Source organism: Cinclus cinclus, chromosome 1 (genome assembly GCF_963662255.1).
Source record: "Cinclus cinclus chromosome 1, bCinCin1.1, whole genome shotgun sequence".
In the NCBI taxonomy this organism is placed as follows: Eukaryota; Metazoa; Chordata; class Aves; order Passeriformes; family Cinclidae; genus Cinclus; species Cinclus cinclus.
The window spans coordinates 17490713-17562801 of NC_085046.1; the positions used below are offsets into that span (position 1 = coordinate 17490713).

Here is a 72089-nt window from a genome sequence, read left to right on the forward strand (position 1 = left end):
ACCATTCAAAGTCCACGTTTACTAATAAAAGACTTATTTTTCCCTGAAGACAAGTTTAGTGAAAAAAGTAACAGAAAAAAGTTCCTCTGGGATCTGAAAATAAATACGTATTTGTCGTGATAGCTCTGAATTCTTCTCAGGATCCAGAATTAATCAGCAACAGATTTCCTGGAAGAAGAGTTCACTTCAATTTCTACACACATGGGAGTGCACAGTTTGAGGGTGCATTGTCCCACCAATGCTCTAGTTTAGCAGTGGGTAATCAGAAACTATTTGAAATGTCCCAAATCTATAAATTATACTGCAGTTGTTCCCTGCTAGCATAAAGATAAAACAAGTGTAAGTTAACCTCAGTGTTCCTACTACTCAGGGATCAAGGGCAATAGAAGAGAAGCATGGAAGAGCTGGTACTGCCAGCAGTCTGTAATGCCTCAGCACCTGCTGGGGGAAGAAGAGTCCACTTCTGCAGAGAGGTGTTTACCAGAAGCACCCATCAGAAACAGATGGGTGTCTCAGTCAAAAACTCATCTGCAGAGCCTGGAATTATTCCCTTAGCCACAATGGTCCCAGCCACACAGAACAAGAAAAAGCAAAGGTTTTCAGGGCCAAAGCATTAGACTCTCTCATACCAAAACTTCTACTGGAACTTGCAATTCCACTGACACCACCATCAGTTTGGTCTGCTGCTTTACCAACTCACATTCATCAGACAGGTAGGAATCATATCTGACCTAATATCCACACAGTCCAGATTTGTATTTCTTGATATGCAGATGTGCTACATATTAAGCACTGTGCTTTCCAATGCCAAATTAAAACCCAAATTCTTTTTAATGAGTAGTAGGGGCAGTGAAGTGTGTGTGTGTGGTGTGTCACTTGCAGTTACCTTAGGAGACACCATTCAGGAAGCTGAGCAGGGCAGTATTTCTGCACAGTCAGTACTAAGTTGGGCAGTTTCCATGAACAGGAGGAAAGAGTCTTCATACCAGTTTCTCTCAGAAGCAGACACCACAGTGAGGGTGACTTAGGGGTGCCTCGTTCGAATCAGGATCTTTCAGTCCCTATCACTGTCCTGGGATAACTATCTGCATGCCCTCTCTTTCAAGAAGCTGAGCACATTATCTGATTTTCATTCTGCACAGCTGCTGGCCATGAGGCCCATTTCTGTGTCATTGCCTGGTGGTTACAGCTGTGGAGGAATGAACCTTCTTTCAGTTCTTACCTTTGCCTAAGACAGCTTTTTGCCTTGCAGGAGAGCACCTAATCATGAGGATCTTGTTCTAGGTAGGATACAGTTTCTACATGTTACAATAGAAATTTACAGGTCTTGGCAGTAAAATATAAGAACATTTCTGGAAGTGGGTACCGGAGACCCAGACTATTTCTCCCAAAGGAACAGCCTAATTGCTACTCCCAAATATTGAGTTGAAGAGGTTGCTCAACTTTTCTGTTTTTGTAGTCTATTAATCCTGCATTCTTTTCTATGTGACAGCAGATCTTCAAAAAGGAATGCAGAGTTCTTAGTGGCCAGAACATATCCTGCAATGAGGTAGCTGCAGACTGTTTTGTTCATGCTTAGGAAGGCATCAAGCCTGACTCCTTCTGTGTGACTGATCTGCCCAGTGAACTATTATGTAAAAGGAAATACAAGCCCTTCCCCATCTGCTCCTTAAATGAAGGTAGGTGATCAATTCCCTTAGGCACAGCCCAAGCTAAATGGTGTGTGCTGGGCATGTCCTGGGAATATTCACGCAGCTGAGCCCTGCAGAAATGCTTAAACATTTTGTTTTCTGATTCAGAAAACAGTTCTGGGATGAGTGTGAGCTGAGCTGCTCTTATCAAGGTTGGGGGAATTCTTCACCAGGCCATGGACACAACTACAGGTCCCTGATTAACATCAAATAAAAAAGTATGGCATCTCTTGACTTACTTGACAAATAAAGTGCAGTTTTCAAAGTAACAATTTTAGATTTAAGTGTTTATATTCTACCTAGATCTTAATTCTGACATCCAAGTGCATTACAATTTTGAAGTGACAGAACTCAGACAGTAAAAAGTTTAAAACTGTGAAAGACATAAAAGATTTTTGGATCCTACATTTCTGGATCATCAAATTCTGCATTATACAATGCAGGGTATAGTATTTGGTTTTATTTCTTTAGATAATTATTTTATGTAAAGTGAGCTTAGATGTCTAGAAATTTCCCAATTCTTATTTTGAAAAACTGCATTTTGTCTATTTTTTAATATCGAATTTATTAGAAACAACAGAAACTGCTTTCTTTTCAAGACCTCCTCAAACACAGTAAGTCATACTTCAACATTATGGTTCCAATACAAAATAATGAAATTCCAATGTAAGAAAACTACACAAAATGATAGCTAGCAGGAAATTAATTCTTATTTTACTTAAATTTACTGGACTTTCAAAGTTGTGGGTTTCTATACCCAATCATACCTGTCAGTGAGAGCAGATGACTTTCCATCAGTCTCCTACCTGCTACATAGCAATGATAAGAAACACATCCACACCTTTCTCTCAGTTCTGCCAGCACATCCTGCATTTTGTTTCCAGATTTCTTTTTCATTCTGTTGTCTAGAGGACTGGTGAACATAAGGTAAAAAAAAAATGAACATGAGGCCATATAAGCGAATTTACAACATAAAGATAAAATGTTCCCCTAGGGGCTACCAGGAAATCATGCTGCATGTCAGAGGAGGAAGGAGAGGGAGTGGTGGGATCATGCTCATGAGCATTAATGAATACAACAGATACAAACCTCCTCCTCAACCCAAAGCAGTCAAGGCAAGCGACTGCGTTTATACAAAAACATTAAAAAGCTAAAAGAACACAGACCCCAAAATTTTTAATCACATTTTTGGTAGGCAGGAAGTAAATGTCTTGTTGTAAGTGTTCTGGTCTTCTGAAATTCAGTTCTGTACAACAGAACTGCCTGCACTGGCCTAACTGCTGTACAGTGCATTCTCTCAGTTTTCCACAGTAAACTCGATAGTGGTGCTCTCTGAAATACTCCAGTACATTCCTGACAGTTTCACCAGGAAGTGTTTACCAGAGTGTTCCAGCCAGTATTTCACCTCTCTTAAAAGCACCGCCGCTCTTCAGCAACACCATGTTACCCAAGGCTGCAAGAAATACAAACTCTCTGTTCTAAAACCTCTGTCTTCTCAGAGTCCATTTTATCTTCAAGTCAAAAATAAAGAACTTAAACAGATCACAAGCACTAGCTTAGAAATCATCTGTCCTTCCTGTGCCAAACAGTATTTACTTTCATCCAGAGTATCCTGTTATCTGTGAATATTAATTTTGCCAAGTTCTAAGAAATATAAATGGGATTTTTTCTACACAGGCTGAAAGTATACTGTTATTGTACTTCTAGTTCTCAGTTCTTGGGTTATTTCACACAAAAATTGTCCACTTAGATGTCTTGTTATTTCATCAGCTATATTCACATTTATTGCTTTATGGACATGAAATTCCTATAAATGTGCATGGGATTAGAAGGAAATTTTTTTTTAAAAAAGAACATGCTGTATTAGAATTTAATCTATTTAATAAGTGTTGTAATGTTAGTACACAACAAATATTAACAATTACCAAATTTTAATCTGTAGTTTTGCAATTTAGTCTTAATATAGTACAAAAAATTAACATAATTTCTAAGCACTGAAGCTAGATACCAAAGCCACATTTAATTGAACCTTTAAGACAACATACCAGATACAATTATTTTTGATAGCTGGATATGAACCCCCTCATGTTTCATAAATACAGCACTGCAAACATATTTAAAATATTTATTTCAGTGAAATTCATTGAGATGATTAAATATATTTGTATTGATCAGCCTTTGCACTTCCTTGTTTTAGCAAACGGCCTGGCTCAAACATTACATCCACAATATACTCTTGAGGAGGAAGCAGAAGCCCTCTGGGAGAGCGCTCAACCAATTTAACTTCATTCCAAGCTCTGTTATACTTGCCACGAACTAAACTACAGCCAATGCCAATTCTGTCTGCTATCACCTAAAAAAAAGAAAGAAAAAGTAGTTAATTGCAGTTCATTCATGTAGCTTCATGTGATATACAGCAATGCCCAGTGATGTTTAAGAACAACACCTGAAAAGCCTAGAGCTTTCTTGAAACAGACTTTATGAATTTCTTAGGAGTTCCAAACTCCAAACCTTTGTTGTTGGTTTTGTGTAGAAAGTGTAGGCTTTTAAATATCCTATGCAAAACATGAAAAACATTAATTTTAACTTTTTTTCAAACACTGACACATTTGTTTATCAGCTAGTCCTTCAGATCTCAAATGAAGTGCAACACCCACAGTACCCAGCAATGTTTTTCTTTCTACTTGGACGACTTATTTCTGAATAACATTTTGAAGTCTATTCAAGCAATGAGGTGTAGGTACACTGCACACATACATTTAGTATGAAATATTAAGTGTAAAAATGTAACATTTTTATCAGTGTAGGTTTAGGACAGTTGCTTCACTCCAAAGCACACCCCTTGCTTTTCAGCTCTGGAAATGTGGGAAGCAATGAAATGCGAGGCAAGTGTCTGCTAGATGAAACACCTGCCTTTCCTCTGGGCTGCACTATCACAGACAGACCTATAATGATTTCCAGCTACCAAACTGCTTTTTCAACACACATCTGCTGTGAAGGAATGAAATCCTGGAAGATTTTAAACTTGTTACAAATGGACATGGATATCCATTGCTTAGAGTGCTGTGGCCTTAGGAGACATGACCTGTCCGTAAAAATGTTTCTTAGGACAGTGGAGAATAATTAATTCACACTCTCAGAATGTCATAAAGTAATCTGGAAACTTTCTCTCCCTATGGATACCATAAATTTACGGTCTTACTCTTTATCCCATGTACTCTTTCCCAGGCCCTTCCTGCTTAATGTGCTAGGCCCTTGTTTCTCTGTTTCCATTCAAGAAAGAGAAAAATCCAGCCAAGGAAAAAGGATGGGACAGATAACCAGGCTGCACCAGTACATCTTCATATGAAGAAAGAAGAAATAAAATTTCCCAGTTTCTTCTAAGAAACTGGAACATAGAAGCTGTTATATACTATCACAGAATACTGGATAGAGACAAAATAAAAATTGTCCCAGAAAGTTTACTTTTGCAGCATGTAAAAAGAAGGAAGCTGCATAATTCAATATTTTACAGTTTACAGAAAATGCCAAATGTTTTGACTCCAAATCAAATACTTTGGCTTTTTGCCATTAATCAAGTGTTCTGCTGATATCACTTAAGACAATTTAATGACAACAAGAATGTTTACAGAAAGAAGCGATGCTGGCTTTCATTCACTGGGAAATCAACTTTGCTGTTGAAAAATTATGAAACTGTATACAAAAGATTTTACATGAATATTAATATTGTATTATACTGATTCAAATATACCTTAGCTTAGATTATCCATTTAACAACAATACATTATGTTGAAAAATAAATGATAATGTACCTTGAAAAGTAAAGCTCTGTGATAGAAAGTCCCTCTTTTGATTTTTCCGATAGGCACAATGTTGCTTTTCAGTTCAAATTCTATTTTACTCATGTCAAGCTCCCAGCAGAAGTTATGTAGTTGCTCTCTTTCAATAGAGCCACCCATCTTGTCTGCAACAAACCTGTTACAAATGCATGCCAGGATCAATTACATCTACAATTCCTCTTGTATTTATCGCTAAAATGTAGCACAATGAAATGTACAGAAGCAAGAAGTGAATGACCTTTAAGCCTGCAATACTTTTTCTATTGCTTAATTATTTTTTTAATTCAGTAACTGACATCTTAAATATGCTTACTGATAAATACAGATAACCACAACTCAGGTCATTCATATTTATCACAGACCTAAACCAAGGTGCAAAAGCAGAGATTCTGGAGAGGTGTAGTATAGGCACACAATTCTCATAAAAAGTCATCAATAACAGTGTAATTACTGAGGAAGTAATTACAGAAGCTGATGTTCATGTTTGCAGGTAACAGATTAGGTGACTTACATATTACAGTCCCCAGACCTATCATTTGTCTGAAATAGTAATAAAGGCATGAGAAGATGTATTACAAAAATAAAGCCATAGGTAATGATCCCCAACATAGGAAAGCAGCTGTATTCATTGAAGGTACTTATCTTGTACATGTGCTTGCTTATATTGAAGCCAGTTTTTTGGGGGTGAGAGGTATTTATCCATTACAACAGATGGCACAGAAACAGAAAAAGAAATAGGTCAGAACTCACTGTCAGTGCAAGCTCTGCCAAAAGCATGTCTTTTGGGGGACTGTGCACACACAGGACCAAGCCCTGGTTTGTAAGTCTCCCCATTCACACACACCTTCTTCTCCCCTGTGCAGGGACACTGTATGTAAAGACCTTTGTTCCCCTCAGTGTCTCAGCCACAGGCACAAGGGTTATTGAGGTCTCTCACTCTGGACAAGATGTTGCAGACTTGACATGAAAATCACAAGCCATTGCTTCAGACAGGGAGCTAAAACCTGCATCCCCTCCTCTTGCAAAAGCAGTGAACGTGTTCCTCTGCCCAGCACAAGCAAGGCAACCTCTGAAGCTTTATTTTTCAAAATTTAGAGTTGAGGAAGCATTGGTTGCAATAGCATGGGCACAGGGACTTCTCACCAAGCATGTCAAACAGGGTACCTTGAAACTGGGAATTGGTGGGTGAAGCTGAGAATGTGTGGGGCTTGGGACAGTCCCTTGTGCTGTGTGTGCACATGGCCAGCCCCCATTAAAGAGAGCAATGCTGCCCCCGCCAATGTGCTCACCACCACCTAAAGTGTGCTGTGGTTGTTCCAAAGGAGATATTACTGATGATCTCTCATCTAGCCTGAACCCCCACAGTGAGCACAAGAGGAACTCTAGGCTGCTGAGGGATGCTGCAGCTGCTTTTCCCCCCATTCCCTATTCAAAACATACTATTCAGGCAGACACATGAAATGGAACACACAGAGAAAAACTTCCACAGAAAACATTCTACTTAAATTTCCCATGATTGTTTCACCGGGTTGTGTGTCTGCAAGTATTTCACTGGTGTGTTAGAAAAGCAGATTTAAAAGAGAATTTTATGGATTCCACCTTGAGGAAGGCAGCATGATTTATACACATCTGGATAGTTAAGGATGAATATCTGTCCTGTCAAATTCTGCAATCAATAGAAAATTCATTCTTCATATCATATTAGATGACTTCATTAAAAATGAGAGTTAGTAAAACTAACAAATTTTGTGAGAGTAAGTGGGACCTGACACCAAACTCTTCAGATTCAGGAGGCAGCCTGGAAACTGCTAAGGTATAAAGGTGGAGAAGATGAAAAGTGACACACTGCTTGGAGTGATTGGTGCCCAGGGTGAGTAGTCAGTGTAACTAATGAATCACCCATTGATACCAACAGTCTGTACATGTACAATTGCAATATTTTGGCGCTATTAAATCAGCAGGATATTAATTACAAGATCATTTAAAAGCTATGATAGAAAACTTTTATGCTTTTGACTCTATAGAAGGCAAAATGCAACAGAGTTGCTGTCCCAATGGATTCCCAAACCAAATAGGCAGGAAAGACGATAGGAGAAAGAAAATACATGATACATGTAACTTGCAACCATCTTGACTATTAGATTTGGGTTCTAAGGATGCTTTTAGGCTTTCCAAAACCTGGGTCACTGGGGCTCCTTGATGATGTAGATGCTATATGTAGCTGATGTGTTCACTGGAAAGAATCAGTACAGTTGTGTAAATGTGAAAAATAACACGAAATTATCTATAAGATATTTTTTTAAATGAGAAATTGATACCCTTTTGTTGCAAGCAGTACTTTATTTTAAAATATATTAAATTAATTGCAACAAAATTAGAAACTAGAAGCATGAAATCTAAATATGTCAACATTCTGGGCCAAAGCTGATTTAGATTCAACTTAAGCATGAGAAATTAATTATTCTGAAAAAGTTGACCTTGGATAAGATAACAGTTATTTTACAAATTCAGCGTATGGAAAAATGATTTGGTACTCACTGTGCAAGAGCCACAACCTGCTCCCGGGTAGTAGTTAGTGGTAGAATTGTTTTGGAAGCATCATTAATGTAATCCATTAAAATGAAATCAGGGGGTGGTAGCCAATGGGAATTTTCTGTATTTATTTCCTCCTCAACTGTAGATGTAGCTGGAGTAACTTCTTTTGGTTTTTCCTCCTCTTTTTTCCCCTTCCCTTTTCTTACATAGAAAAAAAAATATACAATTATCTACTGTACACTGAATACTGTAATCTTTAGCATTCAAATTCAAATGCATTGGTTCTACAACAGGACATTTAGACAAATTGACTAGGGAGAGGTGGAAGGTAGGAGACATCTTTTCTCTTGATAACAAATATCCAAAATCTACAAAGCTTTAGAGAACACTTGTGGAACGTGCCCTCAGGAGGTGGATAGGAACAAATGCCACTAGCTCCATATTAACATTGTTGTCAAGTCTCATTTCATTTTTAGTTAATGGCTCTGATATGGCTTTACCAAGCATGGATTATATAGAGAAGACACTTACCTACTGTACACACAAATAGGGCATGTTTTTAGTTATGGTTTAGTTCTGTATGGATTTGAACTAAAAATCATTAACTCCAATGAGTTTCTACTTGATAAAAATCTGGTCTTCAAATAAAGGAAAAAGTGGTATCAAAAGCACAGCTGAAATCTTGACAGGACATTCCAAAAGACAGCCTTGGTACTGGCAAGTTCAGGTACTTGAAGCATTATGTAAACTACAGCATGGCTTGTCAGAGAAAGATTTTACAACAAATCTGTGTTTTTGCTGACTCTTTCATTGCATGTGCTTCATATTTTACTAATGCTCAGGATTTGAAAAATGACTTTGAAAAAGGCATCTTGGGCACCCAGCAGAAGTATAAATTAAATGGCTGTTCTGCTTAAATTAAATACTGTGCATGTCACAAGTTATACAGCAACTATAAAATCAGTACCTTACGAGAGGTATTACTAAGGTCTATAACGTCAGACAGTTTAGGATATTAATTTGTGGGAACACATGAAACTGTGTTTTGTAAGCATTATGTCTTTTCTGTGTTTAGTATTTTGTAAGCATTGTCTTTTCTCAGCATAGATCCTGAAAATTTTTACTGTGAAATACAACAAAACTTCTTTCCTTTGTTTAACAGTTCTGGCATATTTTTTTTTAAAAAAAATCTATAATACTTCTGGTGATCTTAGAAGGAAAAAGAAGAAAAGAAATAAAGGACCACCAGAATACATGGCTCCAGGACACACTATCATTATTGCATGATCTTCAAATTATTCTTAAAATTTATACTATGAATAGCACTCTTAAGATGGAAGGCATTGAACAAAGCGAAAGGGCATACACCATTATCAGTAGTTGAATTCAAGCAATTTGTCTTCAGAATACTTTGAAAACTTTTCTTTAATCTATTGAGATTTACCATATTCACAAAAAGCCCTTTTCATAGGTGTCACAAAGCAAATTATTTTAGAAGGATAACCAATTAAGATTTAATCTTAAAATTATAGAAAATTCACCATCCTCTTAAATAAACTGTTCTGGTTATTAATTACACTTACACTTGGAAAAAAGCAGACAAACAGTTTTCTTTATCTAATTTGACTCAATCTAACCATATCCAGAGAACCTTATAATGCTAGATTAAATAGCTATCTACTTATCCATTTACACATTATGGTTAAAATACCATGTTTTAAAAAATCCTGAATTATTCCCAACTCTCTGGTGTCCAGTTTAGGAGGTTTTCAAATGAACAGCATTTACAAATGCCGTAATTCTTGTTTCTTCAACGATTTGCTCTTTCCCCCCCTTCTTCCCTTCTATTGTCTCAGTACTTTCTTTTCTCTATGAGAAGTGCACCATTAAATCACAGTGCTATAGAAGAATTTGTTTCCTATTCCTATGTACTCAAATCACTCTAGAATCACACTTATTCTCTTCCTTTCAAATGTTCAGGAACAAAACACCTGAGAGAGATGGGTTTGAACAGTGATTTGTTTGGGTTTTTGCTGCTGCTTATTTCTCTCAGGTATGACTATGTTCTGTTTGTTGGTGGGAGATTTAAGGCTGTCTTCCACACTTGTCTCTACCTTACTTTTCAACTCTTCAGTTCACCATATCTCATAAGAACTTGAGGAGCTGCTGTCTTACAGCTCAGTGCTATAAAAGAACTGGTAAGCACTACAGGAGACTTCTATTGTCTTTTTTCCTGCCCTCTTTTTTTAAATCCCCATTTTCTTGCCAGCAAGAATTGTGATATCAGAAAAAAAATCACTCTCATTTCTCAGAGCTGTCTTCTTAGTCATGAGACTACTTGCTGTGAAAGCAGAGGAGTATTGCAAAGGAGAGCTCATGGCACTTTAATAGTGTCCAAGCTGTTTCTGATTCTTTGCAACTTTAGTACAAGAGTCCAGCAGTTCACCAGAGCATCAGCTGGAGGAAGAAGGCAGCCAATATTCTACCATCAAAAAGCAGCCTTGGCACCTATTCTCTTTCCCATTGTGCATAGCTTAAATGCCCTGGTTCTCTTTTGAAAAGGAACAAATGAGCATTGGAAACTATTTTCTTCAATGCAGTACTGAAACATAGGATGGAATAAGCATACATTTATTAGTCTACATTAAATACAAGCTTTTAGCCCAGTCAATGTGCATATCAGATACAAAACTGCCTGATTAAAAATGTTGCTGTCAATGAAAATATATGTCAAACTATCAACTAGGCATTTCCTCACATCTTATTCAAACATTTCCAGCAGACAATTACGATTGCCCTTTCTCTTGGCTTTCAACTATGGTTTATATAAAGTAGTATCACTTGTTCAAAACAATGGCTTTAAACAATGTTCAGTAGTACTTTGCAAAATAATGATGAATGGAAACATTTCATCAAATGAAAAAATATGTAGGAAAAAGTCTAAGCATGTTTGAGACTTGGAGTCAGCTACTGACCTTCAAGTAACTCCCATATATCTCACAAATTAATAATAACAATGATGTATGAATTATGGATTCAAAATGAATGACAATGGGGTTATAAATCATACAACTTGATCATGACATTCAAAAGCAATTATTTCATACTTGAAGAAAGGAGTCCTTGTACCCCTGCAAGGTTTACTATGGGAAATTGAGGCAGGTATTTGTTTTTTCTGAAGAAAATTTTTTGCTTTTCAAAAAAGTTACAGTTGCAAACAGAGCAGTCATTTACACTGTAATTGACATCCATTACATTAAAAGCAACTATCCAAGTGTATCCTCATCACACACTGTAATAAACAAATATATTATCTTGTCAGAACAGGTCTCCCTTATCCTGAGACTATACAAAATGGCTTATGACTCTAGAGCATCTTCCAAGGTGAAGGAACTCCCCACTGGAGCAGAGAAAACATAACTGGGGCTCAGTATCTCCCCTTGCCTCTGCTCCCTTTGAGTGAAGGCACAGGCATGCTGGGTCATGAGCAGGGCACACGGGGCAGCAGGAGGACCTGCAAGGGAGCAGAAGCTGGAACAGGCCCCCTAAGTCACTCAAGGTGCTCTATCTACTCTGGTGCATTCTGGAACAGGGACCTTGCACAGTACAATTCATACAATCTGTTTCAGGTATCTACTATAAAATTATTTAAATTGAATTTCAGAAGTGCTTACAGTCCAAATAATGAGTCAAATGGGAATGTCTGCTGTGTAAGTCAGTAACTTTTGGATAGACTAGTCTGACAATTTGGGTCCTGATTTAAGTCAAAGCCTCAAATATTCACAGTCAGTAGATACTATCTGTCAATAATTTGCATGTCTGTTCTAAACAAGTTGATATAATTCAAACATATTAAAATATAACTCAAAGTATAATACTTGAAATCTTATCTAGTGCTGCTTTTGCTGAGTGAATACCATTGTCCAGGTAACTTCTGGTTTTCCTCGACTGGAGATACTATTGAACTATTGAGATCAAAAGCAGGTTTTAGTTTTGTCTCTATTTTCTTACTGCACATTTAATTTCTCAAGCGCAGATACACAAATATACATTCAATGTCAGAAATTAGCTCTGTCAATAAAACACCTGTACAGACAGTAGGGTATTGCAGTTCATGAATTAGCTCCAAAATAAAAATTGGAAACACAGTACACCAGCTCCTACAACAGACATACCATTTCTCCTTTTTTTTTCCATCCCTGCAGCACTTAGAATTTTGTGATGTCAATCACTGACTACAACTCATATCTCTCAGCCATTGCCAAGGCTCAGTTTACCATAAAGAAAGGAAAATCAAGAAGTCAGGACTGGGACCCACAGAAACCAGCATGATAAATGGTCAGCTCACTAAGTTATTTAACAGAAAAGCCAAGGACAGTTGTAGGTTGTATCACATTCCATCAAGGACTAGAGAACATTCCATTGATGGCAAGGAGGCTCGATTTAGACTGCTTTTGGATTCTCCTAGAATCAGGCATGTACACCTGCCTTCTCTGTTGTGGTCATGATTGTGCTGCTGTTTTACAGGAAGGACAGTTGGGACACCATGGTTCAGTTTCCTTACACAGGAACAAACTACAGGTTAAGTATTTTATATTAGACAAGAACTAGAAGCCTGGTCTTGGTGAGACTAAGGAGAATTGAGTACCTGAACAGCTCAAGTAAAAAGCCCTGTCCATTACACCTCATCATTAGTGATCAGCTACAACAAAGCACAAAGAGACTGCTAAACCCCAAATATCTTGTGGTCAGCTATCTGCAGGTGTGAGGGACAGACTCAAATCCTCTTACTGTAAAAGCAGGTAATTAATTTTCCACTACAAGAGTAGAGGTTCTGTTCTACTTGGTGTGAAGATACAGACTGCAGCACTGTACCTAGTGTATGGTATGGATCAGGACAAGTGCTGCAAGAGTGAAGCATTTTTAGACTAGCTGCCTACAAACCAGGACAGCTCTGAGCACACCCTTCTCAGCTTTTAGTCATCTGTCAACTGCACTGAGATTTAATCTAGAAATGAGGAGGCATATAGGCAGTGTAGGAACATTTTATGGGCTTAGGTTATAAACTGAGAAAGAACTTCTAGTATAATTTCGCTGAGTCTTGGTTGTCAAGTTGTAAAATAACACTATTTCACTGATTCCAAGGGATAATGAAGAAAAAAAAAGCAAATAAGTGTGAGCTGTTCAAATACAGCATGGAAAGAGAGGACAAATAATCACTAAGATAGACAAAGGAATATTACTGCAAATACGAAGTGAAAGAAAGACTCCAAAAATATATTTAACATTGCGTTTAGGTATTTGTACTCCATTCACAAACTGTCACTGTTTCCTCAGACTTCTATTTCTAGTTTTAGAGGAACAACAGAACATTGACAACTAGCAAATCTGAGAACCATACCTTATTTTTTCTTTGCTGCTTACTCTTGAAACAGGCAGCGATTCATCTTGTACCTTCTCTCCTACAACACTGAAACAGAGTAAAATATTTTTGCTTGTTATTTGCAGAATTAATATTTGCATGTGAAGCTATGAAAATGGAGTTTGGATTTTAAAGGACAATAAATATTCATAGGTTGCATATAAGTGAAAGAAATAATGTAACTACTAAAAAACCAGACATTGATTCAGGAATCAAAAATTAAGTATGGAATCATACAATGATAGAATATGCTGAGTTGGAAGTGACCCATCAAGATTATCATATCCAACTCCTGGCAGAGAACCATCCCCAAAAGTCACACCATGTGCCTGAGAGCATTGTCCAAATACTTCTTGGACTCTGTCAGGCTTGGTGCTGTGACCACTGCCCTGAGCAGCTGTTCCAGTGCTCAAATGCTCTCTGGGGGAAGAATCTTTTCCTAATATCCAACCTAAACCTCCCCTGACACAGTCTCAGGCCATTTCCTCAGGTGCTGTCACTGGTCACCACAGAGCAGAGATCAGTGCCTGACCCTTCTCTTCTCCTCATGAGGAAGTTGAAGATTGCCACGAGGTCTCCCCTCAGTCTCTTCTTCTTGAGGCTGAACAGACCAAGTGACCTCAGATGTTCCTCATGCAGCTTCCCCTCATGGCCCTTCAGCACCCTCATGACCCTCCTTTAAACACTCTCTAACAGTTTAATATTTTTCTTACACTGTGACACCCAGAGCTGTCCCAGTGCAGAGCAGAGCAGGACAATCCCCTCCCCTGCCCTGCTGATGCTGTGCCTGATGTCCCCAGGACAGGGTTGTCCCTCCTGGCTGCCAGGGCACTGCTGGCTCATGTTCAACTTGCCACTGACCAGCACCCCCAGGTCCATTTCCATGGAACATCTCTCCAGCCTCTCTTTCCCCAGTCTGTTCAGACATCCAGGGTTGCCCCATCCCAGGTGCAGAATCCAGCACTTTTCCTTGTTGACTGCCCAGCCCTCTGACTTGTTGAGGGGTCTCTGAAGGGCCTTTCTGCCCTTGAGGGAGTGAACAGCTCCTGCCAGTTTTGTATCGTGTCCCTTCCACTGCTGAGTCCAAGTCATTGATGAAGATGTTGAAGAGCACAGGACTGAGGATGGAGCCCTGCGGAACCCCACTGGTGACAGGTCACCAGCTTGAGGTCACCCCATTCACTGTAACCCTTTGTGCCTGACCCATGAGCCAGCTGCTCTCCCACCACATGATGTGTTTATCCAGCTGTGAGCTGGACATCTTGCGCAGAACACCGTGAGAGACAGCATTGAAAGCTTTACTGAAATCCAAAAATACCTTTACATCCACTGGCTCCCCTTGATCAACACCATGAGCTACTTCATCACAAAAGGAAATCAGGTTGGATAAGCAGGACTTTCCTCTCATGAAGCTGTGCTGGCTGTGACCAATGACTGCATTGTCTTTCAGATGTTTTTCAATACCTCCTAGAATAATCTTCTCCACAATTTTACCAGGCACTGGTGAAGTGAAACTAATAGGCCTGTAGTTTCTGGGATCCTTCTTTACACACTCCTTGAAAAGCAGGACATTTGCCACGTTTCCTTCAGCTGGAATGTCTCCATACTCCCAAGACTGCTCAAAAATCATCGAGAGAGGTTGTGCAATAGTATCATCCAGCTCTTTGAGGATTCCTGAATAAATCCCACCAGGTGCCATAGATTTATAGGGATCCAGCTGGAGCAGCAGATCCTGAACAGTTTCAGGGTTGACTGGGAGTTGATCACTCTCGCAGTCATGGTCCTCCAGCTCAGGACACCCTTGGTCCACCATCCTTGTTGAAGACAGAGGCAAAGAATGTGTTAAACACCTCTGCCTTGTCTCTCTCCCTGAGACCATCTTCATCCTGTACTGGGACAACGTTGTTTTTCCACTGCCTGTTGCCATTAATATATTTGAAAAAACCTCTTATTGTTGTCCCCCACAGTTCTGGCTGGCTTCAACTCAAGCTGAGCTTTGGCCACACAAATTTTCTCCCTACAGTGCCCAGCAGCAGCTGTGTTTTTCCCATGTCGCCTGACCTTGCTTCCACTGGGCATACACCTTTCTTTTTTGCCTTATTTTTAAGAGAAGATTCCTGTTTAACCAAGATGCCCTTCTGCCTCATCTGCTTGACTTTTGACATTTGGGAATTACCTGCTCCTTTACCCTTAGGAGGTGATGTTTAAAAAGTGACTAACACTGATGGATGTCAGCATCTGTAAAAACATGTTAACAGAGGATCTTACTCACTAATTCCCTGAGCAGTCTAAAATCTGCTCTTCTCTGGTCCAGAGTTGAGGTTTTTACATTTTTCCTTCTGTTAACAGAGATTTTAAACTCGATCGCTTTGTGGTCAAGAGAGCCACCAATCTCCATTTGCTCACAAGACCCACCTTGTTGACAAGGAGTAGATCAAAGAGGGCATCTTTTCAAGCCTGTTCCTTAAAGTTGTCATTCAGGTTTTTAGGAACCTTCTGGCCTGAATTGTACCAGCTGTGGATGCTCCCAGTTAATTTCTGGCAAGTTGAAGTCTCCCATAAGGACAAGGGCAGTTGACTTGGAAGAGCCCCTTAGTTCCTCGAAGAATAATTCATCAGTGTCCTGAACAGGAGGTCTATCGTGGTCTCCCACAATGGCATCTGCATTATTTGTTTGTTTGTCCCTTGGTTCTTATCCAGAGGCTCTCAACTGTGCCATTGCCAGCTGTGAGCTCCGTACATTCTACCCCTTCTGTTCCATACAGTGCTACTCCTCCACCTCTCCTGCTGTGCCTGTCCCTCCTGAAGAGCCTGGAACCATCCAACAGGGCACTCCAGGCACAGGACTCATCCCACCAGGTTTCACTGATGCCAGCGATGTCAAATCTCTGGGACTGGGCCAAAGCCTGGATTCCCCTTGTTTGTCCCTTGTGCTGGGTGCATTAGTGTGGAAATTTCAGGTGTGGTACATTGTAGCCAACACTTCCTGAGGCAGATTGAGGGATACCATAGTGCTCCTTTCCTCAAATTTTGACACATCATCCTGTCACTCATCACTGGCCAGCCTGGCTATGTCCCTTTCCCCTTCCAGGATGGTTCAAAGCTCTGCTAATGAGCCCTGCCCATTCCTGTGCTAGAGCTCATTTTTCCTTCTGAGATCAGCGAATGCCCAATGATGTACACAAAAGTAACTGGGGAGTAAGGCTGCTGCCAAAGTGCAAAAGCAAGAAGCTGTATCATGAAGACCTGATAGTTAAAGACAGCTCTAGGGATCAACAAAGAGCATGGAAGTCTAATTTGTCACAGATATTCTCAGACATCTTTATGGTGTCATATACAAGCTTAAAAGGGAAGCTAATGACACTGTAACCTAAATATGCAATGTGTTGACAGAGAAGAAATTTTTGAACTTGCAAAGTATTGGTAGAGTGATCTTTGATCTGTGAGACTGTTTACAGGAAATGGCTCCCAGTTAAACAAGCCCAATACCAACTTCCTGCATTCAAATCTAAGAAGATTTGTTAGGCTGGCTTCAACTTAAACAGAGAAGAAATGGACACAGGTTCTTTATCAAGCCTGAGAGCTTAATGCTTGGCTGTGTCCCACCCCTTGGAATGATGTGCTTAAAATTCCATGCATTTGTCTGTACAAGAGGACCATCAAATCATAGGTTTCATTGTCCAATGTTGACATTCAGCTCAGATGACATAATTATTACAGCAGATGACAAGCTTTGTTATAACTAATAAAACACTGGGTGTCCCATCATCAGGAATCAAAGAGTGTTAAATGAATGAGTCTTCAAGGCTAAGATAAATAAAGCAACTCAATTGAATAAGCTATTTTCCAAATTCTTATTATTATAAAATACAAACGTTTTGCCTCCTAGGACATAAAAGCATGTGCTGGGAATAAAAAAGATATCTATATTGATGTGCGTGTGTGTAGATAGATAGATAGATAGACAGACAGATAAATAAAGTTTGTACTGGAAACAGTGAAAACCATTAAAAAGATCAGCTATTACAACAAATGCTAGTAGATCTAACATGACTCACTTTTCTTGGGGTTTAGCATTAATGAAGATTATTGCCCGACGGTCAGTAAGCTCTTGCTTGCTTAGTTCTTCCAAAGATAAAAATTTCCCTCCATGTTTTATCTACAAGAAAATTAGCATAAAATATAAGGTGTTCAGTTAAAGATGCAGAGAAAAAAGTCATTTAAAAGATAGCTAAACAGTAATTTGAAATTCCTAATCTGAAACCAAAGACTGTGTAAGAACTTATAAATCTGTTCAAAATTTCTGAAATTATTTTCTTCTTAATTTGCATTTTCTTCATCAATTTTTCTTAGAAAAGATTGTGTATAAATATTTTAGCTTGTAGTTATTGGTTTGAAGCATTTCAAACAGTTCCAGAATAAGGAAATGTTTCTGCCTCTGAAGGCTTTACAGCCTTTACAGCTTTCAGAAGGATGGAATTTTCAAAAGCAACCAAGTGCTTTAGGAGCAGGTATTTCACTGATTGTCAGTAAGAGTGGTATTTCTAACTCATTCTGGGTATTTTGAAAAGACCTTCTCAGATTTAAATTCAGCACAGCACTAATAAGTATTACCAGAGTCGGTCTTTATATACAAACACTTCTTTTGTGAGAGAAAGGGTCATGACCGAGGTGAAAATATGAACTCTTTGCTTCTTTATGTAAAAATTAACAAACAAAACATCCACAGGTCATACAATTTCAAGTTAGCATTAAGTATAGTGTAGGGAAAGAGACCAGAAGAACTAAAATTTGAGAAAGAATCTGGAAAGATCTGAACAGCTCAGATAGGATTGGGAGGATCACAGCTAGGGAATACCATGAAGATGATTTCATCCATTAAGAAAGATAATCAAAAGAGATCTGTATAACAGCTGTGAAATTTCAGGACAAGAAAACAAAGTCTTTCCTGTTGCCAGATTTTGGCTGTTGCTACAGTACTCTTTCTAAATTAAGAGGAAAATTTTGCTCTTTCTAAATAGAGTAATTTGTTTAGAATAGCTTACCTGACCACAATCATAGAATCCATTAGTAATGATATTACTTGATGATAAATATCCCATCTGGCTGTACTTTTGACAAAGATTGTTATCAAGTAGCTTTTCCAGAGCAGCTTCACTAAACTTATTTTTACGCTTTGTTGACTGATTAATTTCTTCCAGGATGTCTAAAGCACTGATAAATAAAATACAAAGGCTAATTCATCATTAAATACTAAATAAATGCTATTATACAGCTCAGAGTTAGTTTTCAGCATTACCAAGACCAAGATAGATTCACTTCCAAGTGCTGATCCTGTGCCCACTGGACCAGCAATGAGTGGCTGTGCTGCACTGAATTCCTTCTCTAGGGAAGGAAAACACTGTGCAGTGCTCAAAAGGAAAAGCAATTTCTTTAGGTCATTAAATGCTACCTAAAGAAATGCAGACAGGATGCCATAACTTTTTATCTAGAAGGATCTTATGCACCATAGAGAGCCTGGGAGAAAAAAAGATGTAAAAGGAATAATGATCAGAGCCAACCACATGACACAGTCCAGGTAACCTCTCTCCCTCTCTCTCTTCAGCTGCAAGGCAATTTGCAGATTCAGTTCTGCATTATGCAGTGTGTGGATCCTTCTGGTCTAGGACTGTTACTATGTTTGGGGGACCACAGCTGGCAGATATTTGCTAAACATGAACAAGCATGAAAACACAAGGGGTTGTAACACCACCAGAATGGCAGGAGTTTTTGCAGCATGGAGATGGAAACAAATGGTAATATGGGGACATGGGAGGACAGGAATTACTTACTTAAGCTTTTTCTGGTGCTGAAACGCACAAACTGACAACTTTTGACCTAAAAACTTAGGAAAACCTCACTAAGAAAATAAAGGAAACTGAATCAGGAGAACATCGCATACTGCTGTTCTAAGACTGTTCAGGAATGAAAAAAAAAAACCACCGGAAGAAAAGGAATCTGATCCCTTTTTTTGCTTCAGTTTTAATAGAAAGGTTTCAAGTAGATGCCTGGCAGTAATATTAACAAGGAGGTAGAAAGAGTAGTCTTAAAATGTTTAGGATAAGTTTGAGGAGACAAGGTTAGCAGTCCCTGAGGACACTTACTTCATACACTCTACGAATTTGCAAAAGCAACATTGGAACTATTTATAATTGTATTGGAAAATTCTAGGCTAGATGGCTGGAGAGTGGAGAAGGGCAAAGATACTATCTAGTTTTGAAAAAACTATGAACAAATAAATTATAATAGAGATCATTCAGCCAAATTTCAGTGTCCAAAAAACACCATATCAAATTATTAAACCATCAGTTGGCAAGAAACAAGTGATGAGAAATAGCCATTATGCATGATTTGACAAGAATCAATCATGAAAAGTCAATCTAATCCTTGCTGCAGTAGGGTAATTGACTTAATATGTAGGCAGAAGAAGTAGATGTGAGATAGTAGAGAGAGAGAGAGTAGATTCAGAGATATGAGCTGAATTTGAGATATGTTTTGATTTTTATAAGTCTTTTCACTTATTCCTACTTGGATACTCATAAGCGAGTCAGGGAAATATGGTCTATATGAAAATAACATGAAGGAGTGCCTGACTAGCTGAAAAACTATGCTTAATGTATTATTATCAATTATATGCTGTCAGACTCAAAGGACACATACATTAGAGTCCTGCTTCAATACAGTCACAAAAAGGGATTAAATAAAAACAGTGCTATATGCAAGATGGAGAAAACAACTACTGAGCTTTATTTGATGGTGGTATGACCTCACCTGAAGTACCTCATCCAGGCTGGGAGATGGTACTTCAAAATGGCATCAATATTAGAGAAATTCAGAGATGTGTGATGAAATGATACAAACAAAACTTGTCTAACATTTTTACTTTGTCATGAAAAAGAAAGAGAGAGGAACATGAAAAATGAGAAAGTTCAGTGAGTTAAATTAAAATTGTGATAAAAAGTGGTTATTCAATCTCACTGAAAGGAGGACAACATGATTTGTTTTAAGGGATATTTAAAACTGAGAAACCCCTTCTAAGTGTAAGGATATTCCAGGCTGGAACAGGTTACCTCAGAAAGCTGTGAAACTCTTGCAAGATCAGTATTTACCTAAGCCAAATATATCACTGTACCTTATTCAGTCTTATACTAGGATAGATGGGATAATATCACCTTTGAGGTCCCCTCCTGATATGAATTTCTGAGAGTCTCAGAAATTCTCCCACAGTTGGATTTAAAGCATCTGTGCAGTCACCAGAGATGTGCCCAGTAGAGGGAGCAGGGCAATTGCATATATTTTAATTTAACAGCACCTATAAGAGTCGCCTTATCTGAGGAGTCCCATATCATAATTCTTATAACCTAAACCAGCTATTGTAATTCAGGTATTAATATATGGAACTGGGAGCTCCTAAGAAAGAAAAAAAACAGAGCCACTTTGCTGTGACACTTCAGCACACTTGCAGTTAACCAGAGCTTGTAAATCAAATCTAGCGTGTGTATTGTAAGTACAATTTACTGTATATTAAAATCAGTCTGAAACCTCTATTTCAGTTTCAAATGTATGGGGCACTGTAGTCTCTAATATTGACAGATATAAGGTCCCTTCAATACAAACTCTAATGCAGTCACAGAAACAATAAATGTTTTATAATTCTAGATTAATATTTTATAATAAATGTTTTATAATTCAGTTCTTTCTACAAGTTTATATTTTGTTAGAAGATTCTGTTCCTTAAAATCAATACCATCTCATCTGTAACATCTGTGCTGCAAAAGTAGTTTCAGCTTGTTAAAGAAAGCTTTGTTATTCTGCTATAAATATGTAAAGATTGACTTAAATTCTCTCATCAAAATTTTTCTTTTGACTTTTGATACTATTTCTACTCACCCTAGCCTGCACAGTTCAACAGCAGTTAGTTCATCACTTCCACAGACTGTAACAGCCCAATAGGCATTTCTTCTGACTTCTTCATTCTTAGACTGCAGCAATTCAATGAGTGGTCCCAGCCCGCCTGCATCTCTTAACTATTAAAAAAGTGAAAATATTGCCATTTACATATTTCATTTCTCCCAGCAAGAACAGCCTGTAAAATTTACTGCCTGAAATATTCAAGCTTTGTAGAAAAGCTACACTGGGCTACAAAAAGGTCATTTATGGGGATTGTGTTTCTGTGAACTCTGCATAGGCTGGAGCTTTAGAGTGGTACAAGGCAGACATCCCTTCTGGCTCTGCCCTGCTTTTCAGTTATTAGGCTATGGTGCGGAACCCAAAGAGACTATGCAACCCAAGACTGCCACAGAGAGTGACACAGCTTTTTCTCTGTTCTGGTGCCTCCTAGCAACTAATTTACATCACAATATATTTGAATTTGTATTGTATGTATGACAATCTTATTAACATCCTATTCTCTTGTGTGCTACAGTATCTTTCCTATACATGCTGGAGGAAATATTGCTCATTTGGATTTTCGAAGAGAAAGACATTTTAAGGACACTGAAAGAGGTAGATTAATTATCTATGCCCCTTATTCATGTCCTAATTAATGGCCTTGACCCATGAGAAAACCCCAGCTTATGATTTATGAATGCACATAGCATCATTCTTATTTATGAGAAGAAAATACTATGACCAATTCATAAACAGCAAAGAGTTCAACTTGCTGGATGTCACTGATCAAAGGATTAATTATATTTTGAGTTTTGTCTGAAATACATTTACTCCATGCACATCCAGTATCTCATTAATCAAGGTCAGACATTGCCGTTCAGGCCTTGAAAACGGGCAGCAGAACACTGAGAGAGAGTAAAGAGGAACTTCTCATCTTCAAAGTTCAGCCGACAGTTGCAGCTGAAAGAAACCTTGATGTTTAATGCTCCTAAATATACTGATCAAGATATAGCCCTGGTGAAAGCTCACTGAAGTCACCAAAAAGCTGCAAAGCATTAATTTGGTGCAAGCAAACATAGTCATGAAAATTCAAGTCAAAGAAAACCCTTTCCAAAATCCCATAGAAGTTGAGCTAAATTCAGCAGATCAAGTATCACAAAAACAAGTAATTACCTAGAAAGCTCAGGACTTCTAGGTCAGACACAAAGATTCCAGACACAAAGATACCAGATTCCTGGTTAATACAACTCCCACCTCAGATCTAGAAACATCAATATCCACAATCTCAAAAGAGTATTACCTCAGTTCGTGCATCAGCATCACAACCAAAGGCAGCCAAAGCAAACACTGCTTTGCTCTGCACTTGGCTGTTGGTTGAGCACAGTGGTCCCACAAGGGCATTCATGATACCACGGCTCTGGATGCTGGCACGGAATGGCTCTTGCAGGGACAGATTTGTTAGCACTGCAATGGCACTGGAAATGGCTCCATCTCTCTGGGCGTTCAAGGTGTTCATTAACGGCTCAATTCCTTCAGCCTCAGCAACAACACTAGCAAAATGAAAAAGGTGAAAAAATATTTATTTTAGGACCATTTTTTCTTCTTAGTATGCTGCTTTTACCAGTTAAACTAGTGTTACAATTCAAGGTTCGCATATATACATATGTAGGTATCTGTACCTATATATGTGTGTGTGTGATTTCTATGTGACTCATGGTAAGAAGTTCAAGAGGCACAACCTCAGCAGACAAACCAAGTCACAAACTTCTGGATTCTTTAACTTACAAGGACATGGTTTCTTTCTGAGGTATTGAACAAGTCGATTAAATCCTGCATCTTTTCAAAGGTGCAGAATTTCTGTGTCTTTAGTTCCAGGCAAATGCTTCTGCAGCCTCCTACCACCTCTCCCCAGAAGAATTCTAGCACTACAAATGAGGATTATAGTGAACAGAGTATCCAGATCAACTAGTCTATGAACAGCAGATCCAGTTTACATATTCCCAGTGTTACCAGATGATATTGCAGCCATGGCTGAAGGGTGCTGCCCCTCAGCAGTGCTGGAGCAAATGCTCATGTGGCCAAGTCCTAAGATAGACATGTAAAATAATCTATTATTTTATTGTTATTTCAATATATGTTACTGCTATTTCAAATAACATCAGGGAAGATGGTTGGGATTTTTTTCTAAGGACAATCTCACAGATTTAGATTAGAGAGCAGTCAAGAAAAACAAAAAAAGCTGAAGAAGCATTATTAATGAAATAGCAACTTTGAGCACTGGACAGCAGAAAGTGTAAGGAGCTGCACTACTAGAGGACATATAATTTTACTTAAGGCTCATCTGTTCATTAAACAAAAGTTGGCAATGTTGTTAGCAATGGGAATGCACAGATGGTAAGTTGATTTCACTGCAACTGCCTTTTATACCCTCTGTTAATACATGTTGTCTACATCAAAACCATAAAAAACTCTTCAAAAAAAGTTTACACTTTTTGCAAGTTTTGCTAAATTTCTGTGAACACAGTAATAAAAGAGACCTGTATGTGAAAATCTTTAACAGTAAACCTTAGTAACCTTACCAAAATTTGACTAATATTTGGATAACTTTCACAGTTACAAAATAAACCAAGCTTAGAAGTAACACATACAAACAAAATTACTATACTACCACAGACTATTGGCATTGATAACAAAGAAAAAACCCCATGAGGAGTGCTGACAGTCACACTATTACGCAAATAGGATAGAAAGTAGAATACATGCCAACCTGAGCTACTAATAATAAAATAATTATTAAAATAATACAAATGCATGGGGAACATGATGTAGCTCTTACAGTGAACTCATCTTAGTGCAAGTATCTTCACATGGTCAGAGAGGGGGATACAGATGCTCCTGAGCATACCTGGAATGAAGGAGAAAAGCCTAATGGTGTTTGTTACTCTCATCTCTGCCTCAGGTACAAGGCAGTGGCAGCTCACAAGCAGTGCTGGAGTATGGATCTAACACCATCTGGCAGGCAGACAACAGTTACTTGTTTGGAAAACCAGGGAAAAAGCAGCAATCCAGGGACTGAAGGTGCAGCATTTAGACACATGGTCAGCTTGGTGCTGCCTAATTAACCCTCCTGGAGCACCAGTAGCTTTAATGCAAGCACTTCGGTCTCTATTCAGAAGTAAATCCCACATTTTCAAACATCCCACACTCCACTCCTCTGTCTTCCTTCAAGTAGCTGGATTTGCCTTTATATGTCCTCCTGCCCCTTTCCTACTTGACCAGATGAAGAAGAGCTGAAAATGTTCAATTTGTTGAGTGGCATTTTTTCTTGTGGTTGTTTTGGTGATTTTAGGTCTTCAGGTAAGACCATTATACATCTTTGGTTAATACCATCTTAGCTTGCCCATGAAAATTTTATCCAAATGTTCAGCTTCAAGACTGTTGCAGCTCTATCCAGGCTGCTGTATATGAAGACATTTTGGACATGCTGATTGCACATGGAAGAAAGATCTGTACACCACATGTATCACAGGCTTGCTGGAAAACACCACATTAACAGCACATGTAACAACACCATGAGGTACCTGCTGGCACTGCTTGGGTGAGACTCACCATACATACACAGAGCTGCACACAGGGAGGTGTGTCCATGAGCTATCAGATTTACTGCATCATGCAGTGCATACACACACACTTTATCCAGGAAGGAAAAAAAAAAATCAGGAAGTTTCTCCTTTACAATGGATACACAGAAATTCCAGGATTTATGGGACAGATGCACTACTCATAAAATGCATTCACTGCATCTCACAGGTGTGGTATATCCAATATTTCTGCAGTAAGTACAGGACTTACTATTCCTACACTACACCCAAAAATACACATGTTCTCCCACAGGAGCTCCTAGTAAACATACAGTCCCTAACAGACTGGCTACAGAATGATACACAGCACTGAATGACGTAGCCAATCACATCATAAGCAGATTTACTATAATTTCCATAAAACCAGCAAGTACACAAGCACTTAACAAAAGAGCAAGGTGATGGCTCCTCACGAGTTCAGACCTGACCTCAGCAAGGTACAGAGCACAGCCAATTTTCTCAAGTGCCACTCAACCTCAAAAAGGTTGAGAACCACTGATTTAGAAGATCATACATATTTATTTCGGTCCTGCATTCTATTTCTGCGCAGACTCGTTTTGAATCACAGTTTCATGCATATAGTTTAATAATCACATAGCACAACTGAGCACAAGGCAAAAAGAATTTGTCCAAAGTGACAGTGGCTCATAACAAGAGCTGAAGGTAACAAACACCTTTGAGAAAAAGTTTTTAAGAGGGTGTGAACATCTGAGGCCAGTGCTGTGTCCTGGTAACAGGGATGCATTCAAAAGGAGGAATGAGGAATCCATAGTTCAACTCACTCCTACTCCACAGGCCTCTGGAGAACACAGAAATAGCACTGTCACCCCAGGCCACAGAAGGGAGCTGAGAGAGTGGACATGGTTAAGTTTAAGGTGCTGAGATACTACAACAGTTAAGTATGGAAGTCCTTGCTCCCTTTTATCTTGGTCAGAGACATGCACAGTGCAATTTTTTTATTATGAGGCAACAAAAGTCAGAGAATACTTTTACCAGTTCTGTCTTTGCTTAATGCAGATCAGCACTAGACTGTCCCTGCCTCCAGAACACTCTCCTTCAGAAACATCCCACTGAGACTGAGTGATTTATCAGTGCTTCCACTACATCCTCACGGAAGAAGTGAGCCTTGGTTTAGCTGAAAAGAAGTATACACTTTTTGATGTGGAAAAGATATTCAAAGTACCTACTTTCCTAAACAAGGAGAAAAAAGGTTAGGGAAAAGGAAAGAAGACAACAAGAGAAGAAAAATAAAGGACACTGCATTTGCCACACCACCATTTTTCCTCAAAAGTGGAAGCTGCCTATCTGAACTACAAACAGGAAGAAAAAAAAATACAAGACAGGTTTAGCAACTGCAGAGTTTAAATTAAAGTTATAACAGTTGAAATGTTACAAATTATAAGCACATATTATGATCCTCAGAATGCCTAGCCTAAGAGGGTTAGGCATTTACCTTAATCAAGATATACATAGTTCAGGTACCTTAGGGACCCTGAGCATGCTCTTTAGTGAAACAACAAAATTCTGATTACGATTGGATTCAAATTACCGTATTTCAAGAATAGCTAATTATTTTTTTAGCTGTCATTTGGAAGATAAATATTGAAAGGTCATATAAGAAATATTTCATTTATTAATTTTAAAAATACATTGTAATGTTAAGACATTTTCTTGAAAATTCTCTAAAAGATAGTTCAAGACTCAATGAATAAATGCTGAGAGACTGAAGAAAACCAAACATTTTCTTTACTGTTTTTACGCAAAAATAAATTAGAAGTTGACAAGAAAATCATTACCAAAAACTTCACAATACAAACTTTTCGTGTAACAGACATTTTGGAGATGTGTATGAATGTCACTGAAGTATTTTGTTGCTTCAGCTGTCTGGGGTGCAATAGGAAAGCTCAGATATTGTGAATGTTGTGAAAACAATCAGCAGTAAAAATTTGATGAAAATCCTGAGGGGTTTTTATACTTTATCTTTTTTTTAGCACTATAAACTCTCTGCGGCAAGAACCACCTCTTTGTTGGCATCACAGGAGCATAAAAGCTCTAGTCTGTGACCAAACCTTCTAGCCACGGCAAGAAAAATAAGAGATTATTTACTTAGAGCATTGAGAATGGTCCAGCTAGCTTTTCCTCCTGAAGAGAAAGTCTAGCCTAAGGGAAAAGCAACTAAGAGTGTTCAAAGAGCTGCCAGAAAACACTGCGATTTCCCCTCAAACTCCCAACCTAAACAACCTCCGGGGGAGGGGAGATAGAGGAGAAGAGCAGTGGTACAGCTTGACACCACTGTTTACTCAGGATTGTACTAAATTTACACTGGTGAGATTGACACTTCATAAAAATGGTAAAGTATGTTTGGTTTTGTTTCTTCTATCATGACTGAACATAAACTGGTTTATATTCAATTATATTTTTATTCACTTCTATGGTGCTTACTCCCCTCTTCCTGACTGAGGATTTAATGCAATTTCTGTGCAGAAAAAAATTCAAATCTTTCCTCCTCGCCGGACTTAATTTTTTTCAAATGTGTTTGCAACTGCATGTTTAATTTCTGTGCAAAATTACTGTGATTGTGTGTGAGCTGCTTAGCTAGCCATTTATGCCTGTGCATAGCTCATTTTCATACATAATTGCATGTAAATTATGCATAAGAATTATGCATCTAATTACACACATTTTTAAAAATCAACTCTATCTGTGTTAAATCGCATGACTTCTTTTTCACACAAGGCATTTTTGATCCAGCTCTCTTATGCAATTTCTGTCTAAGAATATCATAACCAGAAGTTTGAAAAAGACTCAAGAAATAGCTTCCTTTTCATTCCTTAAATGTATTAGTATTCTTCATTAGCCTTGTTATGCCATCAGAATAATCCCATCCAATAAATGTCTTCTGCACTTACCAAAATTTCACTTCGTGATTTAATTACTTCCATAAGCAATTGACTGTTGTAAATAGTCACTCATATTTTATTTAAGGCTAATACTACTTCTGTTTTCTTCACTATATGAGGGGAATTAATGTCAGTATGTTTATTCTGAGTAGGGGAATTTAGCGCCAGAGGCTCTGATCTACATAATCTAGGGGCCCTTTGTGCTCCAATAAAAATACTGATGATATCAACAAACCATATTAATTTTTCATTTCAGGAACTGAAGCCTTTATTCCTATTTTCTAATAACAAGTATCTGGTTAAAACTGCAACAAAACCAAAATTCAATAAACCTCACAGTCTGGATGCAATAAAATCTTAAACTGCTAACTGAGTTAGCAGAGACTGTAATACCTGACTCTCATTTAGCACTTCACAGAGATCTTCTAACATCTATCACCAAACTCATCTGATGAAGTTACACAGTTTCAGTTCTAAAACTGTAGCATACCTAATTTAAAATATTACAGGAACATTGGTAATGAACTATTTGTTCATGATGCCTGAGACTTTCAGTTATAATAACATCTTCAAACTTTGTAAAGAATTTCTGATATTTCCACTATTATATGGAAGGCTCAAAATTCAACAATAGAAATCCTTTTTGCTCCTGAAAGATCCCATGCACCTTCAGCGAGGATAAGCTCATGAAAAAACTAATCCCCCTCTCTCTTTTTTTCTGATCCAAGAAGTAGTTCATGCAAAAATCAGTAACTAGGCACAAATATTCGGAGTCTGGAATCCACATTGTTGCAAAGGCAAAGCAAGAGGGAACGTGCATGTGCTGTCAGAGCAGCCTTCATGGAGGTGGAAGTAAAGAAAAAAGCCAAATCAGGGATCTCACAATTCCTCTGAACACAGAGAGAGAGGAGGCCATGGTTCTTCATCTTTGGAAGCACCAGCTGAGGAAGGATAAAAGAGCTGTGTCAAGTCAGTCTCTACACACAGTACTTTGGATTGCAAGCTTCCACTTTCACTTCTGGATAACTCTTTTCTGGACAACTGTGAACATACCTCAAATGGCAGCTGTCTGTTTTGCCTTGTTATAAACTCAAGCTCTTAATGATTTAGACTGTAGAAATTTATGCTTTCTCTCTTTAAATTACATCTTTAAGAAAATACACATATACTACTATGTTACAATAAAACTACTAAGGTTGTATGCCAAAATTTTAAGGTTACTTGTGAAAGCTTATTTTTATCAGACAGTCCAAGTGGACAACATGCCATAGTCAGTGCACAGGTTAAATTCACAGCAGGGCAGAATTAAGTTTGCATGGTCAGTCATAAGCCTGAAATTTCCTTACAGACACTTTAAATAAACAACTTCACACTTTACTCAAGTAAGTTAAAACATAAACTTAAATAATTTAGTTTAGAAATCTACTACAAAAAAAACATGCATGCAAAAGCACCAATACATTTGTCTGAAATATTTACTTATTTGTAAAATAACCCTTGCCACTTTTAATTAATAAAAAGCATACTTTATCTCAGTGAATATCACTGAATGAGACTGCAAGGATACACATTCAAGAGTAATCATGATACTTGTGCCACTGCATGAAAGAGTTTTCTCTCCTAGGCTTAGGAGCCTCCATCTGGGAAGGAAAAGTTTACACCTGATCCCACAGAAATCTATCATGGGACGTTACAGGTGACAACAAACATGCTCTGAGTGAAATTCCAGCCATCCACAGCTACAATAAACAGTGATCATACTGCAAGGCTTTGAAAGTAGGGGTGTACAACCAGGCCAGAAGATTCTGCTGTATCTACAAGGAGTAAAATTTTTATATATTTATCATCATCCCAGATCAGACATGTTCTGTGTTCTGTCTAAAACTAATTTGAACCTACTTAGGTTTCCATGTGCTTTAAGATGTGATGACATGAGATCTGTGTTAGATAGAGATAATTGCTCTATATTGGTCTCTGTCTTGAATATAACCCCAAAGGTAAAAAACAACAAAAGCAAAAAAGGAGTACGCATAACTTTTTTTTTCCATTTTAATGGAAGAAGGACTGTACTGGGAAGAAAACTGTCACAGTGTCTGAGCCTACAGAAGGACTTTTGCATACAGCCACGCCTCCCCAGTCTAAGAGAAAAATACAACAGCTGGATGTATGGAAGATTTTTGACTGCCAGCAGGGCTCAGACCTATGTCAATGGGTTGTGTACCATTCATCTGATGTGATGTTAAAGTCCTAGTGGAAACCCATTTCTGAGTGACATCCCAGACACAGGACTTAACTCAGCTTTTCTGCCAAGAGAGAAATTTGTCAGAAAACATTTTGCAGTTTTCAATGGAAGTCAAGATGTAACTCGCAAGGAAAAGCTTGTGAGCTCTTAGGTAGTTGGTAATGACTTTGTTGTCTTTTTTTAATTTTATTTTTTTTTACAGTACATAACACAATATGGATATACAGTAAGAGAAAGTAAAAAGAGGAACTTGTTTGTAGCCTGAGATAACTGTATTTTACGGGATGTAGATGTGGATGCCAATGTAAAAAAGTGACAGTACGTACGACCCATAATACTCAAAAACTTTTACCTTGTAGCACATTAGCTCAAAAATATAATTCTGTCACTAGGGGTCAGTATTAAAACATATTACATCTACACAATACAGCCAGCAGCATTCTATTGTTGATTTCCTCCTTTAGAAAAACAAACTTATGTCATAAAGAACTATTAAACCCCAAAAATACAAAACCTACAGTGGATTGTCACCTTTTTATGCTATTAAATATAGCTCTTGTTCTAGAAATTCGTGTTTCTGTTCTCATAAATAAACACATATATTCATGCAAATGTATTATCTTACATAATATTGACACTTTAGTATTTATGTGAATTAGGTTCTACAGTCTTGAAAGAGAAAAGCTATTACTAAGTTTCCCATTTTCTAATAGAGAAGATTACTACCTCGTGATAATACTACCTAATGGTAGTAATCACTACTTCCTAATACTAACAACAATATTCGGAATGTAAGAAAAACTGGATGTTCTTCAACTTTATTCCTTGACAGCCATACTTGTCTCATAAACAATTCAAAAATCTGTTGTGTACTGTAAGTCTCCGTTGAAAAAGGTGAGACACTCTCACTAGAAGTGAAACAGACTGAGGATGTATTTTGAGTCATTAGATCAGTATACGAATTTCAGTTTGGAATAATAGATGTAGCACCCACTAAAGTCAAGGGAACAACTTGCTTTCTCCTCACTGGGCACTGTCCATAACCAGTGAGTTCCCAACCTCTCTTCCTATCCCAAATTACTCTCAAATCTTGATAATCTTGACACATTTGAGAAAGCACACATTCAGATGCTGCACTAATGCCTGGAACTGCCTATAATGGACATAACCTTTGCAAATTCAAATAGATTGTCTGATTCTTGTGAAAGATTTAAGAATTAGAAAATTAAATAACATAAAGCTTGCTGACTTTGTAAATTTTGGGATGATATTTTACTATCTTGAATCCAGATATAAAACAGAATTTTGTCACATGACATTTATTATAAACCCCAGGAGAAATATTCCATCATAAGTCTGTCACGTACCACCACCTCCTGCAGCCCTTGGTACAGATGAAGAAAAAACATCCTTTTCCTTCTGCCCCCAGACCAAATTCTAACTGAATGCTATAAATTTTGCACTTAAAATAAACAATTTAGGACAAATATTGTTGAGGCTACTAATTAGTTTTCATGTCCAGTACAAAGTTCTAAATTCCAGAGCACATGTTTTTCTTTAGTGGCAATTCCATTAGGTGCTCAGAATTCAGACATAGCCAGATTTATGAAGGCAGCTATTAGAAATGGCATTTGTGCTACGACTATACTGAAGAAAAGAGCTGGTCAAATTAATGTCGGACTAACTGGTATACATGAGAGTTTATTTCTATGTGCTACTTCTAATATTGTATTTATATTTAACATGATTATCTTATCCTAATGAAAAGCGATAATAATTGATTATACTTTAAATGAGAAAAAATAGGCAGAGGCTGAGGTAAGCCATTTGTTCCAGGATTAGATGTGTGGCACAGAACCACTTATTTTTCTGCCCAACAGATGACGCTGCTGTTTCTTTGTTCGTGCACAATTGTTCTATTTGTGCATCACATCCATTACTGAAGTGACTGCGGCCACACTGCCCGACGCCTGGACACAGCAAAAACAGAGAGCTTCAGAGATTCTTTAAATGGCATTCTGCTGTCCAAATAATCATATACAGTTTTCAATACAGCAAGTTGTTGCTCTGGATTAAAGATCTGTGATAGAAAAGATGGATGCAAATACCCAGCTGAACATAATTCTCTTTTTTTTTTGCAGAAGCAGACCACAAAAACAAATTCTGACATAGATATTAAGGATGACTCCAGAGTTATGCACACATAGTAACATAACATGTTAGAATGAGCATATGGGATTTTAAACTGCAATGTACTTTGTAATTTCATTTTTACTGAGACTAATTATTCACAAGTTTACAAGGATTTATCATCAATATTGATCAGCATTAAAACTCTGTCCTTATGGTAACATTCTTATAAAAACATATTCTGAGGGTGTCAGTCTGTAAACTAATGAGGCATTTGACCACTGTATTTTTTCCTATGTGCTGTTGAAGTGGGACACAACATCAGCTCTGCAGCAAAAGCTTAAATGCTGAAATATTTTAGAAGTTATTTATATTAATTGCTATGTGTTCTGGTAGAGATCCTATTGAAAATCCATGTTCTCCAGTAAACCCGAAAATTCAAACCACTTGCATGGGACTCATGCTCTAGACTATTTGGTTAAAATACTACAGGAAGCAGAGTAATTTTTTTTTTTTTTTTTTTGCCAGATCATGTTTGCTTGAGGACTTGTGTCAAATGACAAGCTGGTCTCTGTCCCATTCATCGTGAACAGGTGTTCTAATTACCAAAGCTCCACCATATTTGACACCTTTATTAGCTGTCTCAGTTAAGAAACAAAGGATTGATAAGGTAGGGGTATAGAACTAGCCTTTCATTGCTGTGGGGAAGCACCTAAAGGTCAAGGTTAATATACATTAGTGGGGGGTAGTATTGCCCATTGCCTATGCTGTTCTTGTGCTATTAATCAATGGAAGACTTTGTCTTTACGAGCTACCTAAGGCAGGAGTTTTAATTACACAATTGCTTTAAATTGTATTATTTTTCTGTATTATATGAAAAGCTGGCAGCACTTTCTGATATTCCTAATAAGAACAACAAATCTCCAGCAAAAATAGCAACACCTTGTATTCATTTTATATCCTCAAATATATATATTGTACCAAATAAAAGGGCAAAGTACACATCCTTCAATTGATATAACATAGAAAACTGCTCATGAAATGAAATACAGCAGAATGCATGCATATGAGTTCAACAAGGTTGATTATTTGACTGGCCAGCAAAAAGTGAAAGCACTTGCAGCAAATAGTCTTCCCCATCACTGGACCCATTTTGTTCTTGCCACATAAGGTCCACCTGCTGCTACTACCTTTCTGATTTTATATTCTTGGAGGGTTTATACCAAGAATCTAATACGTAACTGATAAAAGGGCACTAGTCTCATCAGTATCATTTGAGATCAGAATATTATCAACATAACCACACAGCGAAGTTACATTATTATAAAAGTGCATCAGCATCTTCATTATTTATACACTTATTTTCAGTGGTCTACAGGACATATAAATGAAACATTCTAGTATGAAATATGATTATGGTAACTCAATCTGGAATGAATTTTCTCCAAACTATTTTTTTTTCCTATTATGTGAGTGTAAAATAAATATGGGCCTGATAGTCAGTCAGTGAGCTGGAACTATACCAATTTGTATCAGCTAAGGGTTCTACACTATATATTCATTTATAGATCCTAGTCACACTCAGACCCTTCTGTGACTTATTAATGGTTTTGATTTAGAAATGAAGCTTTGAAGTAATTATATAGTCATATGGAATTCATCCAATATACATATTTAATGTAAATTATTGCTTCCTGATTTTCACAGAAGACCTCTGATTAGATTATCTGGTGCTTCCATATTGTACTTGAAGCTGGATTGTGAGGAGAGAGAAGTATATGTAAGCCACCTTTACAATTTCCTGACTCTGCCCAGCAAGAAACAAATACGGAGTTCATTACAATGCAGAGGAACAGAGACAGCTATTTCCCTGCCTGAGGTCTCAGAGAATTGTTCCAGCAGTTGAGCTAAACAATGTCCTGACTATCTCCTTAGCAAAAGAAATGGAATGAGTTGGCATAAGCTGCTATACCAACTCAAAACTCTCCAGAGATCCCCTTTCCACAATGTGAAACCTCAAAGGGCTGCACTACGAAAACCAGCTGTAGTGGAGCTGAAAGTTTGACCTCTGGACTCCAGCACTGTGCTTGTTTTATGTGTGTGTGACTCCCACTGACACCAACTGAAGAGTCCAGCACATGAGGAGAGCAGAATATCAGACAAAAAAAATGTACTATGTGAATCTGAGAACAGAGTATTATTCTCTTGTGTCAAATTATTGCTCCATGATTAAATGAATACTAGGGACTATTAGAGCTGAATCAATAAATTGAAACTATTTATTTTGTGAGTTATTTTACTTTTTCATTTCAAAGAATGACTGTGAATCAATTACAACTTCTTTAAGAATATTCCAGGAAATTTTAAAGGATTTTTTTGTTTGTTTGTTTGCTTGTAATTACATGTGATTGCTCATATACATCACACTGCTCTGTTGCTTTTCCCTGAACAGGACTTTTAATAGAGTTGGGATAAAACAATGCTGCATGTGACAGTAGACTTTAGTTGATATAATTGTTTTGGAACATATAATGAGCTAACCATTGTTACCTTTGTTAGTAATTTTGGATTCTGAAGGTACATTTCTTTTCTTTCGGAGAACGCACTATAAGAATTTTATATTACCTGGGAAATAATTTTTAAAAAAGGAAGAGTAAAACAATGCCCATATTGAGGAGATCTATTCCCTGCAAAGAATAGATTTAGATCAGTCATAAAGGTTGTATGAACCATCAAGTTTTAAAATATATCAATGATTTGGGATTTTAAAAATGAACACCACATCGAATGCTTTAGATTACAACGCACATTTTGCTCATATGTTCTCTTCAAAACATGATTTATATCTCTGCTTTCATTACATCTGCTTCATACCTTTCCTTGATAAAGCTAACGTTAGTAGAGACAGCACAAGTCTTGTAACACTGATGAGAACCAAGCTATTCCAGGTGACTCATAAGCACCAAAAAGTGTCTTAGAGTCAAATTCAAACAGACCTGCCTTGTAGGATAAGGACAAAATGAGGCATTCTTTAAAAATCGAAACATTATCACTGCAGATGAGTGTTTTAAATAATAATTGAATTATGGCAGACTTACCTTGCATTTCTAGGACTGGCTGTTGTCAAATTAGCTAATGCTGTCACTACAGCTTCTTTTACCTCTTCATTATCACTGCTTAGCAACTGTACTAGCTGGGGAATCCCTTTGAAAGAAATAATTGTATATATGAACATTTAAATAAACCATGGGAGTCTGCAAAATTTTAATACTCTCCTTATAAACAGAAAAAAACCAAATTCACATTTCATCCTTTCCCACCTTACTTACCCTGAAGTCCAAGGACACATTTACTGTCTATATTCTCACACATGGCAGAAATGGCTTGGGAAGCAGCAACTTTAACTTCATCACTGTTAGTTTCCAAAAGGCTTAGGAGAAATTTCTCAACCTCTCCCCAATGTAAGATTTTTCGTATTTCAGCTTGAAAAGAGAAATATCAAGAGTATTAATCTGTATTTGTTTTCCAAATCGGTGAAAGGACATTAATTTGATTTCATTTAGCTGTTGGAAATATTTTGGTAACAGAGGCACCAGCCATTAAGAAATGTGCACAAAGGACTTGAGCCAAAACCCATCATAGAACATCCTGAGTTGGAAGGGACCCACAAGGATCATCCAAATCCAACTCCTGGATTAGGCTTCATTGAACTCTGAACCAAGCCCAAATAACTACTATTAAACACAGTATAAATATACATAGCCCAACAGAATGCAAAGTTTGTTCTCTGCAAGACTTTAAAACCACAGAATACAGGTTTGATGGAAACAGCTTTTCCAGTGCAACAGATCACGCTTACTCAGGATTGTGCTGAACTTCAGTTTATGCTAACAAAATCCAAATGCATAAAACTGAAGAACACACCAGTAAATGTACAATTGAACTTGGTGAAATACCACTCAATGTATTAAAATAGCAAAAAAAAGGCAAAGAGCATTACAAAGAAAATTTTGATCTCTGCACAGCTTGTAGTTCTTCATTAACACCCATTCCGCAGAGAATTTGAATTTTGTCATTTAGCACAGTGTTCCCTGCTGACCTACACTGCACTGACTGGCAGCAGCTGCAGAAGGACAGAGGTGCTCCTTCCTCTGCACAAGTAACAACACACAGCACCCACAAAGTATCTACAAACATCTGCATGTGGATACCAATAAACCAATGAACTCCCTCATCTCAAAACTGATGATATCAGAAATGCAGGTTTTTCTTAGAAAGATCCCCAAAATAAACTTTCTCATGCAGAAAGGCGCTGGACAGCACAGAAGCTCAACAATGAGACTCAATAAACATTAAAACATATGTATAACTTAAACCAGACTAATTACATGCTGGAAGTCATATCTATATAGTAGAATTTTGGAATGTATTAAAGAATTTCAGGAACTGAGAAATCAGCATGACTGCAAAATATTTAGAAATTTTACCAGGGCTTGCTACTGTCCTGAGGGATCGCTCCCCTGGTTGGATTGTTGTCTCCCAACCAAAAAAACCCCAAAACTTAAAGACAAAATAAAAAATATTGTAAGTATTCTTTTAGATAAATCTGAATCTGTAGTGAATAAAAGTAAACAAATACAGGTCCACAAAGTCAATGAAAAGCAAATTTGATCAAAAATGCAATTAGAGCAGAAATGATTCAAAGCACAGAGATGAGACAGGTGTAGTCAGTGTCTCCAGCTCAGTTCTAAACAGTTTTAAGAATCCTCAGATATGCAAATGAAATCATAAAACAAAGATGCAACAAATAAAATAGAGGATTTTAAGTGTCAGCAGAACTTTGGCCACAACCTTGATGCTTATCAGCCAGCTCTCAATAGAAGGCCTCAGTTGGGATAAGAGACTATTTTGACAAGTTATCCAGTATGTCGCTGGCCTGCTGCTTGCCAAGGTAGTCCATAATCTCTAATAATGATCTCTACAGCTTCCTCTTGCCTCAGTAATTTGTTTATTGTACAACACGTTACTTATTTGCTTACAGATTTTCTTAAAAATCATTATTGCTTTTAAAAGCAGCTATGATGATAGGTAAGCATTTATTTTAAAAATGATTGATGCCTATATGAAATAATAATATTAATAAATAATTTTAATGAGTGAAAATAGTAATTTAAAATACTTTAAACAGAAAAATAATTTTATCATAATGTATAAAAACAAATTTTGAAATTGAACTTATGATAAAGAGCATGCATGCACATTTAGGTAGCTAGATCAATGAAAATTATTAACATTTCAATATCCAGGTGCCAATTCTATTTAAGGGATGTACATTTTCTGTTGATCATCTCTCTGTGTGTATGAGTTGTTTCCGTTGTGTCCTTTACTACAGACTAGGAAGAATGCACAACCGAAAAGCATAATTTATACTGAAGTACTTCATATGTCAGTGCCAACAGCATTTTTATAGTGATTAATTTCATGACCCCTACGTAATTTGAATACATTGATTTAACATGAAGGAAAATCAAGTGCACATGAACTAAGAGAATTTGCAGTATCAACTGTTCCATCCAGATTTTCATACACTGAACCCGGGGTGAGACAACCTTTATTTTTCAATATAATTTCTTTCCTATTTCCCCTTCTTACCCCAAAACCACAATCTGAGTTCTGCTGATTACTATTCAGGTCATTGTCACCATCTTATGGAATTATTTATACCAATTTCAAATGGAAAAAGTCAATGCTAAATAGTATCATGACCTCCCACTGATCTTAACACAGATAAACAAAGATCTGTTTTATGAAATGCATTTGTTAATCAGGCTACAGAGCATGTTTAGTGTGCTTCCATTTGAGCATGAGATGCACTAAGATACACAGAAAGAATGTGGAGAGCTTCAAACCAGAAGTTTGGCAGAGCAAGTGTGATCATCACTTTCTCCATACACACTCCACAGCATTTTCTTGTTGCTGGTGTGTCTGGCATCGTCAGGGGAAAACCAGGCTCTCCTTAATCAACAGTCCAGACAATCCACTCACAGACATTCAATAATTTATAACATTAGATGATATTTAGCATTCTGAAATGACTGCATTATTTGGTGGGCAAGGCAGGAATCACAGTATAATTCACCATTGTAATTCTGAGCATACAAAACAAAATCATCAATAAATTCTACATTAAATACAAAATTATGTTACAGAACAAAAAAAAATTCAGGGACAAAGGCATAATGATTATATATAGAAATATTATCCATTTTCTTGTACTTAAACAAACCAGCATCCTAAAGATGCTATTTAAAGTTGAATATCATATTTATACCATGTAATTTATTCTGATACTGAGAATACCTCTTAAGGGATAAATATATCTTGTAACAACAACACCAAGTTACAGGAGTCCCTTTCCAAAGGGTTGAAAGAGACATAAAACAAAACTGCTTGCAATGATCACATCTATCAGGGAAAAAAAACAATCTAAAATCAAATTCCATCTGTCAACAATAATTTCAAAACCAGATACTGCTGTATACTCAGCTGCCAGAATGAAAAAAAAAACAGCTAGATACATGTTCTGTCATAGCAGAAGTAGGTTTTTCATTCCAATGAAAAGCAGCATTTTTTACCCAAATATAGAGGAAATGTTGGTAAATTGCAACCATGATTATCAAACTTGAAGAATGTAGGTGTAGGTACTGCAAATTTAATTAAAAAGTCACTACAGAACTAAGAGCTATGTTGTATTATACTGGATTCACATCAAGGCAAGTACTAGTATCGGGTACATTAGTGTTGCATTTTGGATAGGGTTTAGTGTGCTTACAACCAGAACCCAATCAAAAAACAAAACCTGAAAATGTTTGTTTATTTTTTGCAGTTGGGCTCTTTCTTACAATGGCCTTTTCCTTCCATTGCAAGCCTGCCTTCAGACCAGTATCTCTGTGTAGCTGAAACATTCAGTGCTTTTGGGGACTACATAGAGCAGCAAGTTTACCGGACTGTGTTTTCCAATGCACCAGGACAAGTTTCCTTTTGCCTAACTGGGTGTCACCAAGATTCTACAGCTTGAAAGCAAATATTTTAAATCTTCTTTTGATGTATTTTCCCAGCTTGCTGCATCCATACTAACTGTCATAGGCTGAAGAAGAGAGCAAACCTTTATAATGAAACCTCATTGACTCCATTTGTAAAGAAGCATGACAAGAAGATGCATCTTCACTGACGGTAACATCCCATGATATAAGATCATAGGCAGTACTGTAATATATTATGTGTGGTTCTTGCAACTGTGCTTTAAAAATGTGCTCAGACATGCTTCTACTAACAGCTGCTAAAATATTAGGCCACAAAAACTGAAAAAAAAAAGTGTGAAAGAGGAAAAGAAGGCTATGCCTATTTGAAAATAAATATGATAAAGGAGTAAGATGCAGTAGAAAGCAGTAGGAGCAAATATAAATCTGCTTAGCATACAACTTACAAGCCTGTCACAGGACTATAAAAATGATACTGACAGTCCTAAGTAGCATAATAAAATAACAACACAGAAAAATACACAAAGAAAATACTGACATAAGAAGGTCCCTTCCTATCTTTGATACCTGAACATTAATGAAAACAATTTTCAGGGACTTGCCAAGCTTCCAACAGATAATGACAAAAGCACAGAAAAACCCACAGAATACTCGGACACACTTTCTGTGTATCATTTTCAATCCAAATAATTACAGATATTCAGGATATCAAATAAAGCAAGGTGAGAAAAGAATCAGAAAAATAGCACAGGGAGAGATGAAAGGAAGTCTGAAATATGGCAGAAAGGAGAGATTATTTTATCCATGTATTAAATTAAATGACGTATTTTTAAAATACACATAAAACCATGATTCAACCACAAGGTGCCAGAATTATGAATGAAATATTTAAATTCTACTGTAATAAAAATCCCTTGACACAAGTAAAATCTATAGTCAGAAATAGCTTATGAGTTACATAGCATTTTGTTACACAACACTACTTGGTACATGTTGCAACTCAGTAGCCAATGTGTGGAAGCGATTTCAAATGTAGCTTGATTGAAAGAGCATTCTTGTGTGCATAAATGATGAGCATGTTCTGCCTAATTCAGAATTCCTCGGTGAATGAAAGAAAAGTATATAAAAAAAGAACTATAGGATGAATAATTATAAAAAGATTACAATGAAACTATTTAACTCCCCTGGGAATATTAATCTGCAAGCCATTTGAAAGGTTTCCTTTCATGCCTCTGTTAAAGGAATTTGTATTTGAAATTGCCTGACATTTAGACGAGCAGTTGAATGTGAAAGGAAGTCAGCTTGCAATGAAGTCTTAACAGATAGAAGCAGAAACAGTGCCAGCAAAGGTGGCTTAAGATGGCAGTCAGCTGGCATCACTAAACAAAAGACAAGGATCATATTTTCAGAGCCCCATTTTCCTTTGAGGACAGCATTTTACAAGAATATATTAAAATAAAATAATAAAAATAAATTTAAAATTTATTGAGGCAAAACTGCAACATTCATATATATATATATATATATATATATATATACATATATATGTATACATATATGTATATATATATGTATATGTAATCTCCTAGCATCCAATTGCTGTTCTGATTGGCAAGACTCGTTACTGTAATTAATTCTTGCCAGTGCTTTCCTCAGCACAAGTACTATCATCAACCAAAGAAGATGGCCTCATTCTGGATAAAAATTTACTTCATACACAATATCATGTCCATGGATAATTGAAAAATCACATACAGTCATAAGCTGCCTTGGCAATTGCCTTTGCTGCATTCTTCTGAATATCAGGAACAGTAGAGACTTCTAAAAATGATACCAGTTTTTTAAGGCCTCCTGTCAGCTGAATCTGTTGCAGAGTATCCACATCTACTAGGCAATTTCCCAACACAGCAAGAGTTTCAATATGTAGATCAGAGAGTTCCTAATTAAAAAAAAAAAACAACAACAAAAAACACCCTTGAAATCAGGACTAAAATAACTTAGGCATTTAAGTTTGTGGGATAATTGTTGTAACTTTCTTTAGGATAGATTATTCATACTGCAAAGTGCATATTTACAAATTCATATTTTCATATAATTTATTTGATGATGACTTAGAATTCAACACAATTTATTACAAATACTAAAACTCCCAGAATTTTTTCATTTACATCAAAGCAGGTTAGACACATACTCAGAATGGGCCTGTGATGTTAAAAATTTTTAAAAAAACATTAATACCTCCATGTATTATATTTCCCATTGTGACACCTGAACTCAAGAAGCACTAAACTGAGTCTCATACTAACATAAACAATGATAGGAAATTGTGTCTAAAGCCATTATATAAAGTAAACTCAATTCAAAAATTGAATAATAAACACTTTGGGAAATGCACTTCTTTTCTTTGCTTCTTTTCTTAGTAAGCTAGATATCCTAGCTTATCCTGTTTCCATCATAGTTCCCTCCACGTAGGTAACTCTTTGTTCTTATATCTCTCTTCCATAAAATAAGAAATATTTCTCATTAGTCATATAAACGTCAGCACCCAGAACAAAAAAAACTTTTAAGGCAAGTAAACCATACTTCTTTTTCCAGTATATTCAGAAGGCAATCTAATCCCTTATTTTCTCCCAGTAATATCCTGGTTCCTCTGTCTTTGCTAATTAATTCTAAGGTCTGAAGGGCCAACAACTGAATGACCGGATATTCAGATTCCAGTAGTTCCAGCAAGGGTGGAATTACATTCAGTTCACGAACTGCAGCACGGTTTTGAAAATCCTGCAGTAAAATATTCCAACAAAGAATGTTAGTGATAGAGCATATAATAAGACATCAATTTCTCTCTTTACAGAAAGAGCACCAAAAATCTGATTTCAGACATTAAAAAATGAGCTAATACTCCAGAGCTTCCAGTTCTGCAGACTTATTTCTTTTAAGCTAAGAATCAAACTGAACATAATCAAGTCCCACAAACCTTAAATTCTAGGGGTTTTTTGCATGACTGAAGTACACACTACAAAATCTAGTCCTGTATAAAGAAGCCTATTCACTCTTGATTTTACCATGTTTCCCTCAACATAAATGCTTCTTTGAGAAAGTTTTTTTTAAATTTAGTTTCACCATTTTTATTTACCTCAGTGGGAGGAAACAGTTTTTTGGACTCAGCCATGGTTGCCTGGCTATATCTTCTTTTGTTTTCGTAATTATAAAATGACAACTTAAAATTTCAACTTTAAACAGTGAATGTGCAGCTTATTAAAAAGACAGTAGTTGATTATATTAAAAAAGAAAATAAATAAATAAATTACAATTTGCTTTTAAATAGCTTATTGCACATGTGCAGCATGCAATTATCCTTATCAATATAAGCAAGCACCAGGTGCAGTTATCCAGATATACCCTGCAACAAAGACAGCGAGATAGTAAAAAAGGAGAAAGAGTAAAATGTGATTCTGAATAGACATGCTCTGATGCCCCAAAAGAGATAGAGTTATAAACTGAATTCATTACTGAATTGATTCGCTTAAGCCATGGGAGAGAACTGCCATACAAATGCACCATTCTTTTGCTAAGCAGCATATGGATGACATTAGTGCAAGTAGCCAATAACGAATCTATTCCTCCTAGTATGGAAAGTAGCTGTTGACAGCATTCACCTATCATTAAAAAGATGTTCTAAATTGTGCTATGGACTTGCTGGTCAAAACAAGAAACAATGCAATTGGTAGTTCTTTAATTTACAGGATAATTCCAACCTTTTGGGCAGACAGATTACAACTCTCATTACTAAGATTAATATTTTTCAACTAAAAAAGCAAATTATTATTTAGTTTTAAAAATCTAAACCTCATCCTGATTTTACATTTACTGCAATTCAATACAGACAACAGCATTAAATTTAAAAACAGCTATATTCATAACTAATTTAACATTCAGGGGCTCAGGTGCAAGGACTTGATGTTTGAAAAACATTGATGAACACTGTGGAGTAAAGGAAACAAATATCTTAAAATTAGTAAGCCCACACAGAATGTCAGGGGTCAAGGTGCAAAAGCTTATCTGCCTCTGCAATTTAAGACAACAAACAAGAGCAAACTTTACCTGTACCAAATGGTAGATACACTCAAGTGAATTCTTCTTAACATCAGGATCAGGGCTACCTAGAAGTCTGATAAGTGGTTCTAACCCACCTTGCTCAAATATTTTTACTTTAGTAGTATATTCAACAGCCATATATGCTAAACAAAGAGTAGCATACTCATGGATAACTACATCTTCTGTGGGAAAAAAAAAAAGAAAGATTTTGATCAAGTTTTATTCAGCATACAATATTTTCACTAACCCAGTAAAGTAGTTTAAAGCATTATTTGAAGTCAATAAATAATAGCTTTTAACCATACCCAACGTGTCCATAAACATCCTGGTCCATCTGTACAACACAAAACACTACTCAGTGAGCTACACAGCTACTCCTATAAAAGCATTTAGCTATTTAACACGACCTAGGAAAAATCACAAGTTACAGGGTAGATTTTATTAATTTATCTGATAAAATGGCAATCATAAATTATTTCTAACTGTACTTCTGCACAAGGAATGAATACTGTAAGGTACCTTCTGGTGCTAGCTGTGATATAAGTGAATTTGTGACATCCAGTTCCCTCAGTAACTTCTTGACATCATCTACAATGAAGTAAATACAAATGTGAAGTCTTTTGTTTGGCAATGTTGGTTGAGTAAAGAAACAGAATCTGCTCCAAGCAAAATGTACTTATGTTTACTCCCTGAGTGACAAAAACATCTGACTGGGAAAGACATGCAACTAAAGTTAGACCAAGATCATAATGGGCCCAGAAAAAAAAAAAAACAAAAAAACCAGAGATTTTCAAGTAGCAGAAGACATTCTTTGACATTTGATACACATTAAGTTCCTCTATATTTCATTGAAACTTTATTCAAAATACTTGCATCTAACAGGTTCTGATAAACTATTGCACAATTTTAGTTGCCAAAGAAGTCATACCCCAATAGTTAAAATTATTTGTGTCTAAAATTGACAAATTAAAAGCAATCCTTCTGTTATTTAGTTTTCAAGCCATCACTTTGCAATTTTATGCTAACTCCAGCCCACACAGCAAATGGAAAACATTAATTACACAGGTCTTACTAAAATCACAGTAAAGACTTTCAGATTGCATTTTTAATGTTGTCAAAGGCAAACTAGCAAAACCACAATCCTTGGATAGAAAAATCAAGTAATGCTCCTTGGAACAGACTTCATGCAATCCTACAGGGTTGTGTTGTTATTATCAATATATTCAACATGTTGAAATGTAAGGAAAAAAGGTATGAGTTTAATTTACTTTTCAATAAAAAACCACTTGAGATGTAATGGGAGGTATTTGTTCATTCAAATCCATGCTTGTGCTGCACCATTGACAATATGCTAATGCCAAATTAAAAGTAAGGTCCAGTGCAGCATGACAAACAGGTAACAGTAGATGAAAAGACTTAGAGTGTGGTTGGGATATCCTCATGGAAGACAACTGGGTAAAACATTCACCAAATTAAGACCTGTTTAATTACATTAACCAGATATAGGTCTACAAAGCACTATAAAAATAACAGCCACTGAAACTCAACCTTACATCATTTACTATTTATTCTGGGCCATTAATATAGGATTTTTTCACATGATCAACCTCTTGTTTTGATGACCACACACTGAAAAATAGTAAAACCTTGAGACTCTTACGATTAGAAGCCATGATGCCAAATACCATGACGGCATTTCTGCGTACAAGTGGATCTTCATGCGAGAGGAGTTTATACAGATGTTCCAATGCTCCAAGACCAAGAAGTGTCACTTTGTTTTCGTCACCTGGAAAGGAACTAGGTTAAAAGCCCAAGAAAAAGGCCAGCAACCTCACAGTTCTAATCAATCAAGGTAAAATCACTAACAATCTTTTATTGGACAGTAGAATCAAAGACGAGACGCCTGACACGTCCTTTGGAGATCATCTAATTTACACCCCAAATAAATATGTGTCAAATAGTTTCAAGGACTAATAGTATCTCAGATTAATTCACATTTTTAAAGCAAAAGATGCTTCTGCCTGTTGGACACTCCATTCATTTGCTGGAGACTGCAGTGGAAGTACAAAGGAAAGCTTTCTACTTAGCAAAGTACATGCAAACTCTATCAGGTATGTAGAATGTATTTTATTTTCCGCTTTTCTTGCCTCCCAATTTAATTTTCCTCAAAATAAGAGTACACTAATTCTGTGGATGTTTACTACACCTCAAGGGAAGCAACTACCCGGATTTGTATCATTAATTCCTACCTGAGATTTCTACCACCTGAGAATGAAGTGCTTTGTAGCTGAAGATGTGTTGGACATGCAAAGAACAGAGGAGTTTAGTGTGATTACAGCCTTCTGTTCCTGCTCACACAAAACACAAACAAACCCCAAGATACAAAATCCCAAACCTACTCCTATTCTCAGTTCCCAAAAAGCTTTATAATTCATTTTCTAATGAACCATGCCTGCCCTTCCTGGCTACAAGTGAGCAATGTGAGAGGAAACTGGAGATCTATGCTCATTCTCAGGCCAAGACATGATTAAAATGGAGAAAGTATTTTTTATTGAGAGATGGGACTTAATTTACTTGCAATACTCCAGAAAAAATAGATTAACTGCAATTAATTAACTGAAAACAACTCCTTCTCTTGTGCCACACAGCAAAGTTACTGTCTGGTCTTCTGGAAGATCACAGGAATATCTACATTAATAATTTAAATTATTATTATTTTGGTACAAACATAAAATACATAAACATCTCTCCTCCTGCAGTTTGACATATTTTACTGTGGACAGGAGGGAAGGCGCCAGCAAGAGTTTATGGTTCATAGCTGTTTCCCAACAGTCTACATTCTCTCTTCACATATTCAGAATCTGATCTCCTGCCCTCAGCCAAGCTTGCCATATTTAACAGAATCTAAACATCTTTCAGAATCCAGTGACCCCTAGCCAGCTGTCAAAGACTTCAGCTCTTCTCTCACAACTTCAGCAGTGTTGGTAATTTGCATCAGTAAAATAATCAGCATATAAATGCATAATTTTAAAGGCAAACATAAATTAAATGGAAATTAAAATTAAACCAGATAAATCACAGCAAGAATACAACCAGTGTATACCAATTTGAGTGACTAACAGTGAATAACATGGAATAAGTTGGAGACAACTTAGGAAATTACGTGATACATAGATTTAAGCCTTTTTATATAGTTGTTTGTCTCCTGAGTACCTTGAACATGATGTTTAGCTATAGATTATACAAGAACTTTTGGAAGATTTGGAATCTTGGAGACTTGTTAGATTCCCAACTCATACAGAAATAAGCTTGATAAAGAAGGCTGAGCAGTCTCCAATAAATCACCTGCACAGAAATACTGACACAAAACTTTGTGTAAAAATAACAGAAAAAAGCTAAGCTCTTTTCATTGAAAACTGAAGCTTAAAATTCATACACTGGCAGAGAAGTTTCAAACTGCAACATAAAAAAAGAATTCTTTCCAAACTGCAGATCTGTTGCTTATAAGAAAACATATCTATGTTATATTTAAAACAAGCTCTATTAAACAGTGAATATAAAATTCTCCAACAAAATTATAAAAGTTTCCTTCATGCAAACTACAAGACTTCTTTATTACTGCAAGTACAAGTTGGACAGACATTTCAGAAACCCTCCCCCCAAAACTTCAACAGATACCTTTGAGGAGAAAGTAAGATTTCAATGCTAAGAAACTAAAGAATTGTGAACTACAGTCAAAATCTAATCAGTGTAAAACAAAGCTCATTGCAAAAAGACTAACCTTTTGATGCAAATTTATACAGAGCATTGCATGCTTTGGCCAAAATTTCATTTTCAGGAGAACTAAGCATTAGCACAACTGTTGCTGGTGTTTTGCTTTCAATCAATAAAGGATCAAACTAAAAACAAAACAAAAGAAAGGGAAAGAGAAGTTTTATTTATACTGAGTTTTCATGTGTGCTGCAATAGCCTCCCACATTTCCTTAAGAAAAAATAAAATCTTGTTCGATATTTAAACTGAATAAGAAATATTAATGAGTTGCTGTTTCCTTGAAAGAGTCCAAATTTTTTAATAACAATTAGAGACATTGTTGAAAAATTAGAAAGAATAATTGACTTCCAAATAAATACAACCATGATTTCATCACATATGAGGATTTTGGGAAAACCTTTATGCTTCCCTGCAAATCCAGAAGTTTTGAAGGTAAAAAACTATGTAGTTATACATGTAAGAGCATTTTGAGACTTCAGAACCAGACAAGAGAAGTTTCTTTTGAGCAGCTGTAAACAGAGCCCCTGGACTCAGGGGGTGTACAAGGAAGAGGATTTGGTTACTCTGTGGCAATATCACTTTGTGGCTGCTTAAAAAATAAAACAACACTTTCTGTGCCTTTGTCAACTCAGTTCACCAGCTCACCATGATCCTGTACTAGATGAAGTATTTCCAAGATATAATTCCTGCTCACCCAGCAAGAAAAGATACAAAGGTTTCATTTCCATTTCTGAGCTCTTTGATGCAGAAAGACATCTTCCAACAAATCAGATAGTTTTCACCCTCTTAATAGACTCCTTAGGACTAACATCACTTGAGCAAGGGAATCTTCTAAAAAAGCCTTTTGTTTCTTTAGAAAACTCAAGGAATTCTGAAAATTCTACTCATTAAAAAGTTTTAAGGTTCCTTGGATTTAAAGTCATTGGTTAGTATGGAAAAACTGTCTTCTCTCCTCACACTTCAGGCCTATACAGTATCTGTGTTACATACAGAATCTACCGGATACTTGAGTCATGCAGTTTCTCTAAAACAGCATATTTATCTTTAAAATATAGCACATTACAAAATAGCAATACAAATTAATTTAAAATATTATTACATTATATATACATATATATTTACAAATGTAAATGATTGGCTTTACTTCATTAAAAAAACCTTCTAATAGCTACATCACGGGCATATTCTGAACAATCAAGGTATGAAGATACATATAAATCAGATGTCAAGCAAGGAAATTATGGGGAGCAAATCTTCAAAAACATTATGAGTGTGCTAGAAGAAAAATGAACACAGAGAAGGGTTTTTTCTTCCTTCTCTGACTTTCTCGAAAATAAGGCAAAATATGATACTAGTAGCAGGACCTTCAAATTCATGTTTTTGATAGGTTTTTAAATCTAAGTGACCTTCCATGAGATAGATCACACAATTTAGCAGGCAGCAAGGTCAACATACAAGTCCCATTAAGAGGCGGCCTGCCTAATGTGCTTAACTGGTCTCCCTAGCTTCAATCAAGTCTAAAATCTGAAGAAACTGTCCAATTTCATGCTTGCTGCAACAAGCCAGAGGTATGGGCCAAGTCATGGAACAAAGCCCCTCTCTAAAAAAAATATATAATCACCTTACTGTACCATAAGTCATTTTGCCTAATAATGACCCTGCAATGGGAATTAAATCAAATAATAGCATAGAGGTGCAAATTACATCTTAAGGATAGGCCTAAAATGATGGAATTATTTATGTGAATTTTCTTTTCGGATTGTAAGGAGGCAAAACAATTCAACTTATCACAGCTCATTCTTCCTATGGGAGAATTTAGAAGTGACTGAAAGTCCCTTTAGTTTCTTCATACTTCTCTACTTCTGCACATTTGGGTCTTTGCATGGACAGAACATGATTCTCAGGTAAGTGCAATTATTTAAACACAGACATAGCTCCTGAGTTTGGTCAAATACTTGGTGATGGGATAAAACTCCAAGTTTTAGAAAAGGCTGGTAGTTCTTCAGAGAAAAATAAACACCAATACTGATCTCAGATGAAGTTTGATAAGAAATGAAAGATGAAGTAAGAGTTTTAAATCTCAGGTATTTATACATTGATCTAATGCTGAAGTCACAATTGCATTGCTCCATTTTCAGTGTTTCTCAGGTTTGCAAGTAATTGTATAAACCCCAACTCAATGAAAATTCCTAGGATTTAGTGACAGGTTGGCACATGAGCAGAGTGAAATCAGTATCATCTCTACCCATTTGATTAGTCATTAGATTTGCTATTACTGTATGAAATATTCAGTAGGCACTTTCATATTAAAAGCACTTTTGTGCTTAAAATACATTTAAAATAGTCACTGAAATCAATGCATCTTTAAAAATCAGAGGCCTGAGAAAGTCAGTGAGTGAGGACTAATTTCTTTATTGGGTGGTGACTGTGCACTGGAGCAGGTTGCCCAGAGAGATTGCGAAATCTCCCTCACTGGAAATATCCAAGAACCATCTGGATGCAATCCTGTGCAATGTGCCCTAGGATAACCCTATTTGAGCAGGGAGGTTGGACCAGATGACCACTGAGGTGCCTTCCAATCTGACCCACTCTGTGATTCTGTGATTTGCTGGGAGGTAACACTGTCCATCAGAACTATCACAAAACTGATGATAATTTCTCGTTATCACAATGCCAGCACAGCTAGTGTTTCGCCTTTTTCTTATTTTTAATTCAAGCCTTGCATCTAAATCTTCATATTTTGCAGACTCTTCCTGTAATTGCACATACAGGACATTATGTGCTAGAATAATATACTTGAAGTTAGAAACAACCTTGAATGAAACACAGAAATTTAACTAATTTATAAGCTACATTTCCAGCATTCAGTTTGTATTAAGAAAATAGCAAGTTAAATGAAAAAGAAAGCTATAACGTGTCTTTGATCTTGACTTTTGTGTACATTTGCACTCAAAGCCATTAGAAACTGAAGAGCATCTGGGGTTTGGTTTTGGGTTTTATTGGGTTTTTGGGGGTTAGGGTTTTTTTTGTTTCTGTTATGGGTTGTTTTTGGGGGGGGGAGCTGTCAATTTTTGGTGTTTTGGGTATTTTTTTCCCTTCCATCAACTTAATTTAGTTGAAATTGAATGTAACACAAAGTATGTTTCTAGTCAGAGCAAAGACACACCTAGCCCAGCATCTTGTCTCTGACAAGGGCTGGGTAACAGGCATGGGCAAGCAGACTATTAAATTTTATTTATGTTCCCTCTCAGATACCAGGATTGCAACCTAGAGAACTGGAGAGCCTAGTGATATTATCTCCGTGTTCAAAAAGTACAAGAAAAATTTGCTACATAATTTTTGAAGCCATCTTTATTCTGACACCCTTAATATTCTGAGACACAAGTATCACAGTTTAAGAGTCATAAAATAACTGTCTCTTCTTTGTTTTAAAAATAACACCTGATAATTTTATTTATCCTCCACAGTTCATTCAGGATAAGAAAAAGTGAAATAAATTACATCACTTGCCTTCCCTATATATTCATAATTTTGTAAGTATCTATTATATTCCTCTTCACAGTGATTCCTTCCAGGAATGAAGAAACCTACTCCCTTTGATCTTCCCTAAAACAGAGGCTACCCTGCCTGTTCTTGTCTTTCTTAGTTCATTCTTTGTTCATTCTCTTGTCTTTCTATAGTTCAGCTGTACCTTTTCAAGATGGAAACACGGGGACTGTTAATGGCACTCATGTGTGTGCATAAGGCATTTGCTAGTAACATGATGCAACATCTAGTAGTAACATCTAGGAACATCTTTTATTTCTGGAATTTGAAATTTTGGACTTACTCACTTTCTCCTACTTAGGAAGTAGATGCCATTTGCATTAAAATATCCACATTAATTCTGATACACTGGATGACACATATGCAGAATAAAAAACCCATGACTGCCAACTTCCCTCTTCTATGAAATCTGAAAAATAACTTGTTTTCTCACCTTTGCTTCCTATTTTATAACCAGACACTATTGCTAGGAGAGGAATTTATTTTTATCTGCTCATGTTTATGTGAAAAGCCTGGTCTGAAAACTTTAGAAAAAGCTAAGTAACTGTATCAATCAGAACATTATTATCTACTTGCTCACCAACTTCTCCAAAGAACTCAAGTAGATTTCATAGCTCAATCTTTCATCTACACAAACACTATTGATTGTCTCTTTCCCATTATTAACACATTTATTCATGAGTTTCATTTTGTTTTTTTCAAGAGCTATTTCTACCAATTAACACAGCACAGAAGATAAACTTCATGTAATTATTGCTGTATCTCCTTTTAAAACTAAAATTGCCTAACATCGTTTCTTCTAGTATCACATTTTTTAGATGTTAGCTATTTTTCATTTAGCACAAGACCTGGAAAAACACTACTTATTCCTACTCGGGCAGTTTTATCACATTTCTTTTAGAGATTACCACATTGTGGTAGTCTTTTGTCTTTTGACACAAAAGTAAGTAATTTTGCTTTTCTTTCATGACTTCAATCACCTAATAGTGTCTCCCCAAAGAAGCTTCTTGCATCTAGTCAATCTGAAAAAGCTTTACTGTTAGTTTTTGTATCTTTGCTAGTTCTCTCCCAAAATATTTTGATGCAGGGTGACATATCACTTTTACTTCTCATTTGGGAGTGGAAGTATTTTTTTGTTTTCCCATTTGGATGAAAATCCCACCTTTTGAAGGATGCACTTACCTGCTATTATTCTGTTGTTTAAACATACTGAGCTTTTTGATTTTTTTAATCCCTTAAATTTGATTTAAGGTCAGTTTTAACCTTTCACCTCTCATGGAATCTTCAGAAGCACTACAGATATCTTTGCTATTCTTAATCCCTTTTCTTTTACCTAGAAAAACAAGAGATTTAGTAGAGACCTGGACATGCTAATTATTTCAGTTCTGTGAGTGTCTGATCTCCTGTACTAACAATAAAACTCACAATATTCCACTGAATCACAAATAGTTGATATTAGAAGGCACCTCCGAAGATGATCTGGTCCAACTGCTCTGTTCAGAGCAGGGTGAGCTGGAGCTCAGGGCTAGTGCACCCTCTGATTTTGAGTATCCCTAAGGATGGAGACTCCACAAGCTCCCCGGACAACCTATGCCATGCTCCATCATTGTTATGGTAAAAGGGATTTTTTTTTTCTTATGCTTAAAAGGAAGCCTCCTGCATTTCCATTTGTGCCTACCGCCTTTCATCTTTTCACGAGACACCACTGAGAAGAGCCTGGCCTGATTTCTTTACTTCTTCCCATCAGGAAATTTTTCACTGACAAGATCTTTCCAAGCCTTCTCTCAAGACTGAGCAGTGCCAGCTGCCAGTCTCTCCTCCTATAACAAATGCTCCAAGACTTTTTTCCAATAAGGCCTTGTCTCTCTTGTACCAGAGTACCCAGAACAGGACACAGCACTCCAGGTGTGGCCTCACTCACCAACACTGAGTGAAAGAGTCTCCTCTCTCAAGCTGCTGGCAACACTCTGCCTAAAGCCCAGGACTTTGTCAGTTTTCTTTGTCCCAAGTTCATATTGCTGGTGCATGTCCACCAGAATCACCAGGTTCCTTCCTGTAAAGCTGCTTTCCAGCTGGTCATCACTCAGTCTGTACCGGATATTCCTCCCCCAGGTGCAGGACTTAGCCATTTTCCTTTATTGAACTTAATTAAATTCCCAATTTCCTATTTCTCTAGGAAATTGCTGAGGTCCCCCTGAATGGCTGCACAACCATCTGGTCTGTCAATCACTCCTCTTAATTTCTTATCTTCTGCAAACTTGCTGGGGGTGGCCTCTGTCCTATCATTCAGGTCACCAAGGAAGAGGCTGAACAGTATCTGCTCCAGGATCTAGCCCTGGAGCACAACATGAGTGCCTGACCTCTAACACGATCTCATGCTACCCCCTGAGCCTGTCTGTTCAGCCACCTTTTGGCTCATTTACGTTGTCTGTTTATCTTGTATGTACTTCACCATTTTATCTATGAGGAACCTCACTAAAGTCAAGTCAAATCAATATTTATGCATTAGTCAAAAGGTGTTTATGTGGAGACAATTTCAGGAGCTGACAGTGCCAATTCATACATTCCACTTTTTTTTTTAACATCAGTGTTGTGAATGAAGCCATTCTCAAAATATTCAGGTATCTATAGCTTTCTTTGAGTGATAACACTTCAGTATTTTCTCTAGGAATAATCTTAGGGCTCCCCTTTCAATGTCCGTGACCTAGCTGATGATCAAATAATAATATTGTCTAGATCACACTTAATGTAGATATGTGAAAAGTTCCCATCAATCTATGTCAAAGATAGCATATTTTATCTGCCTGAATTACTGTCTTAGGTCATTTATATAGAGATAGAGGCTCAAAACAATGTTCTTACTCTTGGAGACCAATTCTCAGAACAGAGAATAGTAAAAGACAAATTATGAAAGGGAATAAAATCGGAGCTCTCAGGAATACTTCCTGAAACACATAAGCAGGGGCTAGGATAAAAGATGTGTTTCCCACCTGTTCCTAGAAATCTATACAAAAATTAGTGGTCATCTGCAGTACCATATATTCTCAGAGCATTCCACATGCACAAAGGCCTTCTTTTATAAGCCCGTCTACACTATCTCAAGACTTCTTTTCTCAGACTTGACATTTTCATAAACAGATTATCAATCACAAGATAATAGCTAATACATCTTTTATTTTGTCTGCATCTCATTTCCTGCCATCTGAAATACCCAGGTGAAATTTAAAGTCTTCAGATTTGATTTTACATAATCATTATTAGCAAAATTCTCGCTAGGGTAAGATTTTCTTCATTAATAGTTACAATTATCCATTTTCATGTTTAATGCTGTCTTGATATGCAACAATTCTCTTGCTACAACTGTCAGAAAAGATATGCTAGCCTGAAGCACGACAAGGGTAAAAACTAAGCCAAAAGCTGTAGATGCCATCTGGAATTCACTCTTTCCAATTTGCTCCTTTTGATAGTTTCACTGACTTTTTCTGTGTACTCACAAGTTACCTAACATGCTGTACCACCATTTTTTCTAGAAAATCTAATTGTATATTTTGGATATAGAAATTGTGTCACTGCATCTAGTGGTTCTCTAGCTATTTACTGAAGAAGTCAACTTTTGTTACTGTATGACTGTTACTGTATAACAGGTCATCTGTATGACTTAAATGTGTTGTCATGCCTTTCAAGCCTTTTCTTAGGCTGCAAAGATACTTCATTTTAATCCTTCAGGCTTGTTTTAATTGGACATATCCACATACACCTTCTTTGTGACTCCTGGTTTTCTAGGTTATTTTATACAGACAGACGTTATCAGAAGTAATATTGAGGTTTTGTGTAATTACCTTTCATAAGGATGTATTATTGATTGAAGGTTATGAATTACATTTGTAACATTCACCTTTCCACAGAACAGTTAGGAAACTGCAATGTCTCAGTGATATCATGGCTATTGGATATTACTGTCTTAGTCAAAACTATTTATGCTTATTTAATATTGAAATTGCAATGTAGTTTTTGCTGACTAGCTTTCCTGTGACCTTTGAAAAGGCTCTTGCAGTACTACAACTCTTTACACCTGAATCCATTGTTTTGTTTTTTTTAAAACAGTGTAATGAACTTTGCATTTAGTGGGACTCATTGAGGAAGTGGGACTCCCTCTGTGGGACTTGTCCCCAGTGGTCCCCATTTTCATTAATTTCGTTGTTATTTGACACAGAATTTATGCTCTACTCTTTTCAATGTTTCTGCATTTCCCCTACTTATTTCTGAAGAAAACAATTAAACTTTAAAAATTAGTTATATTTGGAACAATTATTTGGGGGTGGGCTCTTTGTACTTTGTGAATTTACAGAAACTCTTGAAAAGTGTGCTAGTGTCAGACTCTTGGCCTCAACCTTTTGAAAAAAAAGGGTCACTGTCACCATTATTCTATATTTGGCTTCAGCTCTTGTACTTTTCACTGTACTTCCAATGACAACAGAAAACCTTAACTGCCTCTTAAGACTGTATAGTTTTGCAAAAGAGACAGAGTATGTAGTATTATTCAAAATATTTGTCAAGTTTTGTATTCAGTAAAAAACTGCAGATCCATCTAGGCTTTTAACTCTTCCATCCTTAAAGAAAGAGAATGTCTTCACAGTTCAAAAGACAGGCAGATTTCAGGTTGCTCTTCTCCTTTCTCCTTTGATTTTTACAAAGAGAAAGCTAACACTGTTCTTCAAATAAAAAGAAGCCTGGATTGTTTCATACATAACTGTTTGCAATGTCTGCCAAAGACAACAATCTCTACAAAGAACTACACATGCCCAGTCACTCTGGTTTGTATGCTGTCCAAGAAAAGCAGAAACAGAGTCATCTTTAAAAACCATTTTTAGAATAATGTGGGTAAACGAGCAGAATAAGGAACTATGTAAGGATGGTAGAGCTGGGCCTGTAATTGCGTAATGTTTATTTTATAGCACATAGCAGTTTATAAACTTACCACATCCTTGGGTGGATCCTGTGATCCCTTCTTTACTTTTTTGCCCATCCTAAAAACAAACAAACAAACAAAAATAAAAGCAGGCAAACAAACTCCCTTCTGTGCTTTAGGAACCAGTTTACCAGTGACTTAGAGAAGCTTGTAAGAAAGAACTTCTTATACATTTGACCCACCTAATCAGTCTGAAAATTTCTTTGACATGGTAATTTCTATACAGAAAGAATTTCCTCTTTCTAACATTTGTACGTATTTGGTAAAATACATCTGTCAACAACATACATAGCTAAAAAGGTCTGAGGCATCACAGGCTCAGGTTGTAATGTGGTACAAACACATAGAACACCCCTTTCTGTAAATTAATTTTGTCTGCATCTATAAATCATATATGAACTTGAAAGTCCTTTTAGGGTATTTCCCCATGTTTGTATATACATTCTATGGTGGCAAACATTCCATACAACTGCAAAATGTACAAATAAGTTCTACCTTGAAAACATGGTTCAAATACAATTTAAATTCTCTGTTCATATTTCACAGGACACAAAAATTAGGTCTGCAGATATTAAGAAACAGTTCTTCACAGTATAGATTTCATGGATTTTAAAAAGTTACATTTATTTACACAATATCCAGTTTGTCTTACTACTTTTTCTTTTTGTATTAGCACACCTACACATAACCAAGAAGACCTTCTAAGCTGCATTTAATAGCAGCTTCTGAAGCATATGGATGTAATACCTTATGTGGACCTAATTTCAGGTGGCTTGCAAAACTACAACAGAACCTGCCAATTAAGGTACAGGCAAAAGTAAAGGGCAACACGAGTCACTAGTACTCGCTATGCACAGAACATAACCCAAGTTATGCCAAATTTAAGTTTGTTTTAACACTGTGTAAAAGTGGAATGTGCACCACTAGTACCCTTTTCTAATTCCTCAGTTAGTTCTCAAAGGGAGATCACACATTCACCCTCAGCCAGAGTTTACTGAGAGTCTAACTCCAGTATAAGAGATTATTTTGTAGTGCAACATGAGCTGTAGCCAGGCTGGTTACAAAAGTCAAAGCTATTGTTTGTTGTGTTCAATAAAAATTTGGAGTTCTTCTTGAATTTTCCAGGTACTGCTCCTCTACCAATTTCTACAAATAAATTGTAACACAGCACTAATGAAAGCAGCTGATAAGCACATCCTTAAAACAGATCTGAAATTTAAAACTTCATAGGCATGTCACAAATTACAGTTTTGAGAGGAAGATCCACACAGCCAAAGATTTTTCAGCTCCAATCTGCTTTACCCTTGTGCATCTGTACACACACACACGTATGAAACACACATACAAAAATTCAGTGTTTCAGAAAGCAGAGCTTTGGCCAGAGACAACTTATATAAGAAAAAGCATGAGGATAAGTTAGTGACAGAATATTCAATAAGTGTGATGGACATACTACCTTCTGATTTATGCAGCCACTGTAGAAAGTAAGAATCACACACACATGCAACAATCAGATTTAGATGGACATTTAGGAAATCGGGATTATTTAAATTGTGCTAAATCCTGATATGGAGATCTGGACACTTATTCAGAATCATTCAGTTCAGCTCAATTCATTTCAGATATAAATTAAGCTGCAGTCATAAAAGGCAATTTTAATTCTGAGTGAGTTTAATTAAGTTTAAACCAACTAATTTTAAAAGTTAATTGATGCAAAATTATTTATAATGTTATATAATTAATGTTCTCAGATTCAAATTATATATATTTCAAGACCAAGAATAACTAAGACTTTTAATGGAAAATATTTCTTCACCCTGTATAAATACATCCAACTTCTGAGCATATTTTTAAGAAACTTTTACATATTTCTAAGTGTTCATAAATATTTGGCTCCTTAAAAAAATTCATATAAAAAGCAGTGTGATCTGTAGCAACAAGCAGAGAGAACAGGTCAATTACTTTACCATGGGTTATGCCCCTCAGTCTATTTTTTTGCTGCAGTTACTAATCTAGATTTCAATACATTCTGCCACTAAATGTTGGTATGAGCTTTGTTTCCATAAAGCACTCTGTATTCAGTGGTCATTCTCTGACTTGAGGGGATGATAGATCTGGAATTCTTTGGCTTACTGTTAATTAAAAGTGTGTTTTCTGCATTGAACTGTAATTATCACAGACAATCAATGTGTACAGGTATTGAAAGGCTACTGACCCATAAAAGAGCTTCTCTATTCAAATCTCTTTCCAAGATAACTGAATGTTGTCTTTTTCTCAGTAGGTTTACAGTATGCCTATTTCTGATTCTCAGTTTACTAATCCAAATATTTAAAATTTGGGAAACAATTGTAGTAGGGCTTAAATTTTTGTATCTATCAAGTACAGGCTTTACCTGAAAAAATGTTTTAAAAATAAAAATTATTCACTAGTAATTACATGTAATTTAATTAATTCCTGGATAAACTGGCTGCTCATGGTTTGGATGGGTTAACACTTTGACTGGAGGAGACTCAGGGGGACCTTACTGCTCTCTGCAGCTGCCTGAAAGGAGGGTGTACCGAGGTGAGGGCTGGTCTCTTCTTCCACGTAACAAGCAATATGCAAGAGGAAATGTCCTCAAGTTGTGCCAGGGGTGGTTTAGGTGGGATATTAGGAAATATTTCTTCACCAAAAGGGTTGTCAAGCATTGAAACAGGCTGCCCAAGGAAGTGGTTGAGTCACCACCCCTAGAGGTATTTAAGACACTTGGTGCTTAGGGATATGGCTGAGCAGTGGGCTGAGCAGTGTTAGGTTAACAGTTGGACTTGTTGATCTTAAATGTCTTTTCCAAACTAAACAGTTCTATGTTAATTCTATGTTTTGTCTTAAAGACAAAATAACATTCTCATTTGAGCAATATCCTCTACTTCATGTCCTGCACATTTCTAGAATCATACGACCATGCCTTTTCTACATATGTTTTTTGAGATTAAAGGGTTGATTGTTTTAAATCATGTAGAGCTAGAGGTAATAAAGTACTTTGACCTAACAGATGTAGCTAATACATAGCCAGGCAATCCATGAAGTTATCATTCTATGCCACTTCCTGTCCTTCACCTGGAATTTATTGCCTCAGTGGTAGATTAACTAGCCTGCTTTACTTTCCTCCAAACCAGTTTTAGTGCAGTGGTGCAATCAGGTGTTGTCTCTCAAGCAGCAGGACAGTCATAATATCTAACTAAATCCTCATTTCAAAATCACAATCCCCAAAGCTCTCCCTCAGCTCTGGCTATTCTTAGTGCCTTAGCTCAGTAGGCACTTCCTTGTTTCACTCTGAACTTCATTAGGACCTCCAGCTTTCCCCACAGGACCAGAACCACTCTAGCATGAGCATCCTAAGTTAAACTATATCCAGAATCTATGAGTAGTGTCCATTAAACTATACTAAGTATCAGCACTAAAGTTAATCTCTCTCTACTTGATAATTGATGGAGATCTAGTCAACATATTCAATAGCTCTTAAGGCAGATTCATCCTAAAGGAGGGATCTAAAATGGAATAGCACCTTAAAATAACTAGTTTTTCCTTGGACCAAGACCAGAGTCTGGAGTTGTTAGCTCATGTATTTACATTGATACCTAAGTTTGTGAGCCAAGTTTACCCCCCCATTTTTCCACATGAATCTACATGCCAGGCAAGGTCTGGCAGACACTATCATAGCAGACTGAACACTAGCAGAACAAGGCATACAAAAAAACACAGCCACTTTGTCTTTTTTTGCAAAGGCTGCAGGAACAGGCACATCTCCAGTAATATCTCTATGACCAGAACATTCTGCCTGTAAGTGGAAAATTATTTTGCAGAAGGTCACAAACGCAGATTTTTTGGTTCAAAGTGGAAAGCTCTAACTTCTTAACTATTTTATCAGGAGCTGGTATCTCTGGAATGTCAAATAAAATATGGAAAATTTATTTAGTTTTCAAAAGAGCTGCTGCAGGTGCCTACTCAGAGAAGCAGACCCCAAGTACTGGATCATAAGATAATGATGGCCCTGATCCCTGTACTTATTTATTTTTACTGTCAGGCTTTAATGTGAATAGTTGCTGTTCTCAGTATGAGTAGTTTTTTAGATTGCAAATCTGAGACAGTCACTTATTTCTAGACACTTCAAAAAAAAACCCACAAGATGATGGCTAGCTTTAAAGTGAGTTTTAACAAAGAAAGACTCTATAACTCATACTTCGAAATATGAGGAAAATTTTCTAGTAGTTTTTCTGATTGAAATACTGAAGTCTTATAAATACTTCCTTTACACTATCAGAGTCCTGTTGCAGATACTTAAAGAACGTAGTATTTCCTAGGTTTAAATCAGACAATGCATTTAGAAAACACTTCCTGTTCCATTTGCATCTTCTGTTTTCTAAAATTTTAAATAACAGATGCAACAACCCAGGACCCTGCACATACTGCAAGAGGTGAGTCAAAGAACAGGAATAAGTTAAAGGCACAGCCAGCAGTGGAACTTACCTTTTAGTCAAGGAATCAAAGGTCTTCACTGAGAGCAACCACCCCTGTGGAAAAGCAGTGCAAAGAGAAGGATTTAGAAATAGCTTCTAACCAGTTGTCTGTTACATGATCCACTTTTCATATTAACAGTCCAATGCTTTAAGACAGTCTCAATCCATGTTGCTACAATCAAAACACAATTTTCAGGCTCTTACTGAAAATGATGCACAGGTGAGATTCCTTTTGCTTTACTGGTGATAATTACATAACATCAATTTAGTTGAGCAAGTTTAATTAAAGCCTAGCTGTTTATTTTTGTCTCAGAGAAACTATTTTTTTCTCGTGAAAATTGCCTATAAATCAGTCATTATCATTGAATATTTCAATTGAGTTTTGTATGGACATTTTAGTACTGCTGCCTTCCAGTGGAAACAAAAGATAATAATATCATCAGCAGACAATCTTACTCCTCTCTTGAGTCCATAAACCAATATGTCGTCTGCATACCAGCTTAAATATCCTCATCATTCTCATATAGTTTTGTCTTAATTAGGAGAACAATTTGGAATAGTCTTGAAACTTTTCTCTTTCTCTCAAATTCTTCTTTCATCTTTTTTTTCTGCCCAACTCCTTAAATATGGATAAACAGACTCCTCTTTCCCTGTGTTGACATGACAGTGCAAGCATTACCACACTATTAAAAAACTTGGTTTCATATAGTAAGAGAGTTAAAATGAGATAGCAGGTCTAATTTAATATTCAGTTCCTGCAGACACAGATATATGAGCCATATGAAAATAATACATTATTTGAGAGACCAATTAAGTCAAGGCCTTTGAATTTGCCCACTGTTTTATCTGTGTGCATGTGTATAATTGTAAAAAAAAAAACTCTGCAGGTGATCAAGCAGTGAGACAGATTGTCTAGAGAGGGTGTGGAGTCTCCCTCACTGGAGAGATTCAAGAACCATCTGGATGCAATCCTGTGCAATGTGCTCTGGGATGGCCTGCTTGAGCAGGGAGGTTGGACCAGATGACCACTGTGGCCCCTTCTAACCTGACCCATTCTAAGAATAAGAACAGCCTTCCACATGGCTGATCAGTATCCAGCCTCCAGAATGACAACAGACAAATGTTTCTGATAAATGCATGAAACTAATCCCAAAAGTCAGATTTCTTCCATCTGTTACAGGGTTTCTATTTCCCTGAAGTACCAAGGTTTAGATCTCCTAAAGTTTTTATGTTCTCCCTAACAATAGTAGCTGTTTTTACTGTCCACATAAACGCCTAATCCTTTTACTCTTCATTCTTAGTCAGACATGCTACAGCACAGGTCCCATTGTCAAGTGTACTCCATAAGGAATTACTCCTTATATTTAAAAATACGTAAATAGTTTAAATGTGTTATTCAATTCAATACAATAACCCTTCATTCTTATATTACAACTTTAGTTAACAGATACCTCGACTAGATATTTCTTACCTTCCTTTATAAGTCATTGCACATTCTGATTTACCTCCTTTCTAAGCTGTCTTAATTATTTTTTTCCATATAGCTTTTCCAGACATGTATGTTTCCTGTCTCAGAGTCCCTCTGTGACTGTTAAACCCTTCTCAGATATGACGCACCTAACGAGAAACACTGTAATCAATTCTAGAACACTACTGGCTTATCCAAGTGACATTGAAACTTTCAGGGTATTTATTTTTACCCAGTTTCCTCAGTGAAGATTTTTACTAAGTTATCCACATATGGTAAACAGTTCATTTTCTCAGTCGATCACAATTAATTTAGATTTACTGCTGAAGAGTATATTGTTCCAAGTATTCCTGACAGTATAAATTACACTGCTTTCATCGACAATGAATTTCATTTGTCATGGTGTTACCAGTTCACCAAACTGCAGAAGAGCTCTCAGAAGTTTCTACAAGTCTTCTTCAGTTGTAACAAAATTATTTTAATCTCACCAGAATATTTTTATTTCTCTACATCATTGCTAATTTACAAATTATAATGAACATATTAAATAACATCAGACCTAGGATTTATCCTTGGAGAATGCAAGTTGTGACAAGCTGAATTGAGGAGATTTTCACGTGTGATTCTAAATGTCTGAGATGCACAGTGAAATCCCTAATCCCATGAGAAACAGACTAAAGAAAAATGGACTTAATCTAAACCAAATGAGAGACAGTAGTTATGCAACCATTATCTGAGCTAAAAAAATTAAAGACGTGCCTAAGATTTTAGCCAGCTGTGAAAATCTACATGAATTAAAATGAATCCTTCCACCTGTCAGTTTCATGGGGGACATCAGATGAAAGGGACATTCTGAACGAGTGGATGTGTCCCCCTCCCTGTCACAGCCACTGCATCATGTTAATCCTGCTTATCACACTTTATCTTAAAAACCTTAGTTATTTTTTCCCACCTGTCTCATTAAAAAGTTGTTAAAAGTTGTTGCTTCAATTACTTTCTTTGCTAAAATGTATGAGAACATTATTTAGTGTAAATATTTGTACTATACAATACATGTTTATTATATTCAATACATACTACATAGTATATTATACAGATGCCACATATATTTACATACATAGAATCAAAATACATTTAGAATCCTAGAATGGTTTCGTTGGAAGGGCCCTTAAAGACCACCTCATTCCAACCCTGCTGCCATGGGCAAGGATACCTTCCACTAGATGAGGTTGCTCAAACCCCCATCCCACCAGGCCTTGAACATTTCCAGTGATGGATCCACAATTTCTCTGGGGACCTAGTTCCAATGTCTCAGCACCCTCTGAGTGACTATCTAACCTAAACCAACACTCTTATAGTTTAAAGCCATTCCCCCATGCCTTATCCCTAAATGCACTTGTAAAAGTCCCTCTCCAGCTCTCCTGTGGGCCCATTTTAGGTACTGGAAGTGCTCTAAGGTCTCCCCACAGCCTTCTCTTCTCCAGGCTGAAAACCACCAACTCTTTCTGCCTGTCTGCAAAGGACAGGTGCTCCAGCCCTCTGATCATGCTCTTCCTCTGTCTGAAGGTAACAAACATATCCCCACTCAGTTTTCATTTTGTTAGCCTAAAGAATTCTACTTTCCTCAAAAAAGTGGTTCCTTATTTCCCACATAAGACTCATAGAATCTGCTGAGTTGGATGGGACCCATCAGGATCATCGAGTCCAACTCCTGGCCCTGCACAGCACCATCCCCAACAGTCACACCATGTTCCTGAGAGTCCACGTGCTTCTTGAACTCTGTCAGGCTTGGCTCTGTGACCACTTCTCTTGGGAGCTGTTCCAGTGCCCAACCATGCCCTGGGTGAAAACACTTTTCTAATATCCAATCTAAATCTCCCCTGACACACCTTGAGGCCATTCCCTCAGGTCCTGTCACTGGTCACCACAGAGGAGGGGTCAGTGCCTAACCCTCCACTTCTCCCTGTGAGGGTGGAGGGGGTTCCTCTTCAGGCTGAACAAGAGTGACCTCAGCTGCTTCTCACACAGCTTCCTCTCCAGACTTTCACCATGCTCATGGCCCTCTTTCAGACACCTTCTAACAGTTTAGTATTCTTCTTACACTGTGGCACCCAGAACTGCCCCCAGCACTCGAGCTGAGGCTGCCCCAGAGCAGAGCAGAGCAGAGCAGAGCAGAGCAGAGCAGAGCAGGACAATCCCCTCCCCTGCCCTGCTGATGCTGTGCCTGATGTCCCCAGGACAGGGTTGTCCCTCCTGGCTGCCAGGGCACTGCTGGCTCATGTTCAACTTGCCACTGACCAGGACCCCCAGGTCCCTTTCCTGTGCATACATCCAGGGTTGTCCCGACCCTGACACTTGATCTTACTAAATTTCACATCTGGTAATTGCCCAATCCTCTAATTAGTCAAGATCTTTCCACAGAACCTCTTTTAATTTAAATAACTACAGAAATATGTATCTAAATTCAACCAGAATATTTAAGGACCTATCTACATAAAAAGGTGTTCAAAAAAGGGGCCTTGAAAACTTTCTGAAGAAACATGCTGTTGACGGAAGTGTTTGGGATTGGTTTAGAAAGAAAAATCACGTCCCAGAAGAATGTTATTCATTGAAAAATGTTTTAAGAAAAATTGAAAAACATTATAATGATTATATCTTACAGTAAAATTTTATAGATTACTCAGGCTTTTAACAAATAAAAATCCTAAATGGAACACAAAAAGAATGTTTATTCTGATCTCTATTTAAATTCATAATGTACATAAAACACATATTATAATATCTATAATAATATATTTTTCATATATATTTATATTACATATATAATAGTCTCTGCTATTGTAAGGATGCAAAACTGCAACCCCAATCAAATGATTTCGCACACTGCATATACTGAAATCCTATGTTTTTCCCTTTCTTGGTAAAAAAGTTTACCACTGTAAATATGTAGTTTATGCATGTACAAGCAAAAGAGCAAGAAGAGATATGGCCATATGTCACCATCTGGCTAACTAAAGTATAGTTGAAGAGTATGAAGTATTTTGCAGAAAATGAAGTTATTTTAAACAGTATGAATAAGTTCTGAAAAATGGCTGTGACACGACATAGCAAAGGCAACAAAAGAGTTTCTGCAGGGGACTCAATTTCCAAACAAAAGACAGCAACCACAAAACACACACACACACAGACACACATGAATTATGAGTAAAGAACACCACAACATAAGTAGAACCCCAGGAAATGAGATAAACTCTAAGTTTAGCCCTTACTTTTTCAAGACCTGGTAAGAATATAGGGATATGGAAACTGCTTCTATTAATAATTTCCTCTTCAAAGAAATGTATTGGCTGTTTCCTTTTCTGAATTTTTGCTTATGAAAGATCATCCTCATAAGCGTTTTTAAAGTCCTTTTGAAAACATGGATGACCTCTGCTGAACATCCCAGATGAAGCCTCTCCTGTCTTGTACAAAACTGTATTCATATTCCTTTGTCAACACGGGAAATGTCTCAGATGTGTAACTATCACGTTCATGATTTTGGGTGGTTATGTCTGCAAGGGTAGCCCTATTGTTTAATTTTAAGTGCTCTATTATGTTAACAGCTAAAAAAAAAAAAGACATTTGTTGCAGTTTAAGACAAATTTGCAGGTAGCAGATTTGCAAATGTAAGGACAGCAGTGGATATATAAGCCCATGTTGGCATTCACTGTGTTAGAGGAATATTAGATGATCAGAAAATGGCAAAAAAATCACAAAAATTAAAGGAAGTTTAAAAAGGGAATGTTGCTTCCATCAATAAATTGAAAGTGATCTTCCGCACTGTCAATAAATAACAGAAAGCAGATCTCTTTACCTTGCATAAGTATCAGATTATTTCATATAGATGATAATTTCAGACAACCAAAAAGATTTTAAGAGTTCTGTACTACAGACAGTGCTTTTCTACCAGCTGATCAATATTTTGCTTGGAAATTCCTGTCTACAAAAGTCCCCAAACATTTGAAATATGAATAAATGAGGTGAGGTTTTCCCCCCAGTAGCCTAATAACCTGTTACTATTCTTACAGAGAAAACTTCTCTATCCAATTGGGTTTTTGTTATTCTCACCTCCAATCCATAGAATTTTAGATTTCATACCTTTCATCTTACTGTCATACAAAAATTCCATGTCACACCTGAAGTGAACTGGCTTTTGGTTTTTTTTCCTTTTTCCATATTATCTATCTAGATTTTAAAATTAAATTATTTTTCCTCTACCATCTATGTTTCCTTATGGCAAGTCTTTCCTTGCTGCAGTTTTTTGCTTCCTAGTTCACATCTAAAAATATTGGTACAGTTATCTGCTGAATGTGTCCACCCATTGCTGACACCAATTCCTAAACTCCCAGCTTCTAGTATGAAATAGTGTGAGGAGCCATTCAGTGCAAGATATTCTCTCTCTGGGTATAAATTCTATTGATGTTCATACTGATAACACTATTTTAATATAAATCTTGCAATTGTCACTGTTTTTCTTAAAGGGGTAGATATCCTTATCACGCAGACAGTACGTTTTTAGTGGGCCTTTCGGTTGTGGTTGGAGGAAACTCTAATGTATGCCTTTAAAGATTAAAGAATGTTAGAATGATGGTTGGAAGGTGATCTTGAAGATCATCTAGTTCGAACCCCCTTGCCATGGGCAGGGCACACTTTCAACTAGACAAGGTTTCTCAGAGCCCCATCCAAACTGGCCTCGAACACCTCCAGGGATGGGCATCCACGGCTTCCCCGGGCAACCTGTTCCAGTGCCTCACCGCTCTCTCACTAAAGAATTTTTCCCCCCAATATCTAATCTAAACCTTCTTTCTTTCAATTCAAACCCGTCCCCCCTTGTCCTGTCGTAAATAGTCTTGCTCCATCCTTTCTGTAAGTTCTCTTCCGGTACCTGGAAGTATGCTACCACTAAAAACAAAACAAAAAAATAAAAACCAACCGAACAAAAAAATCTATTTTAGAACTTTAACTTACTCTGAAGGTTTACAGACACTTGGCCTTCAGTTCACGGACAAGAACGGAGGAGTCAGACCCACCGGGAGCCGGGGATCCGGGGCACGGCCCGAGGGCTCCGGCCGCTAACGCAGCGCCCGCCCGATACCGCCGATGCTGCCCGGGCAGCGCCGCGCCCCGGGGCCGAAGGCGGCGATCTGCGCTCCCTGCCCCGGGCCCGGCCGCCCTCAGCCCCGCGCCCCCCGCGCCGCCCGGGGGCGATCGCGCAGCGCCGCCCGCGCCGCGGCTTCGCCGTTGCCGGGAGACGGCGGCGGCCGCGCCTGAGGGAGGCCTGGCCTGAGCGAGCCCCGGGCCGCCGGCCCCGCGCTCCGCCCTCCCCTCTCCCGGCTGTCCCTGGGCAACGGCTTCGGGCGTCTCGTGTGAGCTCCCGGCAGTGCTCGGGGAGGAGTTTCGCCGTGACGCGCGGGCTTAATCCATTGCCTCGCAGTTTATCCCGGCTCCCAAGTGCTGGTGACGCTGCTCTGGGGGAAACTTCAGGTGGTTAATGCTGATGGGCCCTGGGTGATGATGGAAAAAGGAATCGGTTTTTTTCTGCAGACTAAAGGAAAAGGCTACTTAATCACTTTCTGAAAATTAGCAAACGCATACGGTCCGTCTGAAAATTGCAAGTTGTTGCTTTCGCACCTTCCTTTTGTGATTTTTCTCGAACTCGTTTCACTGTCTATTTTCAGAGCATTCATGGGGGAAAAAAATTAAAAAAGGAAAAGAGGAAAAAAGAAAATTGAAAGCCAGCATTTTTCAGGAGCAATGGATAAAACCTCTCCACGAGGCAGAGCACAGCCAGGCAAACCTCTGTCAGAGCCCCGTGGGCAGAACATGAGCACAGAGACACATCAGGGACCCGAGGGGGGAGCTCCTCTCTCCTCAGCCCTAGGCTGCTGCTGGAGGAACCTGTGCCCTGTGGAGAACTGTGCTAGTCTCAGAATAATTATTCATCCCAGTGTTCTCTTTTGCCAGCCAGGGATGTTTTGGAAGGAATCCTAAGCTGAATTCTGAAATCAAATAGCACCTTCTACTTGAAATGCAGCATAATTGCTATCAGTAGCTGCAGGAGTAACAGAAAACAGGCAAAATCATTTTGGGGACTCAAAGTCAGGTAGTAATAGGTAAAGAAATGACAGCTGCTACTGTGTCCTGTGATTCCTTTTAATCACAAATATCACTGCTTTCTGCCCAGATTTCTTACAAGGTCACACTGCAAGTAAAACCTTAGTTCTATTTTTATAAGCCATATTCTGTTGAGATCATGGCAGAAACATGCCGTGGCCTCACACTATGACCAATGTGTACCATCTTAACAAGAGCCAGTGGGTCACTTTCAGCCATAGGCAAGATACACATGAAGGCATCTCTTTCCACTTTTAACATCATAACTCCTAGAGAAAATGTATGGAGGTTTATAGTCACCTTCCTTGGAAAGCAACTGTGCTGACAAGTCAAGAACAATTTATACCAACTGGTACCTCTGGAAACAGAAGAAATTACACTTTGTAACTGACTGTCTTTCCATCAAGCCTGACCAATGGATGTCTCAGTTTACAGTGGTTAGTAGAGTCTCACCCTGGCAGGAGAGGAAGCAAAAAACTTTTGGCAGAGGCAAGTCACCAGCTTCCCTAACTTCTTCCTCGGCTTTCCTCTAAACAGTCAGGTGCCACAGTGGCAGGTAGGCACTATAAATGTAAGAGATGAATGTAAATAGTGAAGGCAAAAAATTTGGGTTTAACTCTCTGCTGGGTGTGGCCGGGCTGCAGTTACTTTTCTTCATAGCAGCCTGTATGGTGCCATGTTGTAGGTTTGTGACCAAAACTGTGATAATAACTCTCTTGCTGTGCAGTGCTTGTGCAATGTCAAGGCCACCTCTATTTCTCACGCTGCCCTGCCAGGGGGTAGGCTGGGGTTGGGCAGGAGTTTGGGAAGGGGACATAGCCAAGAGAGCTGACCCCGACTGACCATAATGTGATTTTATGCCTGGCCACATTAGGCTCAGCAATAAAGCTGGAGGGCAGTCTTCCCAAGGTAGCTGTTGCTTGGGGATTGGCTGGGCACTCACCTGCTGGTGGGAGGTGCTAAGTCTTTGCAGATCTTTGGGGTTTTTAGAAACTTTTTCTTCATTTATTAGGTAGTCTTTATCTTGAGCCGTTTGTTGTTTTCTCACTTCTCTTTTTTCTAATTCTGTCCTGCATCCTGCTGTGGGTGTGGAGATACAGTGATCAAGCAGCCTGCAGGTACTCAGTTGCTGCTTGGGATCTCCTTATCTCAAACACAACAGTATCCATAACTGGGAAAGTGTCTGTTTTTCTTGTAATTGATAATGGTAGCTCTTATTGCTATTTCAAACATAATTCTGGCCAACCGCTAGTTGGTTAGATATTTTCCTTATTTCATATGAATGATCCCATAAAAGATAGACAACGGTGCAGGGTCCATGTGAAAGAGGGACGTGGTAATCAGGAGCATGTTCACCCTGTATTTCAATACACTTACATGGAATAATGGGCTCAGTTGTCCTTGAAGACTAAAATGTCTTCTACAGGTAGGAAATGCACAGGTAGTCTCAGACTCATAGAGAGGACTTTTCACAAATTTTGTGAAGACCGCAGATCTGTTTTGTGAAACAGAAAGGAAGATGGACAACAGCAGATGACCAGGAGAAAGTCGAGCCTGCAGAGACAGAATGAAGACTTGGTGTTTTTACTTTCATCTGTGTTTGCCATGAGAAGTGGCAATCAAACACTGTGTGACAGACATATAATTGCAGCAATTTTACCTGTGTTTTGGCAAAATTATGCAAATATATCAAGAAAAATATTTGTAAACTTAATTTTGTGAAAATATTCTAAATGTGTCATTAAATAACAACTTACTAATAAGGAAACAAAGGGAGAGAACAAATGAGGAGAACAGCTACAAAATGTCATGAAAACTCACAACAAAGGGTCAGAAATCCACAGAATATTTTGAGTTGGAAGGGATTCACAAGTATAATTGAGTCTAATTCTTGGCCCTGCACAAGACAGCCCCAAGAGCATTCTAAAAGCATTGTCCAAACATTTCTTGAACTCAATATTTTATTGAAATATAATTTATTCTAATGCTAAAAAATATACAAACCAAAATAATACATATTTATTAAAGATAGGAGATTATGAAATAAAATAACTTCCTAGAGACTCAATACCTGACAAAGGGAAAAGGGACTTATAACTACAAGAACTTCAGTAAATACACATTTTAATGAAATTTTGTGACTAAACTTTTGATAAAGCCACTACAGAATTTGTGTGCTGTCCTATGAAGGAACAGGGCCAATCTGTTTGATTAATTTAAAACTTCTGGAAAAAAAATCAAGTATGAATTTGAAACATATTTGAAAGAATATTGGGGAAAAACATTTTAAAACATTTTCAATATTTAATTTCAAAAGGGATTTAAATGAATAAGCTACTACCAAATCAAAGTACTTGTTGAATTTAAGTGTTGGAAATTTGCATGTTGAAGTGTTAGAAATTATCTTTCTGCTTTTACTGGAAGTGCCACTGGGGGAGTAATATCTCATTTCCTGAAACATCAGAACTAGAATTACTATTTGCTGGATTGCTTGTATGAAATAATTCTTTTTTTCCATTAAAAAAAAATCATTTATAATTTATGCTTTAAGAAATACCTGATGACATACAGTACAAACAGTCTTGTCATATAACATGTTTTATATCAGTCTCTAAAGACACTTAAAAGGAACTTTCCTTTTCTGACAAGAAGCAGCTGGTTTAAGGAGTGATGAATTTACAACACATCATCCTGGCGTTTCAGTTTTCTGTATTACTTCACACATTAAATTACTCAATATCAATGTAAATGGACCTCTTTCTCTAGAGGGAAAAAAAAAGGAAATAAAAATGGAGAACAAGCCTTTCCTTCTTTTAATTTGCAAGTGAGATTTGTAAGTCTTCATTTTTCAGGCAGCCACCCTGCCTAAACACATGTATGGTATGGGAGTACTGAAAAATGTTCTCCCAATGTAGTTGTATTCTTTTCTATAAAACAATAAAATTTAATTCATGAATTATCATTTTTGGCAAATAGCATAGCACTATAATTTAGAAACTAATGAACTGTAGCCCCAGCTTTTACCTAGTACTAGTCATGATATGTTACATCAGTGTATGTGTATGTGTGTACTTAATAGCTTGAGATTCTCAGAAGGGGACAGGTAGTTCAGCAGTGAAATCTTTAAGCCAGGAGTTGCGAACTTTTTGTGTAGTCCTGAATAAACTGCCTAAAATGAAACCAATTTAGTTATTTAACAGAAATTACCGAATACTTTAGTATTTCTATAGGTGAATTTCTGAATTTCTGTAACTGGGGACTTCTGAAGTTCTCATCGTACACAGTGTTTTGAGATTAAATTCATTAAGGTCCTCAAAAATTGTTGCTGCAGCACATAAACATTACAAAATTAGGAAGGGGATGCTTAAGCAGTACCTGGGAAATCAATATGTGGCACACTTGTTTCTTAGGGCATATGTAGCCCAAGAAAATGAGATTGTGTTTTATGTCACCATGACTATCACATTTTTTGTTTTATAAAAACAGTAGGTTAGGAGTGACCACTGTCAGCTACTATAAGTTAACATATACTAGTATGGCTTTTATCTAAAGTGGTATTTGAAAACTGTAGATATTATCAAAGATGTTGAAGGATGACTGCAAGGAATGACTGAAGGAAGGGAAGAAGCTGAAGAAATTGTTGACCTTATAGCTAACACAGATCAGATAATTCTTCCTAAATATTTTCACATCTCTTAGCAAATATATTTTAAACCTTGTTTTCCCAAGACACAGATAATTTTAAATGCTAAACTGAGTCAGTTCTCAGGGATACTGTTAAGTGCTATCCTGGACAGATTGTTTGATATCAGGTGTTCTTGGAGACCGCAGTCTCCTGTGCCAATGAAGAAATACACAGATTGTGTTTAAAAAACCCAAGACTTTTCATGCCCAAATTTCAATGAACAGCTTCATTCTTCAAAGATGAAATATTCTGTGGTGTCCTCAGGACAAATTGTGCTGCACGGTTTCCATTCTTGTAGCAGCACCAATCCTCTGAAGACTTGCCAAAAGGCTGTGTTTCAGCTAGAAATGACAACTCTGTTCTTATCTTCCATTTGAATGCTAGAGTCACAAAATACAGAAGATAGTTTCATGAATATTTTTAAGTTGATTCAATACTATAGCATTCAAAATGAAAATTATTCTTAATCAAAATCTTTGCTCTTTTAATTATATGGAATTCTCAGAATTTCAAGGTTTGGTCCCTTTCTTTTTCTC

General features: G+C 37.2%; 1 protein-coding gene across 1 annotated transcript; it reads right to left on the reverse strand.

The window, feature by feature from the left end:
* Window positions 1-3789: 3789 nt before the first annotated feature.
* ARMC3 (armadillo repeat containing 3) lies at window positions 3790-55808 on the reverse strand. Its single transcript, XM_062494341.1, has 17 exons — window positions 55761-55808; window positions 47246-47363; window positions 45125-45250; window positions 43984-44052; window positions 43471-43646; window positions 41953-42147; window positions 41125-41308; window positions 35659-35811; window positions 35428-35533; window positions 22717-22966; window positions 21417-21553; window positions 18533-18701; window positions 17546-17646; window positions 13467-13535; window positions 8069-8266; window positions 5504-5666; window positions 3790-4044 (listed from the first exon to the last, which is right to left on the reverse strand). Exons 1-17 carry the CDS (start codon window positions 55806-55808, stop codon window positions 3844-3846), a joined length of 2463 nt encoding a protein of 820 aa, XP_062350325.1. The 3' UTR covers window positions 3790-3843.
* Between the last annotated feature and the right edge of the window lie 16281 nt (window positions 55809-72089).

What these genes read in the sequence shown, in the direction of transcription:
- ARMC3 (XM_062494341.1), bottom strand. Translation starts at nt 55,808, where the DNA reads ATGGGCAAAAAAGTAAAGAAGGGATCACAGGATCCACCCAAGGATGTG. An exon ending in ATGCTGATGCACGAACTGAG is followed by an intron (nt 21,554 to 22,716) that starts GTAATACTCTTT and finishes CTTTTTTAATAG; the next exon opens with TTAAGAGATGCAGGCGGGCT. An exon ending in AGCAGCAAAGAAAAAATAAG is followed by an intron (nt 8,267 to 13,466) that starts GTATGGTTCTCA and finishes TTTCTATGTAAG; the next exon opens with AAAAGGGAAGGGGAAAAAAG.